This window comes from Nuphar pumila, chromosome 16, assembly GCF_984573655.1.
Source record: "Nuphar pumila chromosome 16, dmNupPumi1.hap1.1, whole genome shotgun sequence".
In the NCBI taxonomy this organism is placed as follows: Eukaryota; Viridiplantae; Streptophyta; class Magnoliopsida; order Nymphaeales; family Nymphaeaceae; genus Nuphar; species Nuphar pumila.
Window position 1 is genome coordinate 64,805,325 of NC_143264.1, and position 72,089 is coordinate 64,877,413.

Genomic DNA, 72,089 nt, shown 5'->3' on the forward strand with positions numbered 1-72,089 from the left:
AGCACATGCAATCAAACAGAAGGCTCTAAGTCCTAAAGAGATAGAATTTTGAAATATTTGAAGAAGCAAACATTGTTTTCATACAATTCCTAAATTGAGGAGTGTTGTATTAGACCTAAGTCTAAGTGAGCATGAATAATTCTCCTCAATATGGTCCTACCAAACCATACCTAGTCTATATGCATTCCATGTCAGCTGGGTTCAAGTCTAGGCTCCTAGGTTCACATGATATCATAAAGCAAAGCTGACATTCCATGGAAATCGATTTTGACAACTTGAACTAAGTAGAGCATTAAATTGATCAGACGAAGACAGGTCCCATCACGGTCGCCAAACCTGTTATCATCCCAAAATTTTTACTTTTGCAAATCAAACTGACCTTTGAAAAAGTTTTTGAAAATAACTCGCCTCCGTTTTAAAATGCGGGAAAATTCCGTAGAATGGGACTCGCCTGTCGGTACGAGGTTCAACCGTTCCTGCCACCTTTAACAGGGGTAATTGAACCAAGGATCAATCTTATGTTCTACTCTATTCAACTTGTCTAAATCATATTCTAATTTCTAAATGCACATAGAATCAGGCATGTGCTATGAATTTTCAGAAAAATGCACATTTGAAAACATGATGTTTGCTTTGAATGATTGAAATATTTAGAAAATGTAAATCTTGGAAATGATATCACATGGAAAATCGTGAATTGGGATTTGAAATATACTTCTGAGAGAAATAAAAATCGATTTTGAGAAATCCTTGACATTTGGTGAAAATCGACTCTGAGAGACTTGGTTTCTCTGAATTCGAACTTTGAAATTGAAATTCTAACTTAGAAAATTTGAATTTGGAACTTGAGAAATATTTGAAATATCCTTTGAAATTCAATGTCTTTGGGAAAATCGATTTTGCTATAAGACTTAGGAGAATTTGAGAAAATGAACTTCTTTGAATTGAGATTGGAATTGGCAAATGCATGAAATGAATGAATATGGATTTGAGGAATTGAGAAATACTTTTTGTATTTTTGAGAAATGCAGTGCATTTTGAAGTTAACCTAAGAGTGTAGGCTGAATGTGGCTAATGTGAAGATCATAAATCTAGATATCCTTCATATTCTGACTATGGCCATAAATACAAATTCCACCAAGTTTATAAACTTCATAGAAGCTATTCCATGTGCCATTCGTGTAGACCATGGTTAATTTATAAAAATATGCATGAATCATCATCCATCACACATTAAAATTATAAAAATAAGTTATATGCAATGCAACCTAAGCTAAGCAGGAAATATAAATTCTTATTCCAAAGTTTAATTACAAATTACATCACTATTGAAATTTAAATACATGGAAAATAAAGTCTTCAATGTACCTGCAAAACTAGAAAACTTATTAATGAATATATGTTGGCTTTTCTAGATTTATCCAACAATATCAGGAAATTGTTGGATTTTGCTATATATAAGCCTTTTCCATGATTCCCTTAAATCAAAATTGATAAAATATGAAATAAAATGAAAAACAAATATGAAAATAGAATTTGAAATTTCGAAATTGGGGTCAAAATGACCAAAATACCCCTAATAACAAGACTATGGCCTTGAAATTAGGGTTTTTAGAAAGATATTTTGATAAAATGCAAGTTTTGAAATTTGAATGTAATAAACTAAGCTAAATATGATATGACATGCTTAAATATGTGAAAATTAGGGTTAGGATTTCGAAATTTAGGTCAAATGACCAAATTGCCCCTGATAGCAAGACTATGGCCTTGAAATCAGGGTTTTCTGAAATAGATTTTGGTAGAAAAACTTAGGTTTTATGCACTAAATGAAATCAAATGAGCACAAAATTAAACCTAAAGCATCCTAACATGATTATGAACATGATTAAACCCTAAAAATATATGCTTATGCACGAAAATCCAATAATATCACAAAAACTATGATTTTAGCAGTGTTTTTGGATCTTTCAGGAACCCGGTTTTGCAATTTGCTTAATTCAGCCATCAAATGGATTCTAAAATCCATAAAAATTGGTACCTGCACTTTTTATAAACCTAATGTCGAATTGGAATTATAAAAACAATTTTTTGACATTAAATTAATCCGAAAATTGTATTAAATCCTAAAAATATGCTATTTTTGACCTAATTCACCAACCAGTTTCAATACAAGACCTGAATCAGGGGTCCAATCTCCATAGAAATTTATGAAATTTTACAGAGACTAACTAGAAAGAAAAAAAGAGATTTCCCAATTTACAGATCGGAAAAATCATCTCCGGTTAGGGAGAAACCCTTCCGGCAATCTGAGCTAAAATATATCACTCTTAACAGGGATTAAAACGGCTATTCCAGATTGAAAATACAGACATAAATAGCAATTCTAAACAAAAATATCTTAAATTTTAGTGGTGAACAGTAGACATAAAAATAACAATACTCACTTTTTACAGATCTAAAATCGGATCTGTGGTTTGGGATTTATGACTAACACAAGTCTGATTAGGGTTTTGGTAAACCCTAACGAGCTTTAAATTTAAAAACAGATTCTCTAAAAAGGGAAAAATACTAAACAGTGATCAAAAAATCCGAAAATTTCACAGAAGACAGATCTACTCAATGTGAATCCATATCACTTTACAGATCTAAAATCGGATATAAGATGAGAGAAATATCATCATAGCAAGTTACCTTCTTGATTTTAACCATGATTTTAAAGCTTTAAAAACCCGATTTTATGTCTGATTTTTTTGACAGGGTTCCCGAGATTCAAAACCTCTGATTTTTCTACAGTAACTCAATAACTCATGAATGCACCACATATAAAAAAATCAGAAATAAACAATGAGTGCTTCAGTCCGAACTAACATCATCTTTACTGTTCTAAACCTAAAACACACAGAAATTTAAGAAACTTGAAAAACCATGCATTAACTAATATAAATCAATAAAATAAACCATAAAACAGTAAATAAAACTTATTTCTATGCTATAGAACGTAAAAAAAAACATGAATAAACCATGAAAATAAATTAAAAACAGGGAATCAATGGCTGGAATTTGATATCACCTTTAAAACATAGATTTAACCCATTAAAAATGGTAAATCATATATTTTATTGGTTAATAATGCAAAGAATCATGTTAAAATCAATTCTAATTGATTAAAATCTCTGTAAATCACCCAAAACAGGGTTAGATCACCTTCTTGGATTGTTCTTGCTGATTCTTGATGGTTCTTGAGGTTGAATCCATGGTTTAATCCATGAAGATGATGGTACCAATGGCTAAATCATGTTTAAAACAATGAAAAACATTAAATAAAAACTAAAAATTAGAGAAAATAGTTACCTTGAGGTTGCTGCAATGGAGGAAGGGCTGGAGAGAAGAGAGAAGCTCCAAGAATCCAAAGGAAAGCCATTTGGGAAAATCGACCCCCTATAGCCTTCTATTTATAAAAATATTTAGGTTAAAAATTAAATGTTTTAAAAAAATTGGACTCTTCTAAGGGGGGCGATTTTGGGGTGTAAAGACTATCCTACCCCTAGCCTAAATTATCCTATTTAATACCTAATTAACCCCTAGACTCTCCTAAAAATCCCCAAATGTAATGCCACTTGGCATTTTCTACATTTGGCTTTTTTTTAAAAAAAACTTTAAAAACCTTTAAAAACACTAGTTTTAAAAACTAACTTTCAAAATGAGTTTTTTTCAAAATGGTTTTGACTCTTCTAAACCTCTAACACTAAGCACTAACCCTAGTCTAGCCCTGACTGACTCGAATATGGCACCACCCCGAGTGGGCCCTACTTGAGTTTTTCAAAAAAACACGATTTTAAAACTTGAAATTGAAGGAGTTTTCAAAAGCTTTTCAAAAGCTTTTCAAAAGCAAACTTTGAAATTGAAATTTTTGAAATGATATAGAATCCTAACTGAATTAGAATTCCTCTGGATATGGTGCCAACTGAGTGGGCCCACATCGAGTTTTAGAAATTTTGAAATAAACACTGAAAATGGCTTTGAAAAAGGGTTAAAATCGACATTTGAAATTCAAGATCTTTGAAAATAGGGTCTCAAGTGAACTGGAACTCCGAGTTAGAGTCCTGAACTCTTAGGACTCTGAGATTTTAGATTTTAAAAGCCAAATGAAAGAATTTTCAAAAGATTTTATCAAAAAAATGATGAAATAAGTCAGAAAACACAGTCAGGGTTAGATTCCTAACTAGACCGAACTGTAAAATAGAATCCTGAACTAACTGGACTCTGTAAAATGACCTAAATTTCAAAAACAAACGGAAAAGATTAAAAATGGAAATAAAAAAGACTTCAAAACAGACTCCTGACCGGGTCAGGACTCTGAGACAGAGTCCTGATCGGACTGAAACTTTCAAAATTTTGAGAAACTTGATGAATAGAGGAATTCAGAAGCAACACCACCTCAACGGGTCTCATCTGTGAATTGAAATCGATTAAAATTTGAATTTGAAATGAATCCAGATTGTTTCCTTGAGAAAATATTTCAAAATATAAAGTCCCGGGGTTGGAAAATGACAGAGTATTGAATAAAACCCCAGGTTTTGAAATTGATTTTGGAATAAAAGCTTTAAAATTCAAATCTGGATTGAATGTTTTGAAATAGGAGTGCTGGATCTCGAAAATGAGATGCAATGATCTGCAATGCTATGCAATGACATGCAATGCTATGCAGAATACATGCAATGACATGCAATGATCTGTAATGACTGGACACACACTGGATGAGGTGAAAATTTGGGGTGTTTACAGATGCCCCTCTTTGCTGCTAAGCCGGTTGAAAGCCGAGCTTAGTGGCAAAGAAAACACACCAAATTTGGATTATAAAAATGCCCCAGTTAGATGAATCTGACTGGGTATGAAAGAATTAGTTCAAGTGATGATGATAGATATGAAATGAAGAATAAGGAGAAAATTTTACTTCTAAAAGAAATGAGATTCAGGTTTTGCCCTTAACCTTGATGGGACAGAAAATACCTCGTGTAGAAACGAAGCTCAGGTTTGACCCTTAACCTGACCGGGAAATGAAAATGGAATATCTCATCAAAGGAGGCTCAGGTTTGTACCCTTGACCTGATTGGGCAGAAAATGGAATACCTCATCAAAGGAGGCTCAGGTTTGTACCCTTAACCTGATTGGGTGAAAAATGGAATACCTCATCAAAGGAGGCCCAGGTTTATACCCTTAACCTGATTGGGCAGAAAATGAAATACCTCATCAAAGGAGGCCCAGGTTTATACCCTTAACCTGATTGGGCAGAAAATGAAATACCTCATCAAAGGAGGCTCAGGTTTGTACCCTTATCCTGATCGGGCAGAAAATGGACGGAATCCTCGAAAAAAGAGACCGTGATGGAACCTTCGGATTTCCGCACAATGAATCCGATAGGGGTTTTTCAAAAGGAAGGAAATTGGGGTCCCTAAAGTTTGAAAAGGGATTGATTTTGGGCGCCTCATTGCTGACACTAATTAACTTTTGGAATTGCCTTTTGCTGAAATTGGTGGCTTAACCTCAAGCCGAAATTGGACTGTCTATGGTGGGACAGTGGGGACACAGGGAAGTGTGCGAATCTGAGAGCCCGTGCGCTCAGATTATACCAAAGAAGGGAAGGAATCTTGAAAACTCTCGTTATCAAGTCTTAAAAAGGGATAACAACTGATGTCAGGATGCACCAAAGATGAACCTCAAGCTCTCGTTTCATGTCAGGATAGCTAGAAAATATTGTCAAAATGTTGAAAATTGTTGTTGATTCAAAATAATTGAAAATGATGCACATTGTTTTGAAAGTATTCCCTCTTTTCTACCTGAAGTATTACCTCCGACTGAGCTTAACTCCGTAGAATCAAGATTCGAATTCAAATTGCTTGCGATTGACTTTCTTTCAAGGAAGCTATCAATTTCCTTGATATGGGCGGAAAAGAAAGTATTTTTGATATTGCGAGAGCTGTTGGTGAAAGAATATTGATAAAAGAATTTCACAAAATTAAAGAAGATTCTTGATAGATTTGGCAGTCTGATATCCTGGGATTCTTTTCTCATGATGATCTTTCTGCATTCTTTTTTTAGTAGATTGGAGCTCTCTTGGATTTTTCGGGAATTACATCATCCTTCATTTTGGAGATGTTCTGACTTGTCTCTCTCTCTTTTTTTTTGGGGGGGGGGGGGGAAGGGTACGTCACAAACTCCTTCATCTTAGAGATGTTCCGATCCTTCTTTTCTCTTAGGGGTTATCATGATGATTATTGGCTCTTTGGTAGGAAATCTCTTGATGATAGCTGGAATTAAATATCTTTTAGGGTTTGTCGGTAGGCTCATCACACTCGCTTTCATCTTGACGGTGATCTGAACTTTCCCTGGAAGGATCCGTCACAAACTCCGTCATCTTGGAGATGATCCAAATCTTCTTTGGCTCCGGGGGTCGACTCGTCTAATTCGCCTTCATCTTGATGACAGTTGAGAGATCCCTTTTGCAGATATTTAATTGCAGCTTAGGTGATTGAGGGGACATGGAGATTGAGTGGATTTTTCTGTATCACCCAGGATATTTCGACTGCTTATTTTCCAAGAATGATCTTTAAAAATATGCCATTGACTGTAATCAATATCAATCACTTTTGGCTTTGCAACAACATTGAATTTTCTTTGCTGGCCATATCGCGGATTTATTCTTCATCCTTTTGGTTGGCCAATAGAAAGATTTTGAATTTTGAATCCTTTTTCGCAAAAGCTTTGTCCTTTCGGAAGTAATACTAAAGGTATTCTGAGGTACAATTTTATGCAGTAAAGATTTTGAGATCAACAACTATTTTTTATGACAAATTGACAAAATATTCCTGAAATCCTTGGTGAAAGAAATCACTTGAGATCTAAATGACACATCCGTGGCTAGATTCTTCTCTCCTTTCCCCAAAGGAGAGACTCAGAAATTGGAAATAGGATATTGGATGACCTGGAGATCAAAATTTTGATTTGGTCTACTGGAAGCGACATGGGTTCTGTAGGGATTCATCCTAAGAATGACATTGGTTCAATTGAGAATGACATTGGTTCACTGGGAACAACATGAGTTCGATAGGTATTCAGCCTAAGAACGACATTGGTTCAATTGAGAACGACATTGGTTCACTGGGAACGACATGGGTTCTGTAGGGATTCAGCCTAAGAACGACATTGGTTCAATTGAGAACGACATTGGTTCACTGGGAATGACATAGGTTCAATAGGGATTCATCCTAAGAACGACATTGGTTCACTGGGAACGACATGGGTTCAATAGGGATTCAGCCTAAGAACGACATTGGTTCAATTGAGAACGACATTGGTTCACTGGGAACGACATGGGTTCTATAGGAATTCAGCCTAAGAACGACATTGGTTCATTTGAGAACGACATGGGTTCTGTAGGGATTCAGCCTAAGAACGACATTGGTTCAATTGAGAACGACATTGGTTCACTGGGAACGACATAGGTTCAATAGGGATTCAGCCTAAGAACAACATTGGTTCAATTAAGAACGACATTGGTTCACTGGGAACGACATGGGTTCAATAGGGATTCAGCCTAAGAACGACATTGGTTCAATTGAGAACGACATTGGTTCACTGGGAACGACATGGGTTCTGTAGGAATTCAGCCTAAGAACGACATTGGTTCATTTGAGAACGACATTGGTTCACTGGGAACGACATAGGTTCAATAGGGATTCAGCCTAAGAACGACATTGGTTCAATTGAGAACGACATTGGTTCACTGGGAACGACATGAGTTCAATAGGGATTCAGCCTAAGAACGTGGATCAGGAGGACTTCAACCTATAAATCATACAACAACAACAACAACTACGCCTTCATCCCAAAACAATTGGGGTCAGCGATATGAACCTACAAATCATATATCTAAAAAATACCAATCCAAAAGGAGTTCGACCTAAGGACTGTAAAGAATATTGGATCAGGAGGACTTCAACCTACAGATCGAAATTTTTGAGAACGAGATTGGTTCGAAAGGGGTTCAACCTATGAGCCGTATTGGTTTGACAGGCGTTCAACCTACAAATCACATTGACTCTGCAGGGGTTTGACCTACTAACTATCAATTCCATAGGGATTTAACCTAAGGATCACAATTTAAGAAGGAAGGGTTCAACTTATGGGTTTTGAATTTGGAAAATAAAAATTCTTGGTTCCTGATTTGAATGGACCATCATAGTTAGCTTTTCAAAGCCGGTTTTCAGGATTAACCCATTCTCCTGAGCGAGGAAGCTTGATGCAAATGCAGATGAATGCGAATGAATGCCTGCAAATGCAAATGAATGCAAATGTATGTAAAATGATATAAATGGGTGCACATGCGTGCAAAATGAGAGATTTGTTTGATCCTGCCTGCATACAGGATGTTTTGAAGATAATTTCCAAAGTAATGCCTCAGTGTAATGGGGGAATAAGAAAGGATAAGTAATTGATATTTGATGAGAATTCTCTGAGGATAACGAGGTAAAACTGACAATGTGCTTCTTGATTGATCAGAGAGACACTTTGAAAAAGGTGACCCCTTATAAGAAGACATTTAAACATTTGCAAATGAAGAATATAAAAGATGACGATAGGCCATAAGGAAGATTGACAAATTTATTAATGCATTGAAGAAGGAAATAACAAATTGATAGAAGAACTGAGACTACATTGTTGCTTCAAAATGACAAAATGATGAAAGTGACATAGCCTCGACATTGTCAATTTTTAGAAAACTTGCTCAGGATGGTCGACTGGTATTTTCCTCATCTTCAATAAGGATATTCTTGTCGATGCAATCTTAAATGATATTTTTCAGGACGAAACAATTCTCAGTGTCATGCCCTACTGCCTGATGAAATTTGCAAAATCTTTCTTTGAATCTACCCATGATTGTTGCGGGGTCAGCTGCTTTAGGTAAACGGATCATATCTTTTGCAAGCATGTATTCCAGAACACTCTCTAGTGTTTGGTCCAGAGGGGTGAACTTTCGATCCGTACTCCCATCCTTGCGCTTTGGCTTTTCTTGTTCTTTCTCTTTATGCTGAGGACTAGATTGAAGAGGCCTATCATTGTTGGAGAACTTTCCTTTTTGGCCCTTGGATCCCTCTGAATAGTGATCATGATTTTTCTTGTTGCTTTTGCTATCATTGGCAGAAAGAGTGAAGTGAGCCTTCTTCTTCTGCTCACTCTGATTGTTACCTTGTGTAAAGATGAAGCCTTCATAAACTCCATTTTTCATGCTTAGCTCGAGCCACTCGGCTCGTTCTGTCAGTTCGATGAAGGTTTTTGACGGTGCCGTGGAAATGAGACCTTTCAAGGGTTGTGAAAAATTATTCAAGATTAGTGACAATGCATGCCCTTCTGATATCGGGTCTCTCATCTTATTGCAAGCTGACCTCCATCGGTGGATAAAATCTCGGGCCTTCTCGTTTTCTTTCTGCTTGAGGCCGCAAAGATGACTGAGAGTCGGGAGTGCTTCAGCATTGAATAGAAAGCGCTCAATAAATAAATTGACCACATTATCGAACTCTTTCAGCTCTATCGGGTTGATATGCTCTGAATACCACTTTGCCGCAATACCCTCCAAGCTGCGTGGGAAGCAGAGAAATAAGGCACGATTGTTCCTCTTGAACCTGGAACATTCTGCGAAGAATAGGGCGAGATGTGCTTTTGGGTCACCCGAACCATCAAACTTGATAAATTTCTTGGGGAGATTATCAAGATCATCATCCCCATCCAGTCCATCATAGAAGTCTTCACTTGTAAAGACTCTTTTGCCCTTGTCACGAGTTTGAAGATCCTTAACTATTTTCATCACATCTTTGAGTTGTGACTGCGTAGGGTCGTCAACAGACTGATTCTTAGATTTGTAGGCCGACCCCTGCCCCTGAGTTGACCTTTTGAATTCTTGCTTGTTTTCATACTCTTTGTCAGTATCATCTGCTGATTCTGACTTATCAGACATTTCCTCATGACGATTCTGCTTTTTACTGGTCTTCACATTCTTGACGGCATGACCCTTGTCTTTCTGCTTAGTCTGAATTTGTTCAGTACTGGCCTCAGCTTGTTCTGCCAGCATCTTGGTCATCATCTTTTTGAACATGACGTACATTTGGGGATCGATGCCATCATCCGCCTGCTGACCCTGACTCTGGATTGATCGAGGTGAGTCCATCTCTTCTTCTGAAGCGACTGAGTACGCGACGCCTTCAACTGATGCGGCTTTCTTTCTGGATCTTGTATCAACCATCGGGTATCGCAAATGTTCTCTTGAATATTACTGATGCTCTCTGCAGGGCAGAACTGATGGTTATGCTTCTAAAGGAAATTTGGTTTGGAGAAAAATATTTGTTGAGAATTTTGGTAGACAATTGAAATAATATCCCATTACTAGGGATTGAGTCGTCGTTGGGATTACGACAATTGCGTTGATATTCTTTGCAAGATAAACAACTGAAAATATGCCTTGTTACCTAGGCGAGGTCGTCAAACCAAAGTGAAATGTGAAGGAATTTTATTGAGGGGAAAAACATGATTTTATCAATAATACACTTGACAGAGGGGAGGGGGACGAACAATTTTCCACCACTCTACAAAATCAGACGACACACGAGGACCAGGAAAAATAGTAAGACTGACAAAGGAATCCCAGCCATGTCTGGCAGAATGGTATGCTCCAGACCACTGATCTGATGCGAGATCGAATTCTGGCAGAACCCCCGCTAGTGGACGAATCTCTACGCGCTTCTGCCTCTGAGAGAACTGCCTGACACACCGCTCGGGATGATAGTATGCGCAGAAAAACGGGCCAAGTAGTCTGAATCGCTTGCCGTAAGCATAAGTATATCTGGGAGGTGATTCCTGGCGATTAAAGTAGTCCCATACGACCTCTTCCTCCTGAAGGTTGTCGATCAAGAACCGATATCACGCAACTAGAAGAAGCTTTTCACCATTGTATCTGAAGGAACTAGCTCGGACTGGCACATGTCGGAGGAACCAAGACTGCAAGGCATAGGTGCACCCTTCGGCTAGAATGGATTCTCCGAGTGCGAAACGAGTCAACCCTCGGTATAGAAAGGCGAGTGCGGCCATGGCTATTGAGAGGCGGCTGGTCTGTCGACTTCCCCATCTCCTTAGAAGTTGAACTATTCTGATATCCATGTAATTTCGTCCGTCGGGAAAGAAAGCCAATCCCACCGTGCACAGAACCATCGCGTGCTGAATTCTCTCTCGAGCTGTCCTGGACAACGAACTGACTTCCACAAATGTCCCATGCTGTCTGTAGATTTCGAGCAGATCCACATATTCATTTCCATCTTCTTCAATCAGAGGCCAAGACTTGCATCCTGTCATGCGGGCTAAGGCATCCTTAGGGTCCAGACCCTTAACATTAATCAGAAATTGTTTCTCCAATGGATCTCCAGGCTGACCGGCTGGCTCGGGCAATCCCATAATCTCTGAAAATTCATCCATCAGTATTGTCATCTCACCCCACGGAAACCAGAAGGTAGAAGTGCTCGGATTCCACCGCTCTGCTAGTGCATGGATCAAGTTGTCGTTGACTGTCTGCTTTCCCACTGCGGACGCCAGTTCCAATCCACACTCGTCCAGATGGTCCGGAAACATACGAGAGAAGTTCTTGAACCATGAATAATACCACCGGGGAAAGAAGGATCCGGTGCTGAGGACTCGATGTTCGGGAAGACTTTGTCGCACCTCGTAGGAGATGTGACCGTCAGGGAAGACTGAATCAAGCTGACTGGATGCCATCAGACTGGAAGACATGGAAATTTTAATAAGATTTGAGAAAAATACAGGAATTTTGAGAAAAATGCAGGCAGGATAAAAATAAAGCAGGAAATTCGAGATCGAGAAGACAGGAAAGATGGGAAATCACCTGGAGTTTTGAAGAAAATGGAGGAATTTTATGAAAATCGTCCAGGGTTTGATGAAATATGAAGAAATAAATGGAAAATGAAGTATTTAGGAAAATCGTCCAAGATTTAAAACATGGACAGTACATGGACATAGATTGGGGAATTTTGAGAAAATCGTCCAGTATTTTAGAAAATTGGAGAAAATATGGAAAATAAAAAGGAAATAACATATTCAATCAAATTCTGCATAAACAAGTATGCACATACAGCATTCCCTAAAAGCTGACTCTAGATGCACAAATTTTGAAATAGTTGTAGGACCTTAATCCTAACTCTAAGGTTCAGATCAACTGTATCCAATCCAGTTATGCCTATATACTCAAGTCAAGGCTCGATGTACGTGGCATAAAATCAAATTCTCCGGTTCTAGGTTCAAGTTTTCCAACATCCTTGAGCACCTGCCGATATACGTTGGACTATGGCCCTTGGTACGTGGCAGGGGGGTTTTCACCCAAATAAGTGGCCCAGTTGTGAGGCTCTGTCCCGAACTATGGTTCTGGAAGAGAGCCCAGCAACGTGAAGACCGGGACAATATAGGTGGGGTGATTTTTGAAAAATATGAGCACATGCAATCAAACAGAAGGCTCTAAGTCCTAAAGAGATAGAATTTTGAAATATTTGAAGAAGCAAACATTGTTTTCATACAATTCCTAAATTGAGGAGTGTTGTATTAGACCTAAGTCTAAGTGAGCATGAATAATTCTCCTCAATATGGTCCTACCAAACCATACCTAGTCTATATGCATTCCATGTCAGCTGGGTTCAAGTCTAGGCTCCTAGGTTCACATGATATCATAAAGCAAAGCTGACATTCCATGGAAATCGATTTTGACAACTTGAACTAAGTAGAGCATTAAATTGATCAGACGAAGACAGGTCCCATCACGGTCGCCAAACCTGTTATCATCCCAAAATTTTTACTTTTGCAAATCAAACTGACCTTTGAAAAAGTTTTTGAAAATAACTCGCCTCCGTTTTAAAATGCAGGAAAATTCCGTAGAATGGGACTCGCCTGTCGGTACGAGGTTCAACCGTTCCTGCCACCTTTAACAGGGGTAATTGAACCAAGGATCAATCTTATGCTCTACTCTATTCAACTTGTCTAAATCATATTCTAATTTCTGAATGCACATAGAATCAGGCATGTGCTATGAATTTTCAGAAAAATGCACATTTGAAAACATGATGTTTGCTTTGAATGATTGAAATATTTAGAAAATGTAAATCTTGGAAATGATATCACATGGAAAATCGTGAATTGGGATTTGAAATATACTTCTGAGAGAAATAAAAATCGATTTTGAGAAATCCTTGACATTTGGTGAAAATCGACTCTGAGAGACTTGGTTTCTCTGAATTCAAACTTTGAAATTGAAATTCTAACTTAGAAAATTTGAATTTGGAACTTGAGAAATATTTGAAATATCCTTTGAAATTCAATGTCTTTGGGAAAATCGATTTTGCTATAAGACTTAGGACAATTTGATAAAATGAACTTCTTTGAATTGAGATTGGAATTGGCAAATGCATGAAATGAATGAATATGGATTTGAGGAATTGAGAAATACTTTTTGTATTCTTGAGAAATGCAGTGCATTTTGAAGTTAACCTAAGAGTGTAGGCTGAATGTGGCTAATGTGAAGATCTTAAATCTAGATATCCTTCATATTCTGACTATGGCCATAAATACAAATTCCACCAAGTTTATAAACTTCATAGAAGCTATTGCATGTGCCATTCGTGTAGACCATGGTGAATTTGTAAAAATATGCATGAATCATCATCCATCACACATTAAAATTATAAAAATAAGCTATATGCAATGCAACCTAAGCTAAGCAGGAAATATAAATTCTTATTCCAAAGTTTAATTACAAATTACATCACTATTGAAATTTAAATACATGGAAAATAAAGTCTTCAATGTACCTGCAAAACTAGAAAACTTGTTAATGAATATATGTTGGCTTTTCTAGATTTATCCAACAATATTAGGAAATTATTGGATTTTGCTATATATAAGCCTTTTCCATGATTCCCTTAAATCAAAATTGATAAAATATGAAATAAAATGAAAAAAAATATGAAAATGGAATTTGAAATTTCGAAATTGGGGTCAAAATGACCAAAATACCCCTAATAACAAGACTATGGCCTTGAAATTAGGGTTTTTAGAAAGATATTTTGATAAAATGCAAGTTTTGAAATTTGAATGTAATAAACTAAGCTAAATATGATATGACATGCTTAAATATGTGAAAATTAGGGTTAGGATTTCGAAATTTAGGTCAAATGACCAAATTGCCCCTGATAGCAAGACTATGGCCTTGAAATCAGGGTTTTCTGAAATAGATTTTGGTAAAAAAACTTAGGTTTTATGCACTAAATGAAATCAAATGAGCACAAAATTAAACCTAAAGCATCCTAACATGATTATGAACATGATTAAACCCTAAAAATATATGCTTATGCACGAAAATCCAATAATATCACAAAAACTGTGATTTTAGCAGTGTTTTTGGATCTTTCAGGAACCCGGTTTTGCAATTTGCTTAATTCAGCCATCAAATGGATTCCAAAATCCATAAAAATTGGTACCTACACTTTTTATAAACCTAATGTCGAATTGGAATTATAAAAACAATTTTTTGACATTAAATTAATCCGAAAATTATATTAAATCCTAAAAATATGCTATTTTTGACCTAATTCACCAACCAGTTTCAATCCAAGACCTGAATCAGGGGTCAAATCTCAATGGAAATTTATGAAATTTTACAGAGACTAACTAGAAAGAAAAACAGAGATTTCCCAATTTACAGATCGGAAAACTCATCTCCGGTTAGGGAGAAACCCTTCCGGCAATCTGAGCTAAAATATATCACTCTTAACAGGGATTAAAACGGCTATTCCAGATTGAAAATACAGACATAAATAGCAATTCTAAACAAAAATATCTTAAATTTTAGTGGTGAACAGTAGACAGAAAAATAACAATACTCACTTTTTACAGATCTAAAATCGGATCTGTGGTTTGGGATTTATGACTAACACAAGTCTGATTAGGGTTTTGGTAAACCCTAACGAGCTTTAAATTTAAAAACAGATTCTCTAAAAAGGGAAAAATACTAAACAGTGATCAAAAAATCCGAAAATTTCACAGAAGACAGATCTACTCAATGTGAATCCATATCACTTTACAGATCTAAAATCGGATATAAGATGAGAGAAATATCATCACAGCAAGTTACCTTCTTGATTTTAACCATGATTTTAAAGCTTTAAAAACCCGATTTTATGTCTGATTTTTTTGACAGGGTTCCCGAGATTCAAAACCTCTGATTTTTCTACAGTAACTCAATAACTCATGAATGCACCACATATAAAAAAATCAGAAATAAACAATGAGTGCTTCAGTCCGAACTAACATCATCTTTACTGTTCTAAACCTAAAACACACAGAAATTTAAGAAACTTGAAAAACCATGCATTAACTAATGTAAATCAATAAAATAAATCATAAAACAGTAAATGAAACTTATTTCTATGCTATAGAACGTAAAAAAAAACATGAATAAACCATGAAAATAAATTAAAAACAGGGAATCAATGGCTGGAATTTGATATCACCTTTAAAACATAGATTTAACCCATTAAAAATGGTAAATCATATATTTTATTGGTTAATAATGCAAAGAATCATGTTAAAATCAATTCTAATTGATTAAAATCTCTGTAAATCACCCAAAACAGGGTTAGATCACCTTCTTGGATTGTTCTTGCTGATTCTTGATGGTTCTTGAGGTTGAATCCATGGTTTAATCCATGAAGATGATGGTACCAATGGCTAAATCATGTTTAAAACAATGAAAAACATTAAATAAAAACTAAAAATTAGAGAAAATAGTTACCTTGAGGTTGCTGCAATGGAGGAAGGGCTGGAGAGAAGAGAGAAGCTCCAAGAATCCAAAGGAAAGCCAATTGGGAAAATCGACCCCCTATAGCCTTCTATTTATAAAAATATTTAGGTTAAAAATTAAATGTTTTAAAAAAATTGGACTCTTCTAAGGGGGGCGATTTTGGGGTGTAAAGACTATCCTACCCCTAGCCTAAATTATCCTATTTAATACCTAATTAACCCCTAGACTCTCCTAAAAATCCCCAAATGTAATGCCACTTGGCATTTTCTACATTTGGCTTTTTTTTAAAAAAAACTTTAAAAACCTTTAAAAACACTAGTTTTAAAAACTAACTTTCAAAATGAGTTTTTTTCAAAATGGTTTTGACTCTTCTAAACCTCTAACACTAAGCACTAACCCTAGTCTAGCCCTGACTGACTCGAATATGGCACCACCCCGAGTGGGCCCTACTTGAGTTTTTCAAAAAAACACGATTTTAAAACTTGAAATTGAAGGAGTTTTCAAAATATAAAGTCCCGGGGTTGGAAAATGACAGAGTATTGAATAAAACCCCAGGTTTTGAAATTGATTTTGGAATAAAAGCTTTAAAATTCAAATCTGGATTGAATGTTTTGAAATAGGAGTGCTGGATCTCGAAAATGAGATGCAATGACCTGCAATGCTATGCAATGACATGCAATGCTATGCAAAATACATGCAATGACATGCAATGATCTGTAATGACTGGACACACACTGGATGAGGTGAAAATTTGGGGTGTTTACAGTATTGAAGTGTGAAATCTATACTTTACTGATTTTGATGTGGTAATATCGGCCTCCACAGGCCAATTGCTCAGAAAAGCAAAACATGTCATTTAGGAACCAAAAGAATCATAAAACATTATGTTGCCCTCTCATCGTAGTTGTACCTCTAGGAAGGTACGATCGTACTTTTGGACAAGTACGTCCCACGTGGGTTACGATGGTGGGATGATGAGGTTGTAGCAACCTCGATGAGTGCAATTAGCACAATGTTGAGATCACATAAATGGTGACCATTCGCCTTCACAGGCAAGATGCTCGAGTGGGTCTAATGGACCAGAGCATGTAGGATGGGGCGGCGGTTAAGAAACCCCCGTCGTACCCATCCGATCTTCACAGTTCATCAAGGGAGAGGATGGATGGTACAAACACTTCGATGGACAGGTTGTTAACAACCACCCCACGGGCAAAAGACTCGGTTTTCCCCAGTCATCGGAGTTAGGGGAATTGGGATTACCATAAATTATCCTAGGTGGTAACTCCCAGGCACTTCTGCAGAAGTTGGATGCATCCATGGGCCATGAATGCCTTTGGGGATTTACTCTCTTGGTCACTGACCGTCCCCTTAGGAGCGGACTCAGTCAGCAATCCGGGTTAATGAAAATACCTGACATAATAAACCCCCGGATCGGTCTCGGCTGTTTCTACGTTTCGCGTCTGTGCGTACCCACAGGCCAGCTAATATCAGAACTTAAAGAATATATTCATGAATAGATATAGATGACTGAGACTTACACTGCTTCAACTAACCACTCTTTGCACTTATTACATTTGTTAGAATAGACTACAACTGCTTTAATTGCTTAAATATCATAATTGCTTATCTCATGAATGTCCTGTTTTATTTTCATTCTACTTACCTGTTCGTGCACCTACTGGTTTGTTATGAAACTGACCCATTTCATGGGTAGGTGAGGAGTAGGACTTCACTGGCAGCCGATGGCATGGTGCAACGTGGATCAAGATTCATCTTCTTTCTGTTGATGGCTTGGCTCTGGGATTTTTTGGAGTTTTCTTAGATTTATTGAACTTTGTAATAAAATGCTCATTTTGTAATAAACTGCAGATTTGAATCGATTGCCTTATTCTTAAATTCCATTAAGTTTTTGTACATGTGAATGAGGGTTTTTCAGCTAACGTACCCAGAATTGTTGACTTGTTTTCCTCTCTAAATGTCTTCCGCTGTCATTTTTAAAAGTTAAAACTTTAAATATGTGAAAGGTTTTTCGATAAAGTTTTCGAAATCACAAGTCGAAATTTTTGGGGCGTTACAATAACCCTAGATAATGATTATGCTTTTCAACCTAAAAACAAAGGAAAATGCAGAGTTAACAATTTATTCTAATAATGCAAGTTAAAAATGCAACTAAACCTAATTTTCAAGCAATTAGCAAAATAATTCCTAATTACACTAAAGAAATTAATTAAAATATTAAACTAATTCAAAAATCAACTAATTTAACTATAACAATGCTATATGATGCATATGCAGCTTCTACAATGCTGAAAATACTGAAAACAGTCCTAAAATGCCGAAACTAAGGAAATTACGAAAATGCCCCTAACTAGTGTAAAATAGATTTCTAACAGGTTCTCGAAAAACCACTGTTTGACAAAGCAAACGAGGTCCGATTTTCTCGAAACTTATTCTGTTCTGTAACTGACAGATTAAATAATCTGACAGTTTTTACATAATGAAAAATCAATATCTGGAACTCAAGATATAAGCATTTCAAAACTGGGAAAAATCAGGATATCGAAAGTCCCGAAATTTAAAAACCAGAAAAAGCAGTTTTCACAAAACGCTTAAAAATCAGACCAAATCAACTCCAAAAGAGCTGAAATTTGGTCTGCAGTCAGATAACACTGATAAAGTGAACAGAAAAAGAATTTTTGGAAAACTCAAAATTTTTGCACATAAAATAACGCTTGCGCGACAGGGCAAAAATCGGGTTTTTCTTTGAGTACACTATTCACTTTAGAAATCTATTTAAACTCTAAAAAATGCAGATTAAACCTAATGCATTCTAAATGACACTGAATGACAGTGTATGTGCAGATTATGATTACGCATATGCTAAATGCATTACAAACGAAACCCGATAAGCAAATTATGGCTAAAGCTACGTTAACTAATGATGCAAATGCAACTAAGCTACTCAATGAAATGCACTTCTAATTAACTATGTTAAATACTAAATATCTACTAGTAAATTAAGCATAATGCACAACTCACACACATGAAACAAGTACAATTTACGCACACACACTTCTACACGATAACTAAATCAAATAACTAAACTAATTAGTCTAAAATCAAAAATAAATTACACTTAAATGAAATTAATCTACTAAAGAACAAAGGCTGTGGGTTTAGGATGGGGTTAGGGCTAGGTTTACTCGGTTGACTCAACTAGGCTCGGTCTTAACTTGACTAGGTTCGGGTTGACTTGGCTAAGGTCGGTTTGGTTTAGGTGGAATCGGTTTGGGTTAAGTACACGACTCCTATGCTTAGTCAAGAGAATTGACTATGTTAGGTTGGGTGAGGTAGACTCGGACTAAGGTTGACTCGACCTAGGTTTGACTTAGACTAGGTTGGGTTTGTTTGACTCAAGATTGGGTTAGGTTTGGTCTATGACTTAACTTAGGCTTAGTCTTGACTTGACTAGGTTCGGGTTGGCTTGGGTGAGCTCGGTTTGGGTTAGGTTAGGTTTTGACTTAGCTAAGATCGGGTTGAGTTGACTCAACTAAGGTTGGTTTTGACTAGACTAGGTTTTGACTTAGGTTAGGTCTTGGTTTAGGCTAAGTTGACTCGGTTTGACTAACTATAATAAAAAACTAAAAATTAAAACCTAATTAATTAATAACACTAATTACTCTCTACCCTTACACGCCTAATATTTATAACCCTAATTAGAACTTATCTAACTATTAACCTACTTACTAACCTAAGATTAACATCATTAACTATGTTATTTAATTCTAAATTATGCTAACTCACTAGGGACGGTTAGAAGGATAGGCACACAATAAAGATTCAAAGATAATTTTGGAAATTGAGAATTCCAAAAATCGTCCTTCTAATGGGGAGTTACAACCTTAATTAGCTTTTAAATCCAATTTGGAAACTTGGATCAATGCAATTTCCAAACCCAAGGTAAGTGAAAGTCTTTAATTGCTATTAATTCCTTTTTGAGAAGCCAAACCGTCCAACCTAGATAGATACACGATTTTGGCTTTCCAAACAAGAGATTAAGTGCAATTAATTCTTTCTTGAAACCATACACACCCACTTTGGAAATCTAATTGATTTTCAAAATCCCTTTTCAAAGCTCAATTCGTAACTCCCTATTAATAGGCAATCAAGACTTAATTCCTTCTTTAAATACCCCCACACGATTTTTAAAACTTACTCTTTCCAAAAAATTTCCAAACTTCAAGGCATTAATTACCTTCCTTCTAAAAAATCGCCACCCCTAATGGTGCTACTTTCTAAGCTAATGCAATTAAAACTACCTAGGGAATAAAAAGACTTAAATAGAAATACGATTTTCTAGGATTAAATGCTACCCTAATTCCCAAAACTTACTTAAATGACCCCTAAAAACGACTAAGGCAATAAACCCTAATACATTGAATCTAGACACCTTCCTAACCTAACTAATTGCAATTAATAATTACCAAAAACAGCCGTGGAGCTCAAGGGGAGCTCTAATGGCTGCCACACGCAGCCTAGAGCTCAAATTGAGCTCTAATGGCTGCCGCCCCTCCTTGGGGAAGAAGACTAAAAAAAAATTAAAATTTTAACTTAAATAAAATAAAGTGCAAACTAATCAAAGGAAATGATGCCTATGACACATCTAACTTACACAAGACACTAATGAATCTAATTACACTAAACAAAAACACATTATCTAACTATGATGTCGAACATATCAATCAAACATGCACAAAGAAGAGAAACTCGATTCTTGTATTTTTTTTTCTCTTTTAATAAAAAGAAACTCCTAAAACTTGAAAACACCAAGAAAACAAGAGTTAAGACACTTCTAAAACGATGAACTTGACACACCTAACTCTAGGAAAATGTTAACTAACACACAAACAGAAAATCAAACGAATAACACGAGAGAATCACCTACACTTGCATGATTTCAAACATTCATTCACGATTTTATCAAAAATCCTTCATGCGACACATAATAAATTCATTTTCCTAAAACGAAAAATAAAATGTACTGAAATAAACAAAACTCACACACAACACACACCAACACTACAGAAAAGAAAACAAAACAAGAATAATTTTTTGTAAACTCAAGAATCGGCTAGAAATAGTCTAGCCGATTTTTGTATTTTTCTTTTCAAATTAAACAAAAACCACAACACACAAGCAAACGACTAAGATGAATAAAAATGAACACTTTTTATATTGGATTTTCAGTAGAACAGAACCAAGAACATCTATGACATATTTGAAGAATCGGATAGATGAAGATCTAGCCGATTTTAATGATTTGGGTGAAAAAAAAAAACAAGATTCAAATGAATCAATCAAGCACATAAACCTAAGCTAACGTGCAGGCCTATGCACGAAATCTATTCTAAGGTTGAAAACAAAAAGAAAAACAAGAAACACTCAGAAAAATAAGAAAATAAAATCAGCACTCAATTCGGTTTTAGCTAGAAGAGAAGGAAGAAGAAGACCTACCTCTTGGGTGATCCGACGACCGGGGGGATGAAGAAGAGCGGACCGTGGCTTGACCTTGACGTCTCGAACGGTTCGAGAATGCTGGAACTTCACCAAAAACAACACTTTTGCAGCTGCTACACGTTGAAGATCCACCGAAGATGGAGTATGCGCCATTTCTCGATCGGAGGGTGTAGAAAACCGGATGGAGGTAGGGTCGGCTCACCTTGTTGGTGTGTTTCGCACTCCCACACAAGGTTAGTAGTCTCCACCTCTACTACACCTGCAAAAACATAGAAAAATGGTGAAAACACAGCAAGGAAAAAGAAAGAAATGCAAAGAAATCACAAGAGAGATTGAAATATGCTTGGAACCCAAGCATAAACCGGTCTTCAATGGCCAAAACGTGGGAGAATGGAGGGGAAGGAGGTGCTGGAGCTAGAGGCACTGCAGGGGGCGTCAATCCAAGCCAAAGACGCCTAGGGTTTTTCTAAAAAATCTATTTATACTTTTTTGGAATTTCAGAAACAGGGTTAAAAAAACTATTTTGCTAGGCGCCACTTTCTGGGGGGTTTTCTGCAAAACTTTTTGAAATGGATATGGATAGGCGTGTGGGTTGGGTTTTGGGCTTTCTAAAGGTTGATCCAAAGTCCAAATAACCTAATTGGATCGGATATGGATCCGATCCACCTCGAAATCCGTGCCCAAACACTAAAATAGCCATAACTCTCTGATTTTTCTGAAATTCAAACCATAACCCCTTACTATCAAAATACATCTAAACATGGGTTTAAAACCTTAAATTTGTTACAAAATGCATGAAAAACTTATTAACATGATGTGCATTTCATGCATCATCACCTACTAATGCCTACATGTCCATTAAGGTCACCGTCGATGAAAAGTTTTTTCTCCATAAGATATCCCTTGTACTACTCCATCTAAATCTTCTCAAAATTGATGCTTAATGGAATCATCTAAACCTACTTGAGGTGCATAAACACTAATAATATTAATAATATTCGTACCTAATACTAATTTAATAAGTAAAATCCTATCACCCTTCCTACGGACCTCAACTACATTATCTATAAACTCACGACTAATAACAATCCCTACTCCATTCCTATTCCTATTTATTCTTGTATATCAAATCTTATATCCTCAAGGTTCTATCACTTTTGCTTTCTCACCTACCCATTTGGTCTCTTGTAGACATAAAATATTCATCTTTCTCCTACACATAATATCTACTAACTCTACCAACTTACCAGTTAAAGACCCTAGGTTCCAAGTGGCTAACCTAATTTTATGGTCTTGAACTATCTTCTTTACCCCCACCCGTCCAACGAAGTGAGGGAACCCTTGCCTATTTGACACCACACCCGGGCGCCGGTGTGACGCGTTGCTTCTGGGCGACGACCTAGCAACCCTTGCCCATTTATCACTGCCTCTGGGCCTATAGAGTATAGTGTGTCGCTTAGTAGGGAACGCCCCAACAAAATTCTCATATTGGTTCATATTCATAGGGTGTGACTAAGTTTTTATGTTGGCTGTCACTGGCCTACTGCAACCCTCCTCTTTTATCCGGGCTTAGGACCGGCAATGTATAACTAAATAGTTATACATAGGCGGAGTTAAATGAGCCAAGCTTGAAGTGTTTAAAATCTGCTTATGCTTGTGGTAAGTCAAGCCAAGCATAAACTCATGGCCATCTCAAGCTAAATGATTCGAGCTTGAGTTGGTTTATTGATTAAAAAAATATCTAATTTCTAGGATTTTAGCTTTAGACCTCTTGTGCTGGCTTGTTTACAAAAGGTCAAAGTTGTTTCAAAGTTGGAAGGAATAGATTTAACTAAAACGTTCTTTTTGTTTTTTAAAGGCAAGTTGGGGTTAGGCAGACCCCTAATAGTTACACACTATACCATTAGGTTTTGAAGGTGCAAATACAAGGTGACGTGCACCAGCTGCCCTATTGCTTGCAAACCAAACACTTAAACCACTTAAAGTACCTTTACGATTCATGATGTTTATAATATATATACGAGCCAAACTAAGCCGAACATTTGATGTTTGTCTTCTGCTCACTTACACTGTTTTATGAGTTCAAATTGTATTGTACGACAAATATGATGCATTTTTTAAAATGTTCCATAATTTTTGTTATTCTCTCTATGTCCAAAATCACAAATATCTGATTTTAAAAAGATCTTTTTACTTTTCGCACATGCAATTTCCTAAATATATGTGATTTTTTTCTCAAATATGACTTTTTTTACAGAACAATCTTTATTCTTAGATTTGTATTTTTATATTCTGACGTCAAAAACTTGTGCTTTTATAGTCGTTGAAAAGCTGAGACATAGGCCTTTAACTTTTCTGTTTTGAGTTAGAACTGAAAACCCCTCTAAAATTCTCGTTTCTTAATTCTAAAACGAGAATATAAGCATATTCTACAGACTCGAACAGGTGTGGTTGCATCTTTTCTGTCTATTCTATGCTATTTTCCAACTACATGCACTGAAAATCGAGAAAAATAGAAAAAATGACAAAGATAGATCAGGATGTTAGCTTTCCAACGCCACGATGAGCAGTTGGGGAGAAATGTCATCTGGAAAATAGACTGTTTGTTTGTTTCAAACTACAGAATATACTTTTATTTCAGTTTTTGAGCTTAAAAACAGGAACCCTATATTGGTTTTTGGCTCTGACTCAAAACAGAAAACTTATAGGTCTATGTCTCAGCTTTTCAACGACTATAAAAATGCAAGTTATTGACGTTGGAGCAGAGAGGGACAGACCTGAGAATAGAGATTATTCTACAAAAAATATATATGTGATTTTCACTTATATTTTTTGTGATTTCTTCTTAAATATATATTGAGTTTCTCCTATAAATGTATTTTTCCTCCTATATATGTATTTTTTCTTCTATATATTTAATTTTTCTTCTAAATATATGATTTTTGCATATATTTTATGTGAGTTTTTATTAAATATATGTGGAGTTCCTCCTATACATGTGATTTTCCTCCGATATATATGATTTTCCTCTTAAACATGTGATTTTTAGATATATTTTCTACTATTTTCTCTTAAATATATGTGGAGTTCCTCCTATATATGTGATTTTTCTCCAAAACATGTGATTTTTGCATATATTTTTTGTGATTTCCTCTTAAATATATGTGAAGTTTCTCCTATATATGTGATTTTCTCTTAAATATATATAGAGTTTCTCCTATATATTTGATTTTTTGTTAATGAAAATCATATATATTTAGGAGAAAATCACATATCTGGGAAAAAATCATATAAAAAGAAGAAAAAATGCATATATTTAAGTGAAAATCGCATATATAAGAGAAAATTGCATATATTTGAGAGAATCATATGTTTAGGAGAAAATTCGCATATATATAGGAGAATATCACATATATATGAGGATATCGCATATATTTAGGAGAAAATCACATATATACGAGGAACATCGCATATATTTAAGAGGAAATTGAGGAAAATATATGCAAAAATTATATATATATTTTTTGTAGAATAATCATTGTTCTAAGGTCTTTATCTCTCTGCTCTAATGTCAAAAACCTATGTTTTTATAATCGTTAGAAAGCTGAGACATAAACCTATAACTTTTCTATTTTGAGTAAGAGTTGAAAACCCCTCTAAAGTTTCTGTTTTTTAGCTTCAAAACTAAAATAGAAGCATGCTCTACAACCAAACAGTGTATCTTCCAGATAACGTTTCTCTTCAACTGCTCATCAGATCAAGGTGATATTGGTGGCATTGAAAAGCTAATGTCCTGATTTATTTATATCTTTTTTTCTATTTTTCTCAATTTTTAACACACGTGGCTAGGAAATAGTATAGACAGGCATAAAAAGCATAGCCACACCAGTTCTAGTCTGCAGAGCATGCTTCTATTCTGGATTTGGAATACATAAACAAGAACTCTAGAGGGGTTTTCGTTTTTGACTTAAAATAGAAAAGTTATAGACCTATATCTAAGCTTTCCAACAGTTATAAAAATGTAAGGTTTTAATGTCAAAGTGGAGAGATACATACCTTAGAATAGAGACTATTCTATAAAAAAAGTCACATATTTGATAAAAAAATTGCATATATTTAAAAAATCATATATAGAAAGGGTAAAAAGGTTTTTTTTAAATCAGATATTTATGATTTTAGACATGGAGAGAATAGAAAAAATTGTGGGGCATTTCAAAAAATGTATCATATTTATCATACAGTAAGATCATTTTTCGGTTGAACTAAAAATGATTGTATTGTCCTTGTAAAGTAGCGTGATTTAAAACATGCCTCACAATTTACTTAAATCCTCCCTATATCCAAAATGTCTGATTCTCGACCTTTTTAGGACATTTTTTTCCTTCGCGCAAGTAAACATGTTGATGTTTTCGCAATAGATACATATGTTATCTGAAGGTCGTAACATCTTAATAAAAAAAAGATTCGCATGAACATTTTGAGGACTAAAAGAAATTTGTATAAATTATTTGCAAACATGGTTAACTTGAATATCAACACATGAGATTCACATCTGAAATGTGTGAATCTTCTGAGATTCACAAGCCTGATGCAAACCTTCTAGAATCTAAAAGTTTCAGCTTGGCAAGTTTTCTTCATACGTTTACGGCAATCCTGACATTCACAACGACATCATATAGACCTCCTTTAACTAAAAACTCAATTAAAGTCAGAATGAACGTCCACAAAAATATGTCACATTCGTAAATGTGTGTTGTGAATGTCCCTAACTTTTCATGTTTTTTAATTTGAGCTTGGCAAGTTCACATCACATATTTTTAGATGTCAGAACCTTCACGCACACACCATATAAACCTCTTTTCACTAAAAAATCGCATAAAGTATGAACATACATTCGCAAATATGTGTCTACATTCATAAATATATGTTGTGAATGTCCTTACCATTGCATGTTTTTTTATTTGAGCTCGCTAGGTTCGCGTCACACATTTCGAGTTCTGACTCGGGCTTTCTTTTGGATCCAATACTCATATTGGACCAATCGTTGCATTGAAAAATCAAGTTTTTAAACTTGGGTTTTTCTTTTATCTTTTATTTTAAAGATCCGAGTTCTGACTCAAGTTTTCCCTTCTTATTCTTCCATTTTTTTGAAGTTTTGAGTTCTGACTCGGGCTTCTTTTTGGATACAATGCTCATATTGGACCAATAGTTGCGTTGAAAATTTGAGTTTTCAAACTCGAATTTTCCTTTTATCTTTTATTTTGAAGATTCGGGTTCCGACTTAGGTTTTCCTCTTTTATTCTTCCATTTTTTGAAGTTTTGAGTTCCGACTCAAACTTCCCCTTTTGATCCAATGCTCGAGTTGGACTATTTTTTGGTTGAAAGTCCAGGTTCCAACTCGAGTTTTCACTTCCCCTTCAGGATAAGGGATAATTCTAAAACTCCGGCAATCATTCCCGCTTCGATTTTCAAATGTCTTAAGAATGTAGGTCTCCTTTTCAACTCTCAGTTGCAAAATCCAGTGCTCGTACTAGTGAGTTTTCAAAATCCAGTACTCGTACTGGTGCATTTTTAAGTTCAGTGCTCGTACTGGTGCATTTTTAAAGCCCAGTAATCGTACTGGCTCATCTTCAAAAATCTAGTGCTCGTACTGCTACATTTTCGAAATCCAATGATCATACTGGTACTTTTTCAAAACCCAGTGCTCGTATTGATGCATCTTCAAAATTTTAGTGCTCGTATTGGTGCATTTTCAAAATCCAGTGCTCGTACTGGTACATTTTCAAAAATCCAGTTTTACTCGTGACTCGACCTGATCAACTCGGTTGAGTCATGCTAACTTTATATTTTATGTAAAATATATAAATATATGTATTTTTTTATTATCTATATTTTATAGTATTTTATCAATATATTATATATAATATACATGATATGATAGTTTTATAACATATTTACACATATAATCATATTTTTATATATAATATACATAATATTTATATTATATTTCATATAATACATGTAATTATATATAAAATATATTATATAAATATGCATGACTCGATTGACTCGCCCATGACTCGGCTGAGTCAACCTATGACTCGACTAAGTTTTGTTAAAGTCGAGTTCAACCTGGTTTTTGTCCCGGTAATTGGGCGATCTGAGCCGAGTCACTGAGTCAACCCAACGAGTTTTTAAACTATGATTCATATATAGTATTTACGAAATTCACACCATACATTTGTAAATATCTTGACTTTATGTAATTTTAGTTAAAGGAGGTTCGCATGTTATATGTGCGAAGGTCATGACATCCGCAGATGTGTGATGCAAACCTACCAAACTCGAATCAGAAAACATGCAAAGGTAAGGACATTCAAAGCATATATTGGATAATGTCAGACACATTTGTAAATACGTTCAGACTTTGTGTGAGTTTTAGTTAAAGGAGGTTTGCATGGTAACTGCGCAAAGGTCGTGACATCCGTAAATATGTGACGCAAACCTATCGAGCCCAAATAAAAAAATATGTGAAATTATGAACATTCACAACACACATGTATGAATATTGAACATACATTTGCAAATGTATGTTCTAACTTTAAGCAAGTTTTTAGTTAAAGGAGATTCACATAATGTCTATAAGCGTAATTTGTTCATATAGAATTTTTATTTTGATCATGAAGCTTACGATTCAACGCCTCGCTTCATAACATCGCATTTAACAACCTTGTTGCCAATCTCCTCAGTTGGGATTCAAATTAGCCGTACTCACAAATAATTTATGTGAATTTCATCAAGAATGTGAAATATTCATGTGAATCTCATTTTTATTGAGATGTTGCAACCTTCAAACAACGTATGTGTCTTGTTGCTATGTGAGAAGGGTATCCTACAAAAGTCAAGAATCAAATTTTTTTAATATGGACAGTATTTCAGAAAATTGTGAAGCATTTCTGAAATTGCACCATTTTATAAGAAATCATTTTTTTAAGGTTGAATCCTTGAAAATGAATGAATGAGGCTAGGATGTTAAACTTTTCAACGCTAAAAGCCCTTCATCTTTCAAATAAGGTTGGCAATTAGAACACAGGGCATCCAGACACGAACTTGTGCTGAATCCCCTTGTGATGTCTGTCAACCATTTTTTTTCATAATAAAGCTCATAGTGCATGAATATGCAGTTTGAATATTCATATTTCTTTTAGCACCTTGACGAATGCCCATCAGGAATATAATTTACGTGAGACATTCATTGTTTGTATAGAATTTATGTACAAAAGAATAAGGAACCCTCCCCCATTGTTTAAAGAGCACAGCACAATCAGCACAGAGCTTCATGCCAATGAAAATGATTTGAGGAACCAAGACAAGAACCTTAAAAATAGGTATAAACCAACAGGATGGTTGCAGATGTTAACACAATTCTTCGCTGCCAGTATGTTCAAGTATTGTCTGAGATGTTCTAGTATAAATATCACCAAACGGAAGACTGAATGCCCCATCCCTGTCATGGTCATCATCAGCCCAAGTTGAAAACAAATTACGGGAATTTCGCAGATTTAAACTTCCATCATTCTCTTCCATGCTCCTGTCAGAGAAGCTGTGGCGAGGATGATCGAAATTGTGGTCACCAAATGATGGGGGCTCTAAAAAGCTGTTCTGGACACCGTTCACTATAGGACCTGACCGAGCCCACCAATGGTTTTCGGTAGTACATCCAAGCTGACCAATGTCCCGATGTTGAATCAAGCTGTCCCGGAGGACTGTGCTTGAAGTAGATGCTTGCAAGTGACTTCGCCGCTGGTTATCTGCAAAGGTTGCCCATCCTTCTTGTGGCCTTAGTTCATCGTTGACTTCATTCCAATAATCACCTTTATGCTCCTGATGTAAATCTGAAGGTGTGGCTAGTCCAGCTTCTATATCTACAGCATGCAGACCTCTCTCCATGTAATAACAATCAAGTAGGTAAGGATGACTGGGATGATCAATATTGACCAACCAGGGTGAATGCTGCTGCGCCCATGGAAAAGGAGAGCTTGGTCTTGGTAAGCGCCACCTATGCAGCCCATCTCTAAAGTGAAAACTGTATGCATCACCTTGACCCACCAAATTTTGGTTTTGTTGCCATGCTCGAGCCGGTGAATAATTTGGGTAAATTTCCTGGTTTCGAAACTGTAGTCGAAAGTCTTGAAGAGTTGATAGAAATCGCTTGCCCACAGGATTTGGTTCCCAACTAGGATAACACGCCTTGAAGCTGTTGATGCACAATGAGTAGACAAACTAAGTTGTAGATGAGTAGAAAAGAAAATTAAAGAGAAATTCCCAAAACCAATTAATAGTCAAAAGAGAAACAATAGAAATTCTCGTCATGCCTGAATGCTTAGGTTGTATTTGCCAAAAAAGGTAGAGAACGTACTATCAGCATTTTAAAATTCTAAAATTCACGATGCATCATGAAAGATGACCATGAATGACCAAGGCATAGAGGTCATATCCTAAAAATCAAAATTTAACATTGAACAATTTCAAAAATTATCTCCCATAATAGACGGTCCCGACAAACTTAAAATAGACAAGGATTTATCGGAACAATGGGAAACAAACTGGCATCTTCACCATCTAGAATAGTTTGGACAACTAATGGAAATTCCTATTTCCTGCTGGATTTTCTGAAAATATGATATTTTTCCATCCAACTTTAATTGCCCTATTCAGTGTCATATCATTTCTGGAACATAATCAAAGATTCAGAGACAAACTAGATGCCACAAGAATGTACAATCACTAAAGATTCCACAATTACTAATAGCCTGCCAATGAATAAAAAAAATGAAGCCTTAGAAGAAGATTCATGGGCATACCTTAAGAAAGATTTCTCCATTTTCCCTTGAAAGCTCCTTTTCTCTCGTGATACATTAAATGGTGATCCATACTTGATATTTCCATGGCTTTCAAAATCAAAGACGCTAAAGCTACAAAGGAATATAAGAAAGAGTGAGATATCCTCTTGTCTTGACAGTAGAACTTAATTGGTAGGCTTTATAAGCCATGCCAGCAAGTTGATATAGTAAAAGGCTAAGGAGAACCAACCTACAGACATGGCCAACACCATCAACATGAACAGTGAAATCTGAAATAAACTGCAGAATATCATCCACACGCTGAAAAGTATAAGACAATAATCAGTCATTGCAATGGCAGAGTTCAACTTTGAAGAACCTATGCAACCAGAATGTATTAAGGCACATGGTTACGACACTAACCTTGGGAACAAAGAAGAAAAGCAACCATGGAGTCAGAAAAATTGAGATCATCTCCTCCAATAGCATCATCAGAGTGTACTGCACTATCGAGGAGAAACATGTCATAAGCAGCAAGTATTGTGTGCATGCATGTGTAATTATTATCGAAGTACTTGTGCATGTGCATGCATATACAAACTACATATACAGATTATTCCATGAGAATTAAATTGGACTTCCACAAGAGCAGTATAGAGTGCCAATGAGCTTCAGAGTGGTACTATTCATTCCTGCAAAGTATAATTATTTTAAAAAATAAATTCTATAAGAATTATGATGGACCTTATAGAGGCAAAAGCTCCAAAAGGTTTCCTATTATTATTAGAGTTGACAGTAATAAAATAACCAAATGATATGGAAGAAAATATCCTCAAAGCTGCAAGTGTTGGGCCAAGAGGATTAAGCCTTTTCATCATATGGTGCTTGGCACTCACTGAGATGGATTCAAAGTGATACAACTCCTTTATGCTTGTGAAGATCCAGATTATGAGTTTTTTTTCCTCTTTTCAAAGTTAAAAGGGGGAAAAGCTTTGTTAAGGAAAAAAAAGACATGGCAATGTGCCACCCCAACTACAAAAGTTATAGAAACTCGACAGAAGAATACAATAAGCATTTAGTGCAGAAAGAACCCCATTCAAATGTGGACAAGCCAATTTAAGAGATTCAGAACCCAACTAAATTAAGTTATGCCATATATATTTCCATTTGGACTCATGAAAGCAAGGTAGTGAGCCTTCTCATCCTTGAATACGCTGTTGTTTCACTCCTTCCAAACAGCCCATTAAATAGTGAGAAGCCTTTGACACTAAATAGTCTACCATTTTCCCCCTTTAGCTCTTGCATTGCAGCCTATAATGAGCTCTTGACAAGGACCAAGGGGTTATTGAAGACAAAATAATTGTGTCCCAGGAACAAGCTAGATCAAAGAGCATGCAAGATAATAGGCAACTGGAAAAATGTGACTTATTCCTCATTCGCTAAGCAAACCATACAGGATCAACCAGGTATACCCCCATCTTGAAGGTTGTTGATAGTGGCAGTTTATGCTAGGGAATAAGCCGTGGAAATGAGCTTAGCTAGGTATGGATGGATGTCAAGCTGTGTATTCCAATGGTGACATGAGATGAGTTTGCAAAAACCCAATTAGACAGACATGGCCCAGTCTGGATACTAATCCGGGCTTGAATTAAGACTAGGTAAAATCTCTCAATGAGGCCCAGCCAAATCTAATCCTACTTGAGCCCAACCTGATTACGTACATCCCATTCTTGGGCCTTCCCTGAAACCCTTTGGTTCTATGGGTTCCACGGCCTGACCTGGAATGACTTGATATTCATCCCTACAGCTAGGGGAAGAACATCTCCAAATCGTTTTCTTGGGGACTGGTTAGGTGGTTGGTTCAATTAAGGATTCATAGCAACATTTAACTATTAATGATTGTCCCTTCCCCCCACTCAAACAATACCATCTTCCACATAGAGCTGGAGCACTATTACCACCAATGCCCTTATGATCCTTTCACTATCCCCAAACTCCTTCTTTTAAGACTTCTGAAAATATTCCACCGTTTGGTCCTTCTTAAGCACTAATACTTGATCACACAATCCACATTTTTCACACAATGCTAAGTTGCTAAAAGTCATAGTGATAAAGCAGTCGAAAAGCCTAGAAACCCTTCAATACAAGATTCTCAAGCCACTCAATAGGTGGAGGCAAATGCCACCTAAAAATGGTTCGATAGCATGACCAGTTCATTACACATGCAAGATCCTTCCCATCCACTGATTAGGGGTGGCAATTTCTGACACGACCCGCCAACCCGCCTCTTAGGCGGGTTCGGGTTGAGCTTAAGCCAACCCGTTTAATAAACGGGTCGACCCGCGTAACCCATTTATTAAACAGGTCGGGTTCGGGTTGGGGGTATGCCAACCCGCCAACCCGGCTGACCCGTTTAATAAACGGGTTAGGCGGGTGGGTCAACCCGCCAACCCGACCCGTCAACCCGACCCGCCAACCTGCCTACCTGCCAACCCGATCCGTCAACCCGCCAACTCGACCCGCGAACCTGAAAACCCGTTTACCCGACCCAACCCATTTATTAAATGGATTGGCGGGTCGTGTCGGGCTACCCGTTTATTAAACGGGTCGGGTTCGTGTTTGCCACAGCCGACCCGTTTAATAAACGGGTCGGGTTCGGGTTGAGGTATGCTGACACGCCAACCCGCCAACCCGACCCGATTGCCACCCCTACCACTGATATATTCTTTCCTACTCCATTGGCAAGAACATAAAAGATTTGATGACTTTAACCCACCACTAACCCTCACTTTTGGTTTAGAGCTATCACAATTTCACAAGCATAGTCCATGGCGCAATTCATAAGTTCCATGCAGTAAATGACAGGTACACCTTTGGTGGTCGGTGAAAAAGTCTATTTGACTATGTATTCTTTACTTGTATTTGTTATTTTGTATTCCGGGTCTGGATAATATATCAGACCCAACCCATACTATAAACAAAGGATATATATACATGTTTTAGGTCACAATTTCAGCCGCAACTCCTTTTTCGTTCATCTCTCTTTCACGTGTGACAGATCCTAGTGAAATCTAACATGGTATCAGAGAGCAGAGATCCATCTAGGGCTTCGAAGTTGCTTCCAGAAGGTCTGACCTAAGAGATCGACCTGCATCCAATCAAGAGGTTTTCTTCTTCCACACTTTTCTTCCATCTTCTTCTTCCTTCTTTCATTTACTCCTCTACTATTCATCGTGCCTGAATATTCAGATTTGACGTGAATCTGCGTTAAACCGGAAAGACTTTGGTTCTTCCTTCTATTCTCGTCTCACGGTTTGTATTGAATATTCAGATCTGATCGTGTACATACGTCAGATCTGAAATATTCAATCCTCGCATCAAATCCCAATTTTTCTTGATCGTGCATATTCTCCGTCTCGCACTTCCTCATTCTGTCAGATCTGAAATACTCAGATCTGATCGTGAATATTCTTGGTCTCGCAATTCCTATTTCTGCCAAACCTTGTCTGAAACAATCGGATCTGATCATCCATCAGTATCAGATCTGGAATACCATATTTCTTGATTGCTGAATCACGCAAATCGTTGTGCCAACAAATTGTTGAGCCTAAAAATCATTGTGCATACAAATCATTGTGGCTACAAATCGTTGTGCCTATAAATCAATGTGTCTACAAATCGTTGTGCCTATAAATCGTTATGCCTACAAATCGTTGTGTCCACAAATCACTGTGCCTATAAATCGTTGTGCCGGTAAATCGTTATGTTTGCAAATCGTTGTGCATGAAATACACCTGTTGTCAAATTCCATATTCACGAAACCCTTTTGTTCGCATAGTTCTCATCTATGATTTATTAAAGTCTGTTCAGCATGAGCTATTCTGCTCCCTTTTTCCTGCATTTATCACAACAAAAAAAAAGGCAAAAAGGGACGACTAGCAAGTTTCTCAAGCAGTGGATTGTGCATCTCGTGAACACCTAGTTAACTTTAAGCTATGGACTTCTCCAACTCTTCCCAATCTGGTCTCTCTTCGAGTTTTCTCAATCAGCTTGTTAGATTGACCACCTCAAACTTCTTGATTTGGAAAAGACAGATCATTCTTTTTATAAGGAGTCAAGGTCTTTTAGGTCATCTGGATTGAACCGCTTCAACTCCACTGGAATTTGTTGCGCGAGAAGAGAAGGATAATAAAGGGGCAATCTCAATTGTGTATGTTAAAAATGCAGAATATCTCAACTGGGAAAAGAAAAATCAGTCAATGGTCGCGTACATTACCTTTACACTCTCTCAAGAAATACTTATTACAATTCCTGACAATTGCACAACCATGCAACTTTGGGAGAGACTGGTTCAGACCTATTCACAAGTTTCTCAGGCAAGAATGGTTTTTCTCAAGAGAGAATTTCAGCTACAGAGAAAAGACTCCATGACTATCATAGAGTATCTAAACAAGATGAAGATTATCAGAGATCAACTTGCGGTTATAGGATGTACAGTGAGCGACAGTGATATGGTGCAGCAAACCTTGAGTGGATTGGGATCAGAATATAACATGATTGTAAACTCATTATTGTGTTTGCCCGCTCTTCCCACCTTTGATGAGCTTCGGGCTAAATTAATCCAGTATGAAATGACTCTGAAAGGCTTTTCTGAGGATAATCACACTCATACGAATACCCAAGAGGTCTTTGCCACAGGAATGACTTATGGTCGAGGAGGACAAGGGCAAAATGGACACGGGGGACGTGGATTACTTCTCACTCTCACCGTTACTCAGGGATCAAGACTCATTCCCACATGCTTCTTTTGCAACAAAATGGGGCATATTAAGGCGAACTGTTGGCATAATCCTGAAAATAAAGAGAAGTCTCATCAAGCAACATCCAAAAGGAAGTCCAGCAGCACCAAAGACAGTGGAGAGATTAAAGAATTGTTACTATCTACCTTGTCGGGATTGAATCTAAAGCAAAATGAACAAGGAACTTGGTTTGTTGACTCTGGGGCAGCAACTCATATGACAGATGATGCAGGTAAACTTTTCAAACCTATTCCCTATTTTGAAAAAAGTAAGATTGTCACTGGAGATGGATCTTACCACCCTGTTACTCACATTAGAAAGTCTATCATCCCCATGTCACATTCTACTTTTGAACTCTCCAATGTCCTTCATGCTCCCAATATCAAGAAAAATATTGTCTCTGTTTCTAAACTTGTTGATGATAATCATGCTTCAATCGAATTTACTCCCTTCTCTGTGCAGGTCAAAGACCTTCGCACGAGGGAAACATTCGTTGAAGGAAAGAGACAAGGCAATATGTATGTTTTTCAAGAAGATCCATGTCATTTTGCCTGTCCTGCTCACCCAGATTTGAAGTCTCCATTAGAGTTATGTCTTTCTGAAAATGTTCTTAGTATTTCTGAATATAATAAGCCTTCTCTATGGCACAGTCGTTTAGGGCATTGTAGGAGTCATTTTATTGAAAAACTTGTTTCTAATAATCTCATTCCAAAAGAAAGTCTCAATGTGGAAGAGAGAAGTCAAAAGTGTTTCAGTTGTCTTTTATGCAAGAGTCATGTATTATCTTTTTGTTCCATTAATAAGAGAGCTTCAAAGTCTTTTGAGATAATATGTTATGATGTATGGGGGCCTGCTCTAGTCATCTTTGGATCTAGAAGCAAGTACTATCTAATTTTTGTTGACAGTTACTCTTGATACACCTGGATATACTTCATGAAAAATAAGTCTGAAGCCTTCCTTTTGTTTCTGAACTTCCTGTCCTTAGTAAAAAATCAATTCTCCGAGTCTATTCAATTTTTCCAATGTGATGGAGGAGGGGAGTTCACATCCAGTGACTTCATTTCCTTTCTTCAAAATAATGGGATAGGAAGAAGAGTGTCTTGCCCACACACGCCACAACAGAATGGGATTGTTGAGCGCAAACATAGGCATATTGTTGAAAGTACGATGAGCATGCTTTATGACAGTCATCTTCCCATTAATCTGTGGACAAAAGCCTTTCATTCTGCTATACATGTGATAAATAGACTGCCCATGGTTGTCTTAGAAAACAAATCTCCTTATTATTGCCTTTTTGCAATTCATCCTGATTATCATGACTTACGTGTTTTTGATGTGTTTGTTATGTGCATATTGATCAGTCCTTGATAAACAAGTTTCAAGATAAGGCTCAGAAGTATAGATTTGCGGGATATGCGGATGACTACAAAAGATACAGATGTTATGATCCCATTAGCAGACGCATCAAAATCTCGAGAAATATTGTTTTTGACAAGCTGAACTTCGATCATAAAATTGGCACAGGTGACATGTCCTCTTCCTCGGTTGAAGTTTATTACCCTTGGCTGAATTCACAGCTCTTTGATAGTTCGAATGAAGAATGTCACTCAGACTGTGTGCAACACGAAGAAGAGAGTCCCAAGATCGTTGGTACATCGGAATCACAGAACTGTGAAGCAGCACCACCATTGGAATCGAGAAGGTATAGGGCATTTCCTACACTAGACAGAGAACGGATGCTTCAGAACTCCTAAATCGGGCTCAAGAGGCTGCACCTACCTCCTCACACACCCTTGACGTCAGGAGATCCACTTGCATGCAGCATCCTATTGATAGGTGGGTCGGCTACAACAATTTCTCCATGGATTTTCAACTCTTTTTTACTGCTCTCAACAAGAAGGATGAACCTATTATGTACTACTAGGCAGCCATTTCTAAGAAATGGGTAGAAGCCATGAATGATGAGATGCAAGTCTTACATGAATGTAGAACCTGAAAAATTGTTCCCAGACCGCCTGACAGAAATGTGGTAGGATGCAAATGGGTCCACAAAATAAAGTATAAACCAGATGAAACCATTGAATGATACAAGGCGAGACTCGTGGCAAAGGGTTTCACACAAGAAGCAGGACAAGACTATGATGAGACCTTTAGTCCAGTGGTGAAAATGAGAATGATTCGAATCATTCTTTCCTTAGCCGTTGAACATAGATGAGCATTGAGTCAGCTTGATGTTAAGAATGCATTTTTGCATGGAGATTTGAAGGAGGAAGTTTACATGGAACAACCACCTAGATACCTATGTCACACGGACTCGGCTAGAGAGGCGCCGCACCCGAGTCGACACGCCCCGACACGGGTGCGGACACGGGTGCGGCTTCGGACTCGGCCTGGACTCGATCAACGCCGAGTCGGACTCGGTCAACGAGTCGAGGCCGAGTCCGTCCACTTTTTGGACTCGGTCAACTTTGACCGAGTCCAAAATTGTCCATTTTTATAGCAAAAAACAAAAAAAAATGATCATTTTATATAGTTTTTAAAATATATATATATATATATAGCATGAAAAAAGCTAATTATCATTTAATTCTCTCTCTCATAAGCCCCATAAAAAAATTATTCTTAAATATTATCATCTAATTCTCTCTCTCAATCTTAAAAGCTAATAAATTCTCATCCACGAGTACCAACACTTTTCATCCACCGAGTTCTATCTCTTATAAAGGCTAATAAATTCTCATCCACGAGTACCAACATTTTTCATCCACCGAGAACATTTAATTCTCTCTCTTTTTCAAATCTAGCTTTGAAAAATTAAAAGCTTTTAATGCTTTGAATTAATGTTATAATTTTAGCAAAAGATGTTTAATGCATTTGCCAGAACATGCTTTTAGTTAATGCTTTTAATTAATACCTTGATGATGTTTTATTCCCATGGTAGCTAAGACTCAGCCGAGTCAATGATAAACTCAGCCAAGTTTGGTTCTAACCCAGTTATACTACTATTTTAACTCAGTTAATTGAGGATCTGAGACAACTCGGAAGAGTCACGAGCCGAGTGTCCAAAATTTATATAGATATATGCACACACAGGATATATTATATATATATATATATATTTTTAAAAAAAATATTTATATATATAGCCGAGTCCCCGTGTCCAAAATTTTTAAAATTGTGCCGCACCCGTGTCGCACCCGCACCCGCACCCGCACCCATGTGACATAGCTAGATACTATAAGGAAGATTGTAAGACTAATGTATGCAGACTAAAAAAGGCTATCTATGGCCTAAAGCAAGCATCTCGCTCTTGGTTTGATAGCTTCTCTCTTGAGATTCAGAAGTATGGCTTTGCTCACTCCCTACTAGATCACTCATTATTCATCTTTAGAGGGCAAAATGTGATCACCTTATTGCTAATTTATGTTGATGACATTGTCATCACAGGAAACTCTGAGGATCATATCAAAGAAGTAAAGAAACTACTGAGTTAGAGATTCAAAATGAAAGACCTTGTGGTCTGCGTTATTTTTTTGGAGTTGAAGTTGATAACCGAGCTGGTGGGTTGACTCTCACCCAACACAAGTATACAATGGGCGTTCTAACCAAAGCAGGTAATGAAGGATTGTAAACCTCTAGGGACTACAAGTATTCTTCACCAAAAATTGAACGCTAATATGATGGAGACTTGTGTGAGGATCCCACCAGGTACCCCAGTCTTAGGGATGTTACAGTATCTCACATTCACTCGACTTGATATTGTTTATTCAGTCAATCAGGTGTCTCAGTTCATGCATGAACCGCGTACTGGGCATATGGAGGCTGTTAAAAGGATACTCAGATATCTGAAAGGAACAATTGAGGATGGATTGATATATTCTCCAAAACCATTTGGCAAGGACATGTGCGAGATTACTGTATATTATGATGCAGACCGGGCAAGGGATCCAGATAAACGAAGGTCTACATCAGGATATTGCATCTTCATTGGAAGAAATTTAGTATCCTAGAGCAGTAGAAAACAAAAGGCCATTGCTAGATCAAGAAATGAGGCCGAGTACAAATCTATGGTTGCCGCTACTGCTGAAGTCACATGGGTCAGACATTTACTAACTGAAGTGGGAGAAGTGATATCTCGGTCTGTCTTGTTATGCGACAATCAAAGTGCTCTCAACATGTCATTCAATCTGGTTCATCACATTCGTGCCAAGCACATTGAGATAAACCAACATTTTGTGAGACAAAAGGTTGAAGAAAAGGAGATCGAGCCCGAATTTGTTAACACTGAAAGACAAGTTGCAGACATATTCACAAAATGCTTGACCAAGGATCATTTTTGGACAGTTAAAGGCAAGTTGTTCATGGTTCAACACCAAGATCAACTTGAGGGGGGGGTGAAAAAGTCCATTTGACTATGTATTCTTTACTTGTATTTGTTATTTTGTATTCTAGGTTTGGATAATATATCAGACCCGACCCATACTATAAACAAAGGATATATATACATGTTTTAGGTCACGATTTCATTATTGAAAATCGTGACAGCCGCAACTCCTTTCTCTTTCATCTCTCTTTCACGTGTGACAGATCCTAGTAAAATCTATCAGTCGGTAGCTTATCCAAGTCCCAACCAACCAACTTGGTGCCCTTCTTCTCCACATCTTGGCACATCTCCCAAAAAAGAAAAAAAGTTGGAATAAGCTTGTTTGTTCTTGAGGAGGGCACCAATTTGCAAAGAACATGGACTGGAGAAAAATAGATTGGCTCCATACCACGGATTTGAAAATGATTCTAAGCATAAAATGTAAGAATTTCATCTTCCAATATTGGGTTCTTGATCATTTTCCTCTCAATTTCATTCCATTGAGAAATGCAGGGACTTACCAGAAAAAAGTAGCAAGATAAATTAGATGAGACTAGACATGCACAGAATATATGCAGAATTTTATGAATGACCAGAAATTTCAAAAAATCAGAATCAATATTTTTGACAACCAAATCATATATCATGCCTTGAGGTCAGCAGTAGAATTAGATTGATTTGTGCATGAGTGAAAGATAATTGCAAATAACCATGCTGCTCTGATAGCCCAAAGAAATGGTAAAAGATGGATGATCATTTCAGGATTTTGTGGGTTTCTTGCAGGAAGAGAAATGGAAAAAGGTTGCAAATGGTGGATCAGCGAGGTGGTGAAGTTTTGGCATGCGAGGAAAGATCTTTCAATGACATGACTTACCTGATTCATACAATGTAAATGCATATGTGGCAAGGCCTGATACCTTGTACTTTTATTGCTTGGACTAATGAGGAATTTCCTGGACTTGTTGGTTTGGCTTGGTTATAGGCATAGTAGCATTAACCATTTATCTATAACATGTTCACTTTGCAATCTCTCAAGGGAAATCTCTTCTCTCTCTTTTCTTCATTAAAACAACTTTCCTGTTCTTAGTTTAAAATACAGCAATCCTGATTGGAGGTTTGCATCCAACACAAATGAAAAAAACATGAGAAGTAGGGATATGACATGTTCACTTTGCAATCTCTCACGGTAAATCTCTTCTCTCTCTTTTCTTCATTAAAACAACTTTCCTGTTCTTAGTTTAAAATACAGCAATCCTGATTGGAGGTTTGCATCCAACACAAATGAAAAAAAAAATCAGCAGGGATATGCCAAAAAAAAAGACAGATTTATGTCCATGCAAAATATGGCAGATAATCTGGATCTTTAGAAATAGGCTTTATGAAAATAGCCACCATAAACCTACAGACATGTTCAGAGCAAAAGCAACAGCACCTATAGGAGGATGACTCTGTTCAAACTTATTTATAGCCATAACAAAGTAGCAATCTCCAAAACATAGCAACAAACAACGAGCAAAGAATAATACTCATTCATCAGAAGAAATGAACGAAAATGGAACAACAAGAGAATATTCTACCAAGAAAAAAAGGGGGAAGAAGGCCAACAAATATTACCTGAAAGAGGGTTTCAAATTCAATCTGGACACCATCAGTGTTCTCTTTTCCACGCCATTTCTTTGGCATGTAATGGGTATGTTGAACAACTAGAGACATTGCCCCCTTAGGATCGTGGACCTGGTGATCATTTGTCACAGCAGCCCGACTAATTGCTGTCACAGCACCAAATATAGCCGCATACCAAAGCAAATTTCGACCAAATATCTGCAAAGTAAGCATATGACATTCAAAAATCAAAAAGAAAAAAATATCAGAAACAAAAATAATTTAAATCCAAACAATTCGTAGTGAATCATCAGAGAGATCCTTAATTAATATCCCATCGCTTGGGTGGATATTTGCCTAGACACTCTTCTAACTGGAAGGGGATCAAATCCTCATTGGGTGGAAGACCTTTGACATAGTGCCTAGAAATCATATTCATATAACCAATTGCATTCAGTACTTAAGACCCAACATGGTGTAATTAATATGCCACTTTCCTTTTGAAACATACACGAGAAAACCATAAAAATAAAATAACATAGGTGTTTCATAATGCCAGCATACCTGCACCAAAGATGGTACCTCTGGGTGCTAATGTTGGAAGTTACCATATAAGACAGTATAATTTTTACATATATTTTTGTATTTTTTAATGTTATTTTCTTATATTGTAATGATTAATGAAGTTGCATGTACAGACTCGTGCACACAAACAATTTCATCACAATGGCACTTCTTTGCTTTATATATGTAATACTCTCATGTCTTTACATACACAGGTACAAGTACAACTAAAATAAGTCTTTGAAAACTCTATAATGTTTATATCTTGAACATACATTATGTAGTTAAATGTTTATCGTAACATTTAAGTTTGCTTCCTTATTTATTTGTAATAGTCTTGTATTTGCATGGATATTCCCTAGGAAATTCCCATGCTTTATGCAGGTCCTTGATACTACAGAGAAAGTGGAACAATAATGCAAATGAATTAAATAAAATACAAAGAGTGCATACATACATGAGCTTCTAGCAGAGATTCGTCCAGAAAAGCAATTATGATAAAAGTAGCAGTAAAGCCACTACCCACATAAGCTACAAATTTGGCAATCAAAGATACTATAGGAGAGGGAAACTGCTTCAGATAATCTGCTGCATGTACCACACTGGAATTTATCCTCTGCTTGAACAAATGGTCAACCTGAAAAACACAAAATGAAGACATTGTTCATCAAAATAACAGCCAACATCAATGCAAATTTCTCAGCTTCCATCCAAGAGGAAACTTTCACTTGGTCAGCACACACACACACAGCTTCCATTCATAGAAGAGACTTTCACTTGGTAAACTCAAACACGCATACACACACAGATGCACATGCACAAACACATATGCACATGCAAACACACACACACATGTTTTATAAGGAACCACTTGTTTGGGAATAAAATGGCACAAATGCCCATGAAAGTCATGTCATGTTAGATCTAAATGGATTAGCTTGACTAAGATCAGATCTACATGACCCTTTATTGATACTTAAACAAGTCTCAGAGAGTTAAAAAATACAAACACAAAAATATTAAAAAAGAAAAACATGAAAAAGGAAATGGCAGGACAAAGAACGATTCATATATTTTATCTAGAAAAGGAATTACTTAAGTAATAGTTTGCCTTCTTTTTGGCTAAACTATGAAAAGGGTCACACAAAAGATAAAAGAGGGGGTACATAGGGGGCATATAAACTTGAATAACTGGTTCAGGAAAAAACATGAAGCATCCTTGGACGTTATGTGCTATAATATGAGCACATCCAAAAAGATGTCAATAATGGAGTTATTCTCTTAAAAATAACAAGATCATATGGCTATACTCTCTATGAATCAAAGTAGAGCTTTGTCAGAAGCATCAACAAATTGGTCAGTCGTGCCCAAACAACAAAGCAAATGAATATAGGAAATTAACCAAGGGCCATAGATTTGGAAAAGATTGCAGGGTATGAAGGGGAGACAAATTTTGAACAACCAAGGTATTAATATTACTAAAAGGACTCTACAAGAAATACTCATTCAGATAAAGGTACTTCACCAGAACTTTTGAATCATTAAATATGCAAAAAATGAATGAAAGCCATAACAAATGTAATGAGCAGAATTCATAAATAATCAGAAAATATAAAAAGGGTGCGAAGGAACTCAATATAGCTTCTCTCCAGACTAGAGATTTCCTATGCTTTTAGGTCCATCCATTGCTAGAATGCCAATTGTGCATAGTTATTACTGACTAGAAACCCTTCAAAATTAAGGCTAAACCTGGGACATTAATGGGTATATTTATGCCCTGATTGCAGAACATATTGGGAGTTATCTACTATATTCGATCTTCATGATAGCTGCTATCATGAGAATGATGAGTGAACCTTTGTTATATGAGTTCTGGGCATATAATGGTGTGAATTTCAGGATTGTTGACATGGCAGGTGTAGGAGAGTCCCTTATTTCAGTTTCTTTTTTTTTTTGGATTATGCACATATATTAACTGGGATATCGTTAAGTGCCATTGCAACTAATGGTGCCATGAAGGGTCGTGGGCCACATTATCTCATTAGCCGAGCTCTTGGCCCAGAGGTTGGTATTAGCATTTGCTTATGTTTCTTCCTCGGAAATGCTGTTGCTGGTACTCTATATGTATTGGGGGCTGTTGAGACATTTCTAGATGCAGTGCCTGCTGCTGGAAGCTTTAAAGAAAGTGTAACATGCCTTTAAGACTTTTTTCTTTGTCATTATGGTTGTTTTACTCTTTGACAGATTCCAGCCTTGTGTCTAACTTTATTGTAGTGCACATATGAAATAAGAATCATCATTGCCCACAGTTCTTATCGCATGGCATCAAAGTTAATTGCTACATTAGCCTCTTACACTTTGTTCCTCAGACTGCATACTATCAGACTAGCAATACATGTCATTGTCGTCTCACTTCTCGTAACACCCGGCTTATATCAGCTTCCCCATGTAATGATAAGTCGGACAGCTCCAAGAAAACTGTAAAGCAAAACAAAAATCTGATTTTTGTTTCCTTCTCTTCAAAAAACTGTAAAGAAAAAAAAATCTCATTTTTGTTTCCTTCTCTTTGAATCTCTCTTCCAACATTTTTTGCATGATCCCTTTGGTCAATCACAATGTTCAGCGGCCTCTCTAACCTTTTAAATTATGTTATTTATATCCTGAATTATCACAATCAAGGTTGTAAGTAGCGTATCGTAACCCGTATTGGTCGGGCCCAAAGTAAGATACGTATCGTATTGTAAAAAATCATAAATTTCACTAAAATTTTCTATAAAAATCTAAGAAAAATGAAAACACAAAAAAAAATCATATAATACAAAAGCACAATATATTTATTTAATAAGATTAACTAAACATAGATATGTCATTAAACATTTAACAGCGCGCATTGAACAATACATTCAGCACAAAACATTTAACAACACAATACATTTAACTAAACATAGAGTTCATAAACATATGTCTCTATATATATATATATATATATATATATATATATATATATATATATATATATATATATATAAGTCATCTGCGGTATCAAACTTCAGCTCAATTATTTCCTTCATTTATTGCATTGTTCAATGGCTTGAGATGATGATGGGTCATCTTCTTCTTCTTAATCAAGGACCACCTCTGGCAATTTCTTTTCAACAAATGTTCTCGTGTCTTTCTTTTATCATCTTCTACAAGACTAATAAGAAGCTCAACATAAATATCAAAAGGAATGCGATGTGTACAGAATTTCACAGTGGAGTTATACCCCACAACATAACATTTAAATTGATGCAATCCTCCATGCATTACAAAACCAAAAAAGTTACACTTCACTATTCCTTTCAAACACATCTTCAAGTAAACTGGTGTATTATATTTCATTGCAGGGTCCTTTGAGAGGCATCCTCCAAGACCTCCAACCTTCATCGACCTCCTAGATCACGGATTACTAAATCTAATCGCTACAAAGATGTAAACAATGTTCAATAACACACTTAGGGACAAATTTTGAGTTCTAAGGGCACAAAAATGTGATTAAAAAACTAAAAGTAAAGTAATATCTTCTAAAAACATCAAGAAAAAAATGAGTTTACCCGCCTTCAACTTCAATCATACACAAATGAAGCAAAGAATGAGGATTTTTTACCTTATCTCACTTAAGTAAAAATTGGGTGAAAATGCACTTTTATGCGAGAAAACCACAAAGGCATTTTCCTTGAGCAAAAATCGGATCCCAAAACGCTATTAAGGCTCCTATAGGTGCGTGGGTTTCCCTCTAATGGCATCTACACAAATGGATAAATCGTCCCTAGGAAGGTCTTTAAAACCCAAAGTAAAAAAAAAGTTTTCGGCCCTTTTAAAGTGAGCCTAAAGCGTGTCATATGATATATCATGTATCGTAAGATACGGTATGATACAACATGTATTGCACAATATTGTACGATACAGGAGTGTATCGTACGATACACGCGATACGGATACGATAAACACTTGTATGATGATACGAGTTTGTATTGTATCGTTAAAGTAAATAATAACGATACATATCATACTGTATCATACGATATAATACGATACTTACAACATTGCTCACAATAGCTACTGTCGTTGATGTTTTTTGTTTCTACATCCCAAAAATATCTAGTGTTACTGAGGACAAAATGAATTGTGAAAACTTCTTGCACACGCATCCTCTTGTATTCGACTTTGTATTCATATCTACCCCATCCTTCTTTTGCTTCATTCCCATATCTTCCACAGTGTCACTGATATCATCAATATTTTGAAAATATTGTGATATTATCAACAAATTCATATCAGCTGATAATATCAGGAAAATATCATGATATTATCACAATATTTTTGCGATATTTTTTAAGAATCTTATTTTTATATTTATTTTTGTATTTTTGTTTCTTTTTATATTTTAAAAACTTCTCAAAAGTTATATCCTTATATTTTTCCAAGAATAGTTATTATTTTCTTATATTTTTTATTGTTTTTTATATTTATAAAACTTCTAATATTTTCCAAGGAAAAATACAATTATTGAAAATCTCTCCAAGAAAAACCCTCGCCTAGAAATTACCTTCAACGATTTAGGTGACTATGGTCTTCCCTTCTATTTTCATCCTATGGCCAGCCCGGACTCCATTTCCTTTTTATTCTTGTATTATGTGTTAATTTATAGGTGTTTCTCTTTTGCCGACCTCTCTTCATCCATTCATAATTCTTCTTCAGACCTAGTTTTCATGTTTATCCATTTCCCTTCATGCTTCCCTTTTAGAAGGGTTGATATCTATCAACAAATGCAAGTCATTTCGTTTAGAAATTTAACCAACCCCAATTGCATTTATTAGTCTTGTATTCTTGAAACAGTATCCAACAACACACACACACACACACACACACACACACACACACACACACATATATGCATGTATGTGTGTGAAATCAGATATAGTGTAAAATTTGTGGCTGCTAAGATAACCACAATCAATATACTTGTTTTGCTCAAGGTTGTAAGTATTGTATTGTTACCCGTATTGGTCGGGCTCAAAATAAGATAAGTATCGTAAAAATTCATAATTTTTTAATAAAAAATTAAAAAAAATCCAAAAAATAATGAAAAAACAAAAAAAACTAGATTTTTTTTTAAAAAATCATAACATATGAAACAAAGATGAATTGCACAAAATGCAACCATAAAATCACATATGAAGCATTTATGTCTCTACGAGCTCCATAAGGCATCATTAAACATTAACTATCTCACAACAATGCAAAATATTAAATATCTTGCAATTAAGAACATGCCACAAGACTCGTACTTTTATATTACATAAACAAAAAAATTATGGCAATAATTGCACTCGATTTTCAATCGATTTTCATTCATTACTTGAGTGCCCCATTGCCAGGACGGATCATTTGATTTCATCTTTATTGGAGGAGTGTGGAGCTTGATTTCTACCTTGATATAAATCTCTAATTTTTGCAGACCTAACTTCGTGGTAAGTTGGCGGGAGAGGGGGCGGTGCCCCCCAAGGCAAATATTTTTTTAGAGGGTAGCTTTGTAATTTTACTCATAACAAATGTTTTTTACCTTAACTCCCTCTCAATTGCATACGGATCGGCCCCCCAAATCGCTCTCACAAGTCCTAGGGTGTGTGGATACCTCTCTAATGGCTTCTACACAAATGAAAGAGTTGGCCCTCAAGAGGTCTTTAAAACCCAAAACTGAAAAATTATGATTCTACCCTTTTTAAGTGTATTGACCCTGTATTGTACTGTACGAACATGTATTGTACGATACATACAATACGCACACGTATCGCGATATGAGTGCATATCGTACCGCTATTCCTCGTAGTAACAATATGTACCGTATGATACGATACATACAACATTGGTTTTGCTAGCTATTATCAGTCAATGACTTCTTCTAACTAGATCACAACATTGACTTTATTAACAGATCTTTACATATGGGGCGCTATGTCACATGGGTACGAGTACGTGTATGGGTATGGAGAGTACGACACAACAATTTCAAAAAATGCGAGTACGGGGACACAACTATATATATATATATATAAGAGGAAAGAGTTTGTGTCTGGATCCACAAACGATCCAAACCCAAACTCTCTCTCTCTCTCTCTCTCTTATAAAAGGGGAAGGTGAGCCCTTCCCCCTTTTTGCTCTCTCTCTCTCTCGGATTGTTGCAGGAAGAAAAAGAAGAAGTGGAGGACGAGGAGGCACGCCCTTTCCCCTCTCTCTCTCTCGGATTGTTGTAAGGAGAAGAAGAGGTACTCTCTCTCTCTCTCTCTCTCTCTCTCTCTCTCTCTCTCTCTCTCTCTCTCTCTCTCTCTCTCTCTCGTCCTCTTCTTCCTTCTTCTCCTCCTCCTCTTCATCTTTCTCTTTCATCTTCTCCTCATGTTTCTTTCTTTTCTTTTTCTTTCATCGAAGGCAAAAAAAAAATAAAAAAAATTGGGTTGGGTCGGGGTTGGACCCGACCCGATCCGGACCAGCACGTACCCGTGCTGCGTCCGGTACCATTACCCATGTCGGGCTGTGTCGACACGGACACGGCTGCCTGGTTGCCGTGTCTATGTGACATAGATGGGACCTCAACCTAACAATTAGGTTCCAACAAGTGTAACATCATTAATGAGGTTCCACTAGATGCCAAACAAGCTTCTAATACCTAGATTAAAAAATTCACCTCAAGAAAATCATAGCATTTAAAAAATAAAAAGATGTATTATAGTGATAATTTGTAAAGAAAAGGTAGAAAAGTTTTTAATACAAACTAAAAATCATGTTAAAATTATGGAAAAAATGACAAGAAAAAATTGCAACATAGTGAAAAAGTCCTGATAGGCTGATATCATTGATTAAAAAGGTGAAAATTGCCTTTTTCATTGCATTGCGATAAGATTTTGATATTTTCAAAACATCATCAGAATCTGTGCCTACAAGGCATTTAATTATGGTACAAACTAGCATACTGAACAGAATGGTTATGCAAGCTTGGCACTAGCCCAACACATAGGCAAAGCCTACTAGGCACTAGTACTAGGGTGCACCTGTGAGCCTAGAAAGCTAGGAAAACACATATGAGAATCTCGCTTAGATGGGAGGCAAGGGAAGGGAACTAGGTTCATAAGGTGAAGGATAATAAAATAGTTGCAACAATGATAATAATTGAGACTCACTTTTCTTCTTTTTCTTTATTTGAAATATTTATTCTACTTAGAAGTGAGCATTATTTATGAACATATGGATTTATAGGTACATCATAAATATATCTACTTTGTCTTCTTTATATTTATGGGTTGTTTGCCTTCTTTGATGCATGTGACAATGTCAGGTTGTGATTTTATAAAATACTTATACACTGTTTATTAATTATGCCACTACATCCTGTAATAGTATAAAAGAACATGAATGTTATAACAACCTCAGAATTAATATGATACTACAGATTGTTTTTGACATATAATGTTCAAAATTAAATGTATATATAATTAAAACTTAAGTAAATTTATAAAATATGAAAAAGATTATGTTTTCTTTCTGTTTCTAGGCATTACCTAGGGCTATCTTGTCCATTCCACACTATCCCTTGGTTGCTAATATTGATATTGATGAGGTAAGTGATGTCCACTGACAATTCATCACAGGATTCTAAATTATCTCAGGACATCAATCATCCCATGGTAGCACAAGAAGCACAAAATTATAGGGCGATAACTTTCAACTATGCAAAGGCTGTTTAGCTTTAAAGACTTCAAGCAAATTAGAATTTTCCCTTCAATCTCCATCACGAACACTAGATTCATTTTGATTGCTATAAGTTCATGGATAGTACTTGAATGGAGTCATTATGCCACATACTGTATGGTTAGGCTTCCAACTTGTCCAATTTCTTACAAGGTTATGCTTCGCCTTGTTTTGAATTCTCCCTTATGGAACTCCTGATCTTGAGAAGGTTAAAATCAGGCACCAGACTGTAACTTCTAACAATTTGTAGATCTTAGTAGATCACTTATTATGCATTCACAGTATCTCGTAGGGGCACCAATAAGGAGCAGTAGGAAAGCCTGAGCACCAAGCCATGGCCAAGTTTTAAAATTTCCATGATTGTAGCATGTGTGATTCCTTACAGTAACACATGAAACTCGTACAGAGACACCATGTCATGGTAAATGGAACAATGGAGACGAATCGGTCAGATTCGATAACTTGACAGGTAGACTCAAATTAGCTTAAGCAGGTGATCTTCAATTTGAATCCCATTAGGCAATATTCCCCCGCTTGGCAATGAAAACAAAATTATAGATAAGGTAACCATATATGAATTCCCATCCCAACATTCTTTGGTATTGGAACTTAGGGTGATCTTCAATTTGAATCCCATCATAGGATATTCGCCCGCTTGGCAATGAAAACAAAATTATAGATAAGGTAACCAGATATGAATTCCCATGCCAACATTCTTTGGTATTGGAACTTAGGGTTCAAATGCAACAGCTGCCTCAATCCAATGACATCCTAACTTTTACTAGCGAAATATGTTTTTCCCTTGATTCACTTAATTCCGGTGCACAGCTGATACGCAATGCCACCAGATAGATACATTAGGGCATGCTTTCTGTTGAGAAGTGTAATATGTGTGTTACTTTTTGTGTGCTACCCCTGCTTATATACATACCATTATTTATAGGGGTACTATTGGATTTTCTCAGTTAGTCGTAGAAATCAACCATTTTTTTCATATAGTGCCAATAGAGGGGTGACCCTCTTATATTGTTGTAACCCTTCAATCTTTAGTTAATGAAATTTCCTTTGAGTTTTCCTCTCTATTCATTCTCAACCTATTATTTCTCTTATTGCTTTGATACTTTCTACATTTCCCATCTTTGAGAAGATATAAAATGCAACAAATAGAAAAAAATAGAGCCATGACAAGTGCATATCCTTGCTATTGAGTTCTCAATATAATACCACTGTCTTTTCTCCTTTTCTTTGACAAGTACATTACAGATGTAAAAGACATAAAAGGGTAGAATTTAAAGCACATAGACAATAGAAGTCAAGACTACCTCGTTATATTCTCTGAATATCCACTTTGACAAGTTTGACCACTTTCTAGATGATGCCATGCTTGGATGTTTATATAACTGCTCCGCATGCCTCAGAAAGAAATATACCAACACAAAAATTACAAGGAAAGGGGACATCAGAAGCATCCCAAGTCCAAGAGCCATAAGCCTTTTCTTCAACAAAGAAGGGTTACTAATGAAGTCCCTTCGAATAGAAAAATTCCTAAAAAACAGATGAGGTTCAGTTTTAGCATCAAATACTGTCAATCAGATGGTGGTGATAGAATGCTAAGCACACTAAGAGATCAAATACTAATGCTAGTAAGCATAAATATAAAGATAATGCATCAATGTAAGTTGCAATAGTAATATTAGAACGTATACAGCAAGCATAGAACAGAAGTGACTAGTGAGGGTTCTACATAGCCCAAGAGATAGAGAATCACACTAGTGCACAGAAATGGTGTTTTTGCATTAGGAAAAAAAATGAAGGCCGCAATGAATGAATTATGCACCAGAGAATCCGTGACTTAAACTAGACATGGACAGCAAAAGATAACATCAATGATAAAAAATGATGGTAATAAAATAAAGGCCAGAGCATTCATATCCAGCATTTATCATGATAAAGGAACCTGTCATGAAGATCTAATATTATTAAAGTCAAAAATGAAAGAAGTGAGGGGGCTTTAGAAAGCCTAAAGTTTACACTTATACCTATCAAACATGCTCTGCAGTATGCACCATTTTAAAGTCCACTCAAGACTTGTTGTGAGTATTAAATGATTTTTCACTCCACCTTGTCCACAGTTTACAGCAGGACCAGCCCCAGGGACCCATCTAGGTATTGGCAGAGCAAGGACACCTTTGTTGATCATGGCAATCAAGTAGTTATCCTTACGCATGATGCGCATAATTACATCATGCGCAGAAAGATCCTTCACAACACAAAGCTGTTGTGAGCTTTGAAACTGGACAACCTTCTCCAAAATCGCAGGCCATGGTGTAGTCTGGAATTCACTATCCGTGATGTTGAGACTAAAAATAAAAAGCAGATGGTAAGATTATGAACAAATTTCATGCCCAACTAAGATGAATAAGATGTTTATTACTTACCTATTATAATAGAAGTCACGGACTTTAAGTGTTTCTTTCAACTGAGCGAAAAAACGCAAGAAGCAGAATATCCAGTAGACACTAAACAATCCCAAATACACAAGGACTATTCCTTTGAAGAAAGTGAAGGGCACTAAAGGATGTTTGTAAAGAGCTTCCTGTGCAAGATCACAGGGCTTGGTTCCAGATTCAACTGCATCTATTCCACACTTGGCTTTCCTTAAACCATTCCAATTCACAAACAACAGCATAAATCCTGAAAAAGAGATGGTGAAGGCAAGACATAGGAGCTCAACAATCCACTTTGTGATAATGCACCACAGGCCTTTCTCAGAATAATAATTATATAGTCGTTCAAAGAAAAGATCAAGATCAGCAATTGGTTCAGGCTTCAAATATTCACCATTGAGTAGACCAGAAGGGCTCTCACTTCCAGCACTAGACAGCCTTTGGTAATCAGACAATTCAATTTCAGGTGGCACATCATTAATCAATCGATTATGTAAAGATGATTCACCACTTGGCCATTTCAACTTTAGTATGCTAAGAGCATTGAGAGCCTTTTGGCCACCAAACATCTTCCCTAAGAGCTCGTATCATGTCACTGTGGTGTTTTCATCCACCAAATTTCATAGTTCAATTGCTTCTGCAATAAGATGTAAATAAGAAGAAGAAAAAAAGTAGTGCTGGGTTCAAAAAAAAATAGAAAGAATATGCATAGGAACAAAATGCAGGCAAAGTACAGGAGCAGAAAAACCAAAACAAATCCCATGCCCATTTTCCTCCCTGATAAACATCAAGACAACATAGAGCTACAGATTTGAATTAATTACAGTTAAACTGGGGTCCAAACTAGAAATGCCAAAATGAGAAAAAAGAAGGTTAGTTCAGCCAATAGCATAATGTACATGACTTTAAAGATTCTTAACAACAGAGATAGCTTGATTAAAGGTAAAAAGGTATTTATCTAAAACAGTTATGATATATACCAATAAAACTGATTGACCTAAATTCTCTATTGGACTTCCTTTACGCCATACTATGGAAGAACACAATGATTTACAAAAGTCAGAAAGAACTTCTAGTAGAAAGTTGAAATACAAATGCACAGAAAATTTGGAGTTCTTTCTAGAGAATCTAGACTAGCTTTAAGATTGACCATTTTCTTCTATCTTTTCTTTTTCTATTTCCTTTTTTTTTCTTTTTCTGAGGAGTTGATGAAAATGTAATTGCAGCATGATAACTCTTTGGATGTAGATTCACCCTGCTAATGCTGCACAAGAGCAATCTTCACCTTAGAGTCTTTGTGGGCTTTGCCTAAAGGTGCACCCTGATTTTTTTCACTGGGCTACTACTGAAAAAACAGAATAGTAATTCTAAAAAGTTTCAAAGTTCTGTATCCTCCAACAGGTTGGCATGTTGGCTCACTAAAATAGAGCTAATATGGCCTACAGACCATTAAGTGGCGGAAACCACTTTCGTATATTTGGAGATTTCAAGTAATTACCAAATATATCCAAATGGAAGCATTACTTTTTAAAACTCTTTTTGAGAGATTTTTTTTAGAGACATTACTTTGTAAAACTCATTAACCATTATAAACTAAAAGTTAATGTGATAGTTTATCTCACCTACAGCTAACCCAGAAGAGTGATGAGTTACACCGGGGTTTCAATGGAAAATACCGGCTGGAGTACTCAGGCAGAGCATGGTTGGAAGTCACGAGTATTGTTCAAGACCCACCTAAGGGCATTGTTCTAGAGGAAAATGGTTTTTATGGCATTCATTACAATCAATTCAAGATAGCGAAAGGTAATGTTGGGGAGATGGGGTGCTTACTCCATCCATAGACGTCCGAGTAGGAGCTGCATTTCAAACCTTCAATTGAGTATAGAGTTCATCGATTTATCGAACACTCTTGTCTTGTCTAAGGACGGGCTCCCTCACAATTGAGGATATTCAAGGTTTTATTCTCTCCCTAAATTGTGAGGTGTTGTTCTCTGTGTTGCCAAAATCCCAAATTCAAGGTTGAACCCAAATGGACCACAATTGAATTAAGTAGGGACAAAAAGATAAAGATGACCTTGAGAAGGGTTAGAAACCCGTGGTGGAGATTAGTGGGCATACGAAGTGTTTGATACTCAATTTCAAGAGGCAAGCGAGATGTACTTCTTGTCAAGCGTGGGTTGGTTTTTGCAGCATGCTATTGGGGAACCTATTAAAGAACAAGATAAACTCATTTGGCTGGTTGATAAATCTTGCACCTTCAAGGCATCCTCCTTAAACATGTCTTGCTTAAACAGGGGATGAATTGGTTTCCACAGCATGCTATTTGGGGTCCTGAAGCATCTTCGAGGTCAAAAGCATTCATATAGTTGATCTCTATCAACAAGTTATAATTAAAATTAATTTGACAAAATGTGGTTTACATTTGGCCAGTAGATGTTCGCTATGCTGGAAGGAGGAGGAAAGCATAACCCAGCTCTTGTGCCTCTGCCTTATGTCCAACACTTCTTCTTTTGGGTATGGCCTTGCCTTGTGCTACAACCTCCTAGTTTTTACCAAGAGGATCCTACAATTGGTCCTCCGAAACTTCGCAATGACAAGACATGGTGGGACGTTTAGAGGTGGTGGCTGCAGACCGTGTGGTGGTTTGTTTGACTCGAGAGGAATAACCACATCCTCACTAACCAAGCATCTCCACCCAGTATTTGTTCATGCACAGTTGGTATCTGATGTTAAGGGTTTACTTAGGATGAAATGGCCCAATTGGATCTGCTCATTGTTTGCTAAGTCTAGGTAAGGCAGTTAGACTTATTATTGTATTCTTTCATGCATCACGACATCTTGTTGCTTTTATCTGACTATATAAATAAAATCTACCTTTCCTCACAGAAACATTGGAGGTAACTCATGTAGATCAGCTTAAGTCCTTTTGTTAAGAGACCATATGGATTTGATGGATATACAACATAAAAACGCCTTACTATCATTTCATGTCATACACCAGCTTGTGTAGACATAGTTGTGGCAAAAAAAGAAAAACATTTGCTCATCGAAATTCTGGTAAAACTATGACTCAACCATCCATTATAAATTTATTGAGGCAACAACAGTTATGATGTGATCAACAATCATTAGCTATGTCACAGGGACTCTTCAACTAGGTGTCGCACCCACGTCGCACCCGTACCCGATGCAGTCAACCTGACCCTGGGTGCAGTCAACGCACTCAGGGTCATTTATGTCCAACTTTTGGACTTTATATATATATATATATATATATATATATATATATATATATATATATATATATAATTTTTTATATTTTTGCTGCACCCCCTTACCCAAGTTTTTTTAAAGTGCCGCACCCCCGCATCCGCACCCACACCCATGTGACATAGATCATTAGTCACTACCTACATTCTTTTCTGTTTAATGAACGGTCACTACCTGCATATACTGCATGTAGTAACGAAAACACCTAAGCTGGTATGATCTATTAAAAGCTTTAGCTTCTACATGGAGGAGCATCTAGAGAGAATATAAAGAAAGAAGTTACTTCTTCTCGAATTCTCAGTAAGGTTCGCAATCTCAAACTTGATCGCCGAATGACCAAGCTTGTCCGGGCCACTCAGGTGATGGCCCAGCTGACTTAGGAAAGACCCTTGAGGATTAACAAAATGCAGCATAAGAATTTACTAATTTGTACAAAATAGCAAAAACAGAAGTATCGGGTATTGGATGAAATAACAGATTGGCAAATGATCCACTATATAAGCCCAGAAGTCTCGTCCACTCGTTACTCATTCTGTAGAACAATAATGTGCATACACAGGAAAATTTTGGAAAAAGAGGAGCAAAATAAAAAGGGAAAGAGAAAAACTTTATCATAAAGTTAAGCAAGCCCCCAATTATCATTCGGTAGACATCCAGCAAAAAAAAGAAAAATGGAAAACAAACAAGACAGAAAGGGGAAACTAATTGAAATTGAAGAGTTCCTTTGAATTTCAAATGGGAAGTCTGTTTGAGGGGCTAACGAAAAAGGGGAAGAAGTAACACATGAGAGAGAGAAAGTCAGTCATTGTAAGAAGAAACAGCAGTGCAGTTCAAAGAAGACCACATGAGGACCACATTGCAAATAGGAACTCCTATGTATCGCTACTAGATGATAGACTAACAGACCTAAACTCTACCAGAAAAAGGGACCGCCTCACAAGATTTATACTCGAATTTCTCTCTCATAGCACGTTCTTGCACATTAATGGCTTAACAAAACCAATCTAAAAAACATAAAAAGAAGCAAAAAAAAAGCTCCCACAACAGGACAAATCGACTCACGATAAACGATTGCTTTCATGCCCATAAGAATTCATACAAACAGATACGAGTTCTATATTGGTAAACACCTTCTCAAAAAACATGAAAACCAAACAACCAATCCATGCCCGAGTCTGAAAAAAAAAAAACAGGCAAATAATTCTGCTTAAGAGACGAATAATAATAAAAAAATAGGAAACCCATCATGCAGAAATCAATCGAAGACGTGACAGAAAGGGATTTTACCTGTTACCCACGAACGTATTCCTTCGATTGGGCCTTGGAACGAGGAGAACCCGTCTAAAGGAAGGGTTTCCTCCGGAGACCAGAAAGAGGAAAATCGGATACCTTCGTTAGCAAGGGAGAAAGGATGAGGTTTCGTGGGGAGCTGAGAAGACAATTCGGGGGAAAAGGGGAGATTTTTTTTTCTTTTCCTTTTTTAATCGTGGAGAGGGCCGAACAAGCAAAAATAGAAGAGGAAAGGGGAGAGCTAAAACGTGAGATAGGAAAGACGTACAAGAAGGGGGCTATTCCAATATTTTATTTTGTTTTTGTAACCCTCCCGTCCCTTCCCTAGCTCGGATTCACAGGGAGAGGTAAAACAGGACTCTTTTTCACTTGGGAAGACAAAGACACACGTAGGAAGAAGCGTGGTGATTATAGAGAGAGAATCTCTCTCTCGATCGCTAAGTTGTTGTGGACCAGCAATCTCTGGATCCGAATTATTGTAATCCAACTCCAAGTCCACTGACTGTGGGAGTTGGTGGGCCTGGTGGCAAAACCTAACACGACCCGCCAACCCGCCTCTTAGGCGGGTTCTGGTTGGGCTTAAGCCAACCCGTTTAATAAACGGGTGGACCCGCCTAACCCGTTTATTAAACGGGTCAGGTTTGGGTTGGGGTATGCCAACCTGCCAACCCGGCTGACCCGTTTAATAAACGGGTGGACCCGCCTAACCCATTTATTAAATGGGTCCGGTTTGGGTTGGGGTATGCCAACCCGGCTGACCCGTTTAATAAACGGGTTAGGCGGGTCCACTTACAAAAAACAACAAAAAAACATTATTAAATATGGTTCAAGCCTTGGGCAGGTTACAGTTCTCAACTCACATACATAAGACTATAATTAACATAATCAAACTATAAATTGAATTGAATTAAATCAAAGTATTAGTCCTACTTAATCAGAGTTACAAGTTCTATGAATTCAAAATATAAATAAATATAAATCAAATTCTTCCAAAAAAATTAAAAATTATGGCTCTCTTGGCAATACCTCAAGCCTCCCGCCATCACCTGTCAGCTTACTCACTACCTTATAAATGATAAATTAGGAGCATTAATTCATATGACATATAAAGATAACAAGAATCGTGATTACAACAATAATGATCATAAGCAAATAAGCTTTCATAGTTAATCATTTTTACCCTCAAGTAAGACACTTGCATTTACATCATTAGTAATCAAGATCATAAAAAGACAAAGTCATGTATGCCAACATATGCATAAAGCATAGACATTTATGTCAATATTCATTGAAACACATAAACACTTGTGAACATCATCTAATGCATTATTACATTGTTACTCTTTCTTTGTCCTATAAGAGTACACACCCAGTAACTTAACTCAAACTCAACAATCAGATAAGGTTGTTTATTATGTTATGCATTTTAATTTCTCCATTGATTCGAAGAGTCTGAAAATTACTCACTGGAGCAGTCTGCGACCAAGAGAAACTCACAATGATCCAGTGAAATCGATTTTTACTCTATAGTATCTCATACTAAACATTATATCATAATCAACATGAGTAATCACAAACATACATTCTTAATTTGGTATATCATAATTTACTTTTAGTGTTCATCCTAAAAAATTCATCGTATCTTGAAAACAAGTTACACTTCTGATCACCTGATCTTGGGAATGTATAACTTCACAGGGACTTTTCGTCCTAGTTAGATTATCTGGTCTTAAACAATGCACTTCATCACACGGATTTATTGTCCTAGCGGGTTACCTAATCTTAGACAATACACCTCCTCATAGAGATTTACCACCCTAGCTGGATCACCTAATATTGTTCATGCACACTCTCACATAGATTTTTTTTGAAATAATTCCTCAATGAATCTATTGTCATACATGCATAAACACAGTTAACCGATCACATGATCAATAGCTACCAATTTGGATATAAACACGTATACATTCAACATACATCACATCATAGGTTACAATCACAAGAGAATTCAACATGTAATCACATGTTAGCATATCAATAGGGTTCTCTGACCCAATAACTTTATCATTAAGCTTAAACTTTTATTGTAAGCATTCATAATCTTAGATCAATGACATTTTAACATCACATAGAAGCACATTATCATATGCATTAACATCATAACATAGTCACACATAACATCACATTTCATATTATTTAAAATTCGTATATTCATAAATTGAACCTTGAAGCATGCGTATTTGATTCATTGAATCAATTATATCTTATAATTCAAAACGTGTGTATTTCATAATATAAAATATCTAAACCTTAAGCATATATATTTTTTACAATCACCATTCAAATCATACATACGTAATTCATATATGTATTAGCGAAAGTTTGTAAACATACACAAAGGCTCATAAAAACTATGCAATCATTAGAATTATAAATATACCAGAGTTAATATAAAACTTTCTTACATGACTTATAACACATCACATGCCACATATTAGTCTACATGATGCATGAGACTCATTTTAACATAGCATGAGCTATGAATAATAAAAAATATCACATGTATGCCCATGCACACTACATGACCCACCTATCATGCTCAAAACTCATATGCCAACATGCAGTCTCATATATCATCACGTATAAATCATCAAAATGCTTGCATACAATATGAGCATGAAAAACCACATATTAGAATAGAAAATACATGATCAACATTCTATATCATAAGAAAGTATAAAATTTAAAACAAGGCAAGTTCATACGACATTACATGTTCCAAACCAAGGACTACATACATCAAATTTTTTTATATTGTTCACGGGTCTGTTAGATCATCATACTGAGCATATTTAAATCCTAAAAAAAATTTAGTCATACAAGAGGGTGTTAGCTCTCATATCCAAATAATAACTCAAAGAAAACCAAATTCGTTTGCCCGTAAAAATCCACGGAGCAAAAACTATTTTTCAGTTATGTGAGAACTTAACAAAATTTGCTTAACAAAGAAGCAATCACCACCTAATCCGGGAGGGATCTCAAGCTCTCAAATTTTTTGGCTATAGATACACGTGTTAGCTTTCAAAATCATCTAATTTCACTAAAAAAATTTATCATATGAATTTTCTAAATTTTTTGAACCGGACCATATCTAAGACATATTCAAATTCAGATTTTCTGCAGAATCTTAAATTTTACATGACTTGTGTGAGACTCTAAGATTATAAAGTAAAGAATCAAAATTTTCTATTATTTTTCTTAGATTCACCAATATAATAATCATAACATATACAAAATTCAACCATAAACATCAAACCATTAATTTATTGGATTTTTTACAAAATCAACTACCAAAATTTGCTCTACACACATAATAGAATTTGTGTCTTGTATTGCATCAGCCATAACCCTCAATTATGTACCACCACTAGGGTCTAATATTTTTTAAGATACTTCCCAAATGTATATAAGGTCTCTGTAAAAGGATTTGATCAGAAGTGATTCAGTTTAAAATCTATAATTATTATACTGAAACGAATCAGTTAGGAAAATCATAACATGTGCATCATAATATGAAATATGTTAAATATAAGAAAAACACAAGCATCAACATGTAATATTAAAATTTAATCATGCATCGGCCATATACACAATACATATGCATCACGTAAGCTCATAAAAGTATCACATGATCACAAAACATGTATCAGATGCTAAACTATTAATATAACTCATTATTTATGCACACAATATATAGTTTAAGTTGCTAGTATGCTAAATCATTATAGAACACATGAAACAAATGTACAAAAACGTGATTTGTAAACACATGAGAGAAAATAAATATTCATTCGATCATGCTTGAAACAATGACATGTCAATCTTAAATCATGTAGGAATCTGAAACTAATTATTTTACACTACTCAATTTTTCGGTTTGGTCGTTCGAGTATAGTTTTACTGAAAATATATTTTTAAATTTGTTTTAAACCATGATATTGATTTAAAAATAATTTTAAAACACTTTTCTAACTTGTTTCAAGTCTGATCCATCATGGATCTGCCCGTAGAATCGCAAGGCGCATGATCTATATGCTTGCATTCGATCTATAACTATGAGTAAGATGAATTCTACCTTAATCGAGTTTATAAATGTGCTAACACATTCGTCTCTCATCTTAGCACCTTGAAGCGACTTTAATGGCTGTTGAAAAAATACCAAAATAGAAGAAGAAGGAAGAAGATGATAAAGAGAGATTAGAGAATTTTAATGATAATGAGAAAGAGAGAGAACTAATCTTGTTAATCATCCTCATGAGGACCTCTATTTATAGATGAGCATAAGCAAGAATTATATCTCTAATATAAGAGGTTAATATCTATTAGTCTCTATTATTAATAAAACAAGAAAATAAATTATGAATCCTAGCTCATTAGATTTCAAAATTAATTAAGCTAGAGAAGAAAGGTGGAGACTTCAAACCCTGACATAGGCTCCAGTGTCAAAGTAACTTTACTAGAGGCCTACCAACCCAAAGACTCAATAGAATTCGACGTTTAAATCATCGATTTGATAGCCCTCAAAACGTAAATCATCGTGATGATCTTAGATTTAATCGTATGCATACAGATCAACAAGAAAATTCAGTAAATGCTAAAAAATGTTGATTTTCAACTTATAATTAGGCATGAATTTCGATTGATGATAAACCACTTAAATCAACATCAAATCGGGCGCGTAGATAGTCGATTTCGATGCCCTTAAAATGAAAACTGTCAAAGTCAGCTCTAATTTAATAGGTGAGATACCAATCAACCGAACTTTTTGCCGAAACAGTAATGATGTTGTTCGAAGCGTCCCACCTTATGGGTCCAATCTATTAAAGATTGGATCAAATGACCAAATCAAGTCTGATTCAAACTCATTAATTAAGAGTCCAGACTCAAAATCTAATCCAAACCCACATTGGATCCAATTAATCTGGTTTAGATCTATATCCATTATATTTAAAATCCATTAATTAATTCAAATCTATATTGGATCCAAATACTAATGTTTGGATCCACATATCACTTATCCAGAATCTACTATTTTTAAAAAATAACAAATGACCTGGGATCCACCTAGAGGATCTCTATGCATTCTAAAATTGCCACTTGGCGTAGAGAGGATAAAAATAACCATTATACCCTTGGGCACCTCCATGCTTCCTATGGGCCTCACATTGACACATGGTGCTCCACTGGCTGGGTGTGACCCTCTAGGCCCCATATGCCACTGTGGCATCCTATTAGAACTCTGGGTTGGGTTTAAAATATAGTCTGATTAATTTTGAAAAATTCTTTTCTGTATTCAATCCAAGTGAAAAAAAACAAAATAGAGGTTGGTCCAATTTGGAAAACACATTTTATGATTCAACCTATGTTCAAAATCACAAAATCGAATCTCTTACGAGCTCTACGATTCATAACAATCCTAATTCAACTTAAACTCTTGAATCTTGCCTACATTTAACTTGATTTTAACATGAACTTAACTTGAATTTTGCTTGAATTTTAAAAGTTAAAATAAATAAAATTCGGTGTTACAAAAAATAACATTGAATATATAAAACATATATATTGTGTTGATAACAAAATATTTCAAAATAAGTGATATTTTGAAATTATTGTGTGTTTTTTTGTGATTATGTTAGTTTTTAGAAGATGGCCGATATTTGTGAGTTATGACTATGGTTTAAAGAAGCTAATCCAGCGAAACGACTTATCAAGGTTACCTTAAATTTACCTCTTCCTTTTTAAACCTTTCCTTAGAAACCTGATTAAATTTATGCCACGTTTGGAAGTGGCAAAATTCTACTTGAAATTTTTGAATGTTATTTAGAGAATGTGTCATATGTGGTGCTGATGTGATCATAATATATATATATATATATATATAGGAAAAATATTTGCTACTAATGAATGTAAGAAACTAATGAGCTAGAAATCATAGGTGCAAGTTGTATCAACTCAATCTAACACATAGATGCGTTCAACATGGTTTGTTTGCTAAGGATCAAGCCCTAGATCGTAGTTTCCTGATGTAAAAAAGTGATTTTTTGAGTTATGAAATTTTGGCACATTGTGGACCGTTGATTTTTTACCCCTTTAAAAACCTAATTACTTGTCATAATCACATTATTCCAAACAAGTTTTCTACTGAACAACCTATGTACACATCGGTAACATTTGATCTACAAAAAATTGATTTTTTTTGAAAAAAATAGTGGCTTCTAGTCATTAGTTCCTTACCCATCATTAATAGCTAATATTTATCCATATATATAGAGAGAGAATAGAGAATAGCTGCCTAGACTGATCTGTGCTTACCACTGCCTACAGGGCTTTTGAAGGATTTTTTCCATGCTTTTCTTGAATCCGACTGTACATGTGTTTTATATGTTTGATTTTATAGGAATGGACTCTTGTATCATTTAATTCTGATGTGCAGGTAGATTTTTATAAAGTTTAAAAACCGCCTGTGTTAAATTTTTGTAAATATCATAAATATTCAAGACTTTAAAACTCATATTTTTATCAAAAAACATGATCCAGGTATCATTTCCTAGCAAATTGACCATGTCGAACACATAGGCACTTAAGGCCGTAAGCTGCTACTCCCTTCTCTCTCTCTCTCTCTCTCTCTATATATATATATATATATATATATATATATATATATATATATATGATTTTTTATACGGTCCACTATTAGAACTAAATTTCAAATCCATCTGATTAAGTTAAAATTGGTATTTTTCATATCTAATATAGTTACGTTTTGTGTGAGAAAAAGAAAGAGAATATAGTTACAAATGGTTGGTGAGGAAAACTTTCTAAGAATTGAAGTCACATAGCGAGAGGTGTGACTTCAAGTCCCATGAAAACCTCATTAACCGAGATCTATTTTCTTACTGTCTTGCATAACAGATCCCATGTTTGCACTTCTTACATTAGAATGTATTCATTTTGCCCACAAAAGAAATCCCATCTTGGTTGGAAGCTGAGGGGTTTTGGGGATTGGGGTAGCCTTAAAGGTCAACGGATGCACTAAGGCTCTGTTTGGGAACTGGCAGTTGGAAGGAGCTTATGCATTCAGAAAAGTGACAGATACCAATTCCTATATTTGGCAACTGCCATTTCTAAGAGGTGGCAGTTATCAAATCCACTTTTAAATTTAACGCATAATCGAATCTAATAGTACCATCCTTGGATTAGCTAATTTGGGACTAAGATCCACCATAGCAGATCAGGAACCCATTATCTCCCATATTCATTTTGCATTTGAAACCTGCACCTAGAGTAGCATAATAGTGTTCAGTTCTTAATTGGATTGGGATTTTTTTTATTGTCATTTGTAAGGATTTCGGACCACCGTAGTTTGTAGGGTTGAGAAACTAGTTAAGCAGCTCGTTGTGTGGTTCAACTTGGCTCAGCTCAGGAACTAGGCTCGGCAGGTGGAGCTATGAGCAAGCTTGCTTAGATATCTTAGCTGTAGGGATGGCAGTGAATCAGTGGGAAGTGGGGTTTCGTCCGAACCCGCCCCGTTTAGAGTGGGGATGGAGGATATGAAACGGGGAATGAACCGAGGATGGAGGTGAAAATAAAAAACCCGTGCAGAGATGAACTTACATTTTTTCCCACCCTGCTCGGCTTCCGTTAGTAAAATAACTAAAATACCTTTAGTTGTTTAATAAAATTACATATAACTCCTATATATATTCTTAATACTAAATTTCTAACCCTAAAGCGTAAAACGTCTCTTTCGGCTTCTTCATCTCCTTCTTTCAGTCGCCGCGGTCAACCCTCTCAGCGGCTCGGCCTCTCCTTCTCCTTTTAACGAATACAACGGTAGGGAAGGGACAAGCCGGAGGGGAGGATGGAGACAAAAACTGTTAATTTGAGACAGGGCAGGGGTGGAGGTCCAAAGTCCCCCGTCACAGGGATGGACGTCACTATTTTGAGACGGGGCAGGGATGCAGACCTTGTCCCCCGCACCTGCTCCGATCCACTGCCATCCCTACTTAGCTGAATATAAACAAGAGAAGCTTAGGTTGGCTCAGCTCAGCTCAGTTCGATTAGGCTATATATATATATATATATATATATATCCAAAATTTAAAAAAATTGCCAGCTTGTGATTGGCTCATAGAGCTAAGCGCCTGACAAGCTCAAGAGCCAAGCCTGAGCAGGGATTTTCCTTTAAAAAGCCTAGCGCAAACAGCTCACTCTTGACTTGTCCGGCTCATTTACTGGCCCTAGCCATTTGTGTGATGTGTAGTTTAAGGTGGCGGAGAATAGTATACAAGTCAAGTAGGGGTGGCAAAACCTGACACGATCTGCCAACCCGCCTCTTAGGCGGGTTCGGGTTGGGCTTAAGCCAACCCGTTTAATAAATGGGTCGACCCGCGTAACCCGTTTATTAAACAGGTCGGGTTCGGGGTATGCCAACCCGTTTAATAAACGGGTTAGGCAGGTGGGTCAACCCGCCAACCTGACCCGCCAACCCGCCAACCTGACCCACGAACCTGAGAACCCGTTTACCCGACCCAATGGGTTGGTGGGTCGTGTTGGGTTACCCCTTTATTAAACGGATCGGGTTCGTGTTTGCCACAGCCGACCCGTTTAATAAACGGGCGGGTCAGGTTCGGGTTGAGGTATGCTGACCCGCCAACCCGACACGATTGCCACCCCTAAAGTCAAGCCACCAAGCAAGAGTACCATTTGATTAAAAAAGGGGTCACTATTAAAATTAAAGTAGAAAGGACGTTGGAGGAAGAAGACCCTCTTTTAAGTTTTAACTTGTTCTCACAGCGAATCATTTTTCTCATATACATATAATAATAAGGGATTGTGGGGGCCTTACATAATTCAGCAAAATGGATTTGGGTATATTTGACCTATACATTTGACATCCACAGCAACAACACCACTAAAACCACAATTGGCACCACCTGATGGAAATATTGTTTCTTTTATTGTTGATCTTTCAAATTATTAAATGTGATTATATAGGATGGACATTTGGCTGTAAGATTCAAGTTGGACACATAAGAGACAATTGGGCCTAGGAAAGAAAGGTCCCAACTTGTTCCAACTCAGCAGACTGTGTTCAATTGAACAACCTATATTGAAAATCTATTTTACATCAACCTATTCTAGTTGGACCTAATTTAATTTCTTTGGTTCAAACATTAGCCACAAGTCCAACTCCTCTATGTTTTATGCCATTTGTCCTTGTCCTTGTTTATCGTATTAACTTACCAAAACAAAATCAGTACGAAAGGTTCAAAACACACACAGATGGACCTGGCAGGGAAGCCACAAGCTTGTAGGGCTATGGATAACACACACACACACACACACACAGAGAGAGAGAGAGAGAGAGAGAGAGAGAGAGAGAGAGAGAGAGAGAGAGAGAGAGAGAATGTGTAGACTTATGATGAGTGCTTTTGGTAGAAGGCTTAAGGTCCTGTTTAGGAACGCTGCATTGAATGGATACACCATTTCCATTTGTTGCCAAAATGATGTTTTGCTGAAGTGTGGTGTTGAGAGGTGAAGTTGCCAGTGTTGAGCTGCCAACTCCATCCCCAATGCAGTGTTTTGTTGCAGCACCTGGGGATGCAAAAGGTTCGGATCTAAAACAGCCAAAAATTGCAAAACCTCCATCTTTGATCCGACCCATTTGCATCCCTACCAGCACCATTGCTCCCAGACAGCAGAGAGCATGAAATTATTGGGGAAATCCTAACACACCTTCGATTCAAGGCTCCCAAAGTTTAAGCGTTGCTTTCAAGTAAATACACAAGGTTTGTCTTTTTTTGCCACTTTCACTGGCTTCTTATTTGCTTCCACGTATGCTTCCTAATTGCTTAACGTATTAAGATATTTCTTAAACATTCACTTCCCCCTTTCACGTTTCATGAATCGCTTCTCATACCTACTTTTCTGATGATATGCTGCAACAGCGTTAGGCCATTAATCCAAATATTTTAGACATGCAGATTTCTCCGTGATTTCAAATTCAATGTTCACTAAGCTTCTCTTCTTCTGGAATAGGGTATGGATGTTTTAACATCAATAAGAGTTATTCACTGCTGCATGACTCTAATTCTGACCTTGGTTACCCAGAAGGCAAACATGATGCCCGAGCTTGATATTCCAATCCTTTTTTTCTTTCTCCAAAATACAACTATCTGCTGGTAGAATGCGACTGCTTCCTTTGCTGATCTATAATCATGCAGTGAAAACATGGTCCCTATGGAACCTATGAAAAAAACCCTTATTAGCAGATAATAGATCATTTTTTAGAATTTTTCTTTATGAGGAACCCTGCGGAGAACCAGGTAACTTAATGGGCCCGCCCCCTTGCTAGGTTTATTGATATGGGTCTTTTCTGCATAAAAGAGAATCTTTTGTTAGAATAGAAGCAAACTTTCATTTTGAGCAACCTTATAGGGCTGATTGGACCTTGTTAAAATGAACCAGAATAGACAAAATGATTAAAGGGGACCATACATTCATACAAGCTAGTTCCAGAGAGTGATAACCAAAGTACACGGCCGTCAAAATGATGTCACCAAAGATTAAACGGATGTTTTATATGAAACAATGCCCCTCTGTTTTGGAAGTTAATTATCAAGACATTCATCAATCTGTGCACGCATATGCGACTATGTAACTCATGCTGAAACCAACAACCCTTGTGATTCTTCCATCTTTGATCCAAAGACCTAGCATCAAATGATTCACAAGGACTACAACCTTCTGCTAAACCAATCATTTTCTTACATGGAACCCCGATATGGTTACATTTCCAAGTGAAAAAGTTTGGACACTGATATTCATATTCAGATTAAGCGGGAAAATGATACACATCGAGGCACAAACTTATCATTTGCCTCAATAGAAGGTATCAGGAAACAATACTATAGAAAAAAGGAGAGCGGGTCCATTCGCCTTCGCATGCAAGAGCAGCAATTTCATTACAGAGGCCACATAGATTGATGTCTTGATCAAGTATCCATTCTCCCAGCTTCCGCCAGCCTAGCCCGCAGAGATTCAGGATCTGAGACCTTACTAATGCTGAAGATGCAGAACAGATGATATATCAAAGACTGGTTCAACAGCTGAAGTAGCTCTCATATAATAAAACCAGCAAAATCAGAATAGATGTAATTTTACATAAAATAAGCCTTTGGGACATTTTTCCAGTGAAAGTGAAAATTGTGAAGAAAAAAAAAGAAGAGTATCTATGGAAACGGATGGATTTTTGCATCTTGAATGGAATCTCACTGATCAGCGTGAAGATCCCAACAGTCTCTACTATCAAAGTACGAAGCTTCAAAAAAAAAGCAGGAAAAATTAATTGAAAAGAGAAAATATATTTTCACCATTTCAATTTCAAAATTGCTTTATTTATGTCATACCTAGGCATTGCAAATCTAGAAAACTATAACCATATACGCCACACACGCAACCTGACCACTCATTCTGGTTCAGTGAACAATATGCAAATGATAGGAGATGAAGCAGCTGGTTGATCATACAAAGTTACACCAACACAATGTATTAATGCAAATGAAGAGTTGACAATACAAGAGATAAAAGAACAAGCAATTATCTTTTGGACAAAACTGCATGACCATACATATCAGACACCAATTCCAAGTGCCATGTTTCATGAAAAATCGAACACCTTTTTCAAGAAGCTTGTGTACAAGTTAAAATAGTTACTGAATCATCTCTCAGTTATGAGTTATCTTCACTTGAAACAATTCTATTATTGCAGCTAAACAAGTAAAGCCAAAAATCTGAAGTTTTGAACCAAAAAACAATGTAATAGAATTGATAGCATGCAATAGGATTCTCACCAGAATATGAAATCACCACTTGATGCCTCCTCCGCAGAAATCCAATCTGGGATCAGCTCTTGCAATATCTTCAACTGTTCTTCAATTTCCCCTGCAACAAAGCACCCGATTATTTTTTTTCTAGCAGCATTAGGAGCAAATAGAACTGATGAACAGAGTCCCGATTCAGGCAATTCAATCTGAATCAATGGGCCCACATGAAGGGCACATTGTTTATCTATTTATTTGAACCAAGGAAACCACTTTGGACTTGGACACTACAAAATCCATTATTCTGTTTTTCATTAAATACAGTGGCTTCAGTGCGACTAAGAAGCAAACAAATATAAAGCAGCAGTATATCGAAGATAAGTTCAGGCAAAAAATGCTAGAATGTGGAAAGAAAGCACTGTTATGGAAGTTAAACTACATACTTCTGTCAACTATGTCAAGATGATTTGCAATTATCTTGTACACAAGCTCCTGTTTTGTGATAACAGAGCATTTAACAGACTGAGATATGAGGTAAATCATATCAAACAGCTTAAGGAGACAATTGGTCATCCTCTGATGTGCCATTGCTTCAGGAACCCCTGCCTCCTTTTCCTCCCTTACTTTTCTTTCATTTTCTTCCAACTGTCAAAAATACATGGACCAAAACTTTCAGGATAAAAAAGACAAAACAAAAAAAATGATCATGTAATGCCTGCTCGCTATGTCACAGGGACTCTCCAACTAGGTGCCGCACCTGCGTCGCACCCGCACCCGATGCGGTCAACCTGACCCTGGTGCAGTCAATGCACCCAGGGTCATTTATATCCAACTTTTGGACTTATATATATATATATATATAATTTTTTATATTTTTGCCACACCCCCGCACCCAAGTTTTTTGAAAGTGCCGTACCCCACACCCATGTGACAGCCTGCTCGTAGTGTAAACATAAAGATAGCCAAACCATACCAATTTTAGAAGTGTTGGAGGAAGAGATCTAACAACATCTTCAACCATAGATGATCTTGTTCCAATTTCTTTCTCATCTGAGTTTATAGGGGAAAGGAAATTCAGTGCCTTTGGCTTAATTATACGCCTTTGTGCTTTGGCATGTGGTGTGAAATCACTTTCTGGAGTCAATCTAGCTCTCTTAGGAGTGAACAGATCTGGTGTGCTAGACATCAATCTTGCTGGAGTGGAGTCAGATTCTAATGTAACAGTCTCAGATCCATCCATTTCTTTTGTTGGACAATGTGGATAGCTTTTGACCTTTGGATCTGCCTTTGAAGGAGCAAGTGGAGTTGACTGAAGGTCCTCACAGAGCACAGTGGCTTTTGATGGTGTTGAATCCATCGAAGTGGCAAATGTTGACAATCTTCTACCACTAAAGGGTCTCAAAGTAGTAGATGTCTTTACATGTTTGTTGGGTGAGCCTTCAGTGCTGGAAGTCACAATGGAAGCTGAAGAGATGGGTCTAGGGGCATCATCAACATTGAATTTGTATGGTGCGGGAAGAGACAACAGTTGGGTTTTATCAGATTCTGGAATAGGAGTTTTCTGGGAGAACCGCCTGTGGAAGCTGCTCAAGAAACTACCAAGTGGTGGTTGTTCAGTAGTTTCAATTGTTGATCCATCATCAGACCTTGAGGGAAGACAGTTTTTTCCATTATCAAGATGCATGTTAAGCTCTGTTTCTGGCAATATTGCATCGACACATGTTGGTTGTGATTTTTTATTGAATGGCTCCGGCAAAGCTGCCTCCGGAATTTCAGCATCCTTAAATGCAGAAAAAGAAAATGTTAGTGACCAGAATCTAGGGGTAAGAATCAATAGGCTATCAACTTGAATAATTGGAAATAAAAGCAATTGGAAAAGAGATTCTCACAGCAATTTCTCCTATGGAAATTCATAATTTCAAGTAGCAAATGAAGATTCAACAAATAGCCAGGAGTTTCTAAAGATGTTTAGTCAATAGGTAAAAACTCTGGTGGCATTTCAACATTTTCTTCTGTTTATGTCTAAGCAATCTTTCTAAATTAGGTTATATCAGTCCAAACAAACAAAATCTTAATTTTTTCCAAAATATTTCTGAATTCATGAAAGCTCCATTCATATGCAACTCAAATTTCACAGCAAACGAAAAGTTAAGCCATCAGAGAAAGGAAAAAAATCCATGGTTCCAAATGGTAGAACATGATTCACTTTATCATAGGGTTACACATTTTTGAAAGCTTTTCGCCGAAACAAGTATCACCAAGAGTAAAGGATACCTCTTGCATCGATTTTACAAGCGCCAACAACCGAGACCGGAGCACCTTGCTCAAAGCTAAGTAGCCGTCTCCATTCACCTTCAGTTTACAATCCTTTAGTGCCTCTGGTCTCAATGTAACCAGAAGCTCTGGCTTCATGCAGCAAGTCTTCTCATCTTGCAGAAGGGTGGTCCTAATACCGATCACCTCTGGCATTACAAATTTCAACTGTGCGAGATGGCTATGAGAGAATCCCCTAAAATCAGTAAATTAAATGTCAATATACAACAAAAAATCTTAAACATAAAACAATTCACACAGGAAGGAAAGGGATCCCATTAAACTCACTTATCAGTCAGAACTTGGACAGAAGAACAAATATTAGCGAAAGTGGAAGCATAGCCTTTCAGCCGAAGCATTCTTATCGAACTGACCAATGAATCAAATCGATCACACAAGCTCTCGTGTCTGAATATCAGAACAAGTAAAACCAATTTCAGACCAACACCAATAATCTAATTGACCAGGGTTTGTGAGCATATAAGAATCAAAGTTCCACTTTTTCACAAATAGATTGCATTTATTTACCGAAAATATTAATACAACCCCTAGAAAATAATTACTTTGGAGGGAGCTTCGCCGTCGGTTTACTCTTTGCGACCTTTGCAGAGGATTTGCGTTTGGTGTTTGAACATTTGTTCATCGTGCGCATTTCCGCGGTTGACCCTTTCACCTCATCCACAGATCGCCAGTATCTCCCGCTCGCGCTCTGCGCCGCAGATTTCTGAGGGGTCTGTAAGCCAAAGGAGGGATCGGAGGGCTCGCATTTCTCGCAAGAAGAGTCAAGGCCTGTTTCTGGGTAGGAGAGCTTCTTCTTGGATCTGAATGGCAATTGCCCAGCTGCGCCCGCTCCTTCGTCGAGCTTTTCCAATCCGTCCGAGCTTTTCTGAGCACGAAGCTCCATTGCACCAGCCAGCCACAGAGAGAGAGAAAGAGAGAGAGAGAGATTAGGGTTTCGGGAGAAGGAAAGAGATGGAGATCTCCGATCGTTGGTAATGAAGATTTTGGCGGGAGATGGGTGGGGCCAGGGGCTTCCCTCCATGTGATGAATGACGAAAATGCCCTATCTTCTTGAGGCCTCGGGATCCCGACCCACTTTTAGAGATGCATGGGCCAGATGATAGTAGATCTGAATCCATATTTGAATGATATACTAATGAGATCCGATATAGCATACTCTAATCTATGTTAGAATTTGACATGAACATACATGATTAGATCAAGAAAGCAAACCCTAAGAGCATGATTTATGATTTATTTATCATCTTATACAAATAATTACTCACGTGCAAACCATAATTTAGCTCAGACTTTTCTCACACGATTACAATGAAATAATATATGCTCATTTTAAGACATTAAAAGCAAAGTTTAAGTTTATATATCCAAATTCAATTTAGATATGCATCAAATTCATAAACAATACGAGTTTTTTTCTTTTCCATTACTATTTGAATATGTCAACCATTATAAACTCATTTATTTTTCAAGGCTTTTAATATTATCA

General features: G+C 36.6%; 2 protein-coding genes across 3 annotated transcripts; both read right to left on the reverse strand.

The window, feature by feature from the left end:
• Window positions 1-28,600: 28,600 nt before the first annotated feature.
• On the reverse strand, window positions 28,601-56,638 carry APG9 (autophagy 9 (APG9)). 2 transcript variants are annotated; one of them, XM_089991896.1, is made up of 10 exons: window positions 56,382-56,638; window positions 51,816-52,071; window positions 51,417-51,737; window positions 50,700-50,922; window positions 42,050-42,229; window positions 41,041-41,247; window positions 30,688-30,765; window positions 30,515-30,585; window positions 30,286-30,396; window positions 28,601-29,678 (listed from the first exon to the last, which is right to left on the reverse strand). In XM_089991896.1, exons 2-10 carry the CDS (start codon window positions 52,064-52,066, stop codon window positions 28,838-28,840), a joined length of 2,283 nt encoding a protein of 760 aa, XP_089848022.1. In that variant the 5' UTR covers window positions 52,067-52,071; window positions 56,382-56,638; the 3' UTR covers window positions 28,601-28,837. The 2 variants fall into 2 exon arrangements, with proteins under 2 accessions (XP_089848022.1, XP_089848021.1); XM_089991895.1 differs by having other exon boundaries at window positions 51,816-52,461.
• Window positions 56,639-67,427: 10,789 nt separating this feature from the next.
• LOC149813380 (CDT1-like protein a, chloroplastic) lies at window positions 67,428-71,486 on the reverse strand. The gene is made up of 7 exons (XM_089991116.1): window positions 71,146-71,486; window positions 70,871-70,990; window positions 70,544-70,778; window positions 69,243-70,049; window positions 68,713-68,914; window positions 68,300-68,390; window positions 67,428-67,511 (listed from the first exon to the last, which is right to left on the reverse strand). Exons 1-7 carry the CDS (start codon window positions 71,484-71,486, stop codon window positions 67,442-67,444), a joined length of 1,866 nt encoding a protein of 621 aa, XP_089847242.1. The 3' UTR covers window positions 67,428-67,441.
• Window positions 71,487-72,089: the final 603 nt, after the last annotated feature.

What these genes read in the sequence shown, in the direction of transcription:
- APG9 (XM_089991895.1), bottom strand. Translation starts at nt 52,393, where the DNA reads ATGTTTGGTGGCCAAAAGGCTCTCAATGCTCTTAGCATACTAAAGTTG. An exon ending in CTGCAGAGCATGTTTGATAG is followed by an intron (nt 50,923 to 51,416) that starts GTATAAGTGTAA and finishes TCTGTTTTTTAG; the next exon opens with GAATTTTTCTATTCGAAGGG. An exon ending in AATCTCTGCTAGAAGCTCAT is followed by an intron (nt 41,248 to 42,049) that starts GTATGTATGCAC and finishes CTTACTTTGCAG; the next exon opens with ATATTTGGTCGAAATTTGCT.
- LOC149813380 (XM_089991116.1), bottom strand. Translation starts at nt 71,486, where the DNA reads ATGGAGCTTCGTGCTCAGAAAAGCTCGGACGGATTGGAAAAGCTCGAC. An exon ending in TCTTGACATAGTTGACAGAA is followed by an intron (nt 68,391 to 68,712) that starts GTATGTAGTTTA and finishes GCTTTGTTGCAG; the next exon opens with GGGAAATTGAAGAACAGTTG. An exon ending in AGTGGTGATTTCATATTCTG is followed by an intron (nt 67,512 to 68,299) that starts GTGAGAATCCTA and finishes CTGCATCTTCAG; the next exon opens with CATTAGTAAGGTCTCAGATC.